The sequence below is a fragment of the Scyliorhinus torazame genome, chromosome 2 (assembly GCF_047496885.1).
Source record: "Scyliorhinus torazame isolate Kashiwa2021f chromosome 2, sScyTor2.1, whole genome shotgun sequence".
Lineage (NCBI taxonomy): Eukaryota > Metazoa > Chordata > Chondrichthyes > Carcharhiniformes > Scyliorhinidae > Scyliorhinus > Scyliorhinus torazame.
The window spans coordinates 368,460,692-368,532,780 of record NC_092708.1 but is presented as its reverse complement, the minus strand read 5'-3'; the positions used below and the strand labels follow the sequence as shown (position 1 = coordinate 368,532,780).

General features: G+C 44.4%; 1 protein-coding gene across 1 annotated transcript; it reads right to left on the bottom strand.

Annotated features, from left to right (window-relative positions):
* Positions 1 to 15,654: 15,654 nt before the first annotated feature.
* On the bottom strand, positions 15,655 to 53,892 carry sel1l (SEL1L adaptor subunit of SYVN1 ubiquitin ligase). Its single transcript, XM_072492873.1, has 22 exons — positions 53,632 to 53,892; positions 47,922 to 47,959; positions 47,038 to 47,197; positions 43,188 to 43,355; positions 41,246 to 41,351; positions 40,246 to 40,408; positions 37,507 to 37,560; positions 37,036 to 37,095; positions 36,691 to 36,772; positions 31,422 to 31,576; positions 31,069 to 31,125; positions 30,356 to 30,424; positions 30,182 to 30,259; positions 29,279 to 29,341; positions 26,712 to 26,799; positions 25,641 to 25,789; positions 24,394 to 24,559; positions 23,607 to 23,681; positions 22,054 to 22,226; positions 18,468 to 18,596; positions 17,369 to 17,537; positions 15,655 to 17,031 (listed from the first exon to the last, which is right to left on the bottom strand). The coding sequence occupies exons 1-22, from the start codon at positions 53,708 to 53,710 to the stop codon at positions 17,015 to 17,017; spliced, it is 2,298 nt and encodes a 765-aa protein (XP_072348974.1). The 5' UTR covers positions 53,711 to 53,892; the 3' UTR covers positions 15,655 to 17,014.
* Positions 53,893 to 72,089: the final 18,197 nt, after the last annotated feature.

Genomic DNA, 72,089 nt, shown 5'->3' with positions numbered 1-72,089 from the left:
GACGGGAGGGTGGCTCAAAGGACAGTGCCCACAATTCTACAATGTCCGGGACGACTTGGTCATTGACGGTGTCCTCCTAAAGCTGGACCGGATTGTGATTCCGCACAGCATGCACAAGCTAGTCCTCGACCAACTACACGAAGGCCATCTCGGGGTTGAGAAGTGCAGACGGAGGGCCCGAGAAGCTGTATACTGGCCGGGCATCAGCGATGACATCGCCAACATGGTGCTGAACTGTCCCACCTGCCAAAGGTTTCAGCCGGCGCAACCCCCCGAGACGCTTCAGCCCCATGAGTTGGTGACGTCCCCCTGGGCGAAGGTGGGTGTGGACCTTTTTCATGCGCTCGGCAGGGACTACGTCATCATCATAGATTACTTTTTGAATTTTCCAGAGGTTATATGCCTACACGATTTGACATCGTCCGCTGTCATAAGGGCCTGCAAAGACACCTTCGCTCGCCACGGCATTCCGCTTACCGTCATGTCGGACAATGGGCCCTGCTTTGCAAGCCAAGAATGGTCTTCTTTTGCTGCTTCGTATGGCTTCACACACGTGACGTCCAGCCCTCTGCCTCCCCAGTCAAATGGCAAGGCGGAAAAGGACGTTCACATCGTCAAGCGGCTCCTCTGCAAGGCTGCTGATGCCGGATCGGACTTCTGCTTAGCCCTGCTGGCCTATCGCTCAGCCCCACTAGCCACTGGCCTCTCACCAGCCCAGCTGTTGATGGGTCGCGTCCTCGGGACCACTGTGCCATCCATTCTGGTCCCTACACCCAACTATGCTCCAGCACTGCAACGGATGCGACAGCAGCGTGCTTAGCAGAAGGTGGCACATGACACTCGGGCAACTGATCTTCCTGCCCTGGCGCCTGGAGACAATGTCCGCATCCACCTACCAGAGGGTGGCTGGTCGGCAACTGCCGAAGTTCTCCAACGCGTGGCTCCCCGCTCGTTTCTGGTTCGCATGCCTGATGGCTCCATTCGCAGGCGCAATTGCCGGGCTCTTCACCTGCTTCCGCGCTCGCTACGTGATCATACACCGGTGCCACGCCCTCCTGTTGTTCCTGATGTCGACTTTGTGGAGCTTCCTGCCACCATGCCCATTCCTCTGTCGCCTGCGGCCAGGCCCATTCCTCAGCCGGTGGATCCTGACCCACCCTTGAGGCGGTCAACCCGAATTCGTCGCCCACCTACTAGGCAGGACTTCTCACCCTGTTTGAACACTGGTCTCACTGACGTATTATGCCACAATGTTAATATGTTTCTCGTTTTGTCGTTACAGGAGTTTGTTTTGATGCTTGATGTTTACACTTGTTTTGTTTATGGTACAACCTCGTTGCTATGTTGCACATGACACCTTCCTATGTATATAGTTTAGCCTCATGTACATGTTGTAGATATTGCACACACACACATTCAGCTGCACTCAGTACACATCTATATTTATTACCACATAGGCACATATTCTTGTAAAAAAGGGGGATGTCATGATATTCAGATAAACATCATGGTGCAAACATACATACACACTGATGAAATGAAATGAAATGAAAATTGCTTATTGTCACGAGTAGGCTTCAATGAAGTTACTGTGAAAAGCCCCTAGTCGCCACATTCCGGCGCCTGTTCGGGGAGGCTGGTACGGGAATTGAACCATGCTGCTGGCCTGCCTTGGTCTGCTTTAAAAGCCAGCGATTTAGCCCAGTGAGCTAAACCAGCCCCTAATGGACAGATCAACGGACCAATCAATACACACGCAACATCACAGCCAATCACAAGCAAGAGCAGACACACTATAAAAGGGGGAACACGACACTTCCGATTGATTCCAGCAGGAGACAGCTCAGGGCACAGAGCTCACAGCAAGCCACTCAGACATTCACCATGTGCTGAGTGCTTCTCCAAGACAGTGTTAGGGCTAGGTCCACAGGTTAGAGGGTAATGAACGAACCACAGTAACCAGTTTATAGATGTTGTTATTGTTAGTAATAAAACTGAGTTGTACCATCCGCAACCGTGTTGGTTCGTCTATGTAGCAGAGCATCCGACACGACAGGAATAAGTGAATATGACAAGTTATGTGTCAAAACAACAATCTTATTGAATATTGAACAATGATTATAATAATGAGATAATTGAATTGATAATAAATAAAAAAGAGAAATAGATTAAAGGCAGAACTTTATTGAATGGAAAAAGCACTTTGTATGTATCAGAAGAAAAGAAGACAGATAGATGTTTGTTTAAACACATACAATAATCCCAATTTGGTCTGTTCCCCACTAACTCCCCGAATTGGTACGTACTTTACCATCTCTCAGCACATACATTGCCAAGTTGCTGAGTAACCCCAACAGCTGGGCACCATGGTCAGCCACTCAGTTCCTGGCCCTTTCTCCCGTTATCTGTGACGACAATTCCACTACGGCTGCAGCAAGGAGTCCCTGAAACAATGTGCCTTTTAAAGAAAATGTGTGGCTGCATTCAGCCTCCCCAGGCCTGGTACAGTCTTTCCCAAGGCAAACCTCAGCTCTTCCCGGCTCTTTTCACAGGCAGACTGTCCGATAGCCGAGTTGTTTATGCAGCTTTTGATGGTGTCTTCTCATCTGCCATCAATCGGGTGTTATGTCCATTGATTAGACTTCATTTTCCGATGCCTCAGGTGACCACACCAAATTAAGATCACTCAGCGACTTGGGTCTGTAGTCCAAGAGTCACAGAATGCAAATGAACAGTAACTCTGATAACCCCAAACAAAAGACAACGAGCGAGATTCTCTGGCCTCCCCGCCGCATGTTTCTTGGTGGTGGGAGGTGGCCTGTCGTTGGCCGATGGTGGGTCCCGCCGCTGTCAATGGGATTTCCCTCATACTGCTGGGAAAGCATTGGCGGGGTTGCGCCATTGGCGGGACCGGAAGATTCCGTGGCGTGAGCAGCTGGAAGATCTCGCCCAACATATTTTAGTATTCGAGCTTGAAAAAGTGGAAAACATCAGCTCTGCTGGCCAGTATGGAAAGAAAACATGTTCTAGAAAAAGAGGTCACTACTGATTAGTATTGGTCAATTAATCAAAGCACAATCATAGCTGGGTTAAGATCAACGTCTACTGAGTAAGAAAATACAAATTTACTTTAATATATTCACTACAGGCCTTAAATCAAAGCAGAGCAAAAATAAAATGCAAAATACAAAACTGTAAAAATTAATGGCTGTAGCCCTCAGGCATGCACAGTGACTATGATGATTGAACTTACTGATCCTTCATCTTCCTCCTGCAGATCCGACATCCACAGGAACCGCCGGTGACCCTGAGGACCCGCACTCCCCATTGAGCAACAAGGAATACATCACACCTGCATCAGCATCACACCATCTCGCTGAAACAGGCATCAGCGCAGGTACTCACACATCGGTGGGTTCTTCAGCTCCTCGGGTAGTGCAGAGCAGTGAGGGCGCATCACACTCACGTGAGGAGCTGGCAGTGGCAGAAAGTGGGAGCTGAAGACTGGGACCGTGCTGAGTCCCAGGCAGATGAGACATCCATCATTCGGCAGATACCGATGTCCAACAGGATTCACATGGAGATCTGGCAAAGGCCCATGAGGATCTGCACGCCATGGTTTTGTCATGTTCTAGGCGAAACATGAGTACTGTGTTGATTCTTAACACTGGACACACAGCCTCCTCCATTGAGCGACAACTCTCATGGAGAGACAGCTTCAGGAACAGAGTCAGGGGTCACTCTCGGACTTGTGATCCAGCACACCCATTATTGCCTCAGGGGGTCACTACCAGTGTGAGAGCTGGATGATGCACTGCATCTACGTCATGGGTACTGTCCATCAATGGTGACCAGGTTGTCATCCTCCATGGCCTGTGGAGATGCCTCACTTTCCTCAGCCTCCAGTGGGTCCCCCTTGATAGAGCCAGGTTGTGCAGAGTGCAGCTTGTGATAATTTTGGCAGAGATACGCTCTGGAGGATGCTGCAGTGCTCTCCTGAACGACCCAGACATCTGCAGTGCACCTTAAGCAGCTCAAATGGTCCTTTCCACCACCGCCCTTGTGTAGTCATGGCTCGTATTACAGCTCTTCGAATCATAGAATTCACAGTAGGAGGCCACCCGGCCCATCGAGTCCGTACCGGTCCCCGGAACAAGCACCCCACCCACGCCCACACCTCCAAATTATCCCACAAACTTAGTAATCCCACCCAACCATCTTGGACATAAAGGGCAATTTAGCATGGCCAATCCACATAACCTGCACATCTTTGGACTGTGGGAGGAAACCGGAGTATCCCAGAAAAAACCCACGCAGACATGGGGAGAAAGTGCAGACTCCGCATATACAGTGACTCAAACCGGGAATCAAATCTGGGACCCTGGAGCTGTGAAGCAACTGTGCTAACCACTGTACTACCGTGCTGCCCTTCTCCACTTCTTGGGTGAGGGGGTGGGGTCCTCAGTCACCTCTTCAAGGGATAGCCCTCGTCGCCTAGGTGCCCTTCGCCCAATCGTGCAGAAACCAGGAACAGCCATTGTACCTGTGAGTGCAGCAAGATATAAGCATCGTGCGAGCCGCCAGGGTAATGGGCACAAACATGATGAATGTGTGTCCAGTGGTCACAGATGATCAGAGCATTAATTGAGTGGAAACCTTTTTGTTTACGAAAGCTCCTGGTTCCACCTAGTGGCACCCTGATGGCCACGTGAGTGCAAACTATTAGGACAAAGGACCAAAAAAACCTGGCCAACGAGGTGGGTTTTAAGGGATGTCTTAAAGAAGGAGAGAGAGAAGAGAGAGGGAGAGAGGTCAAGAGGCAGAGAGTTCGGGGGGCGGAATTTGAGAGCTTCGGCACAAGAGCTTGGCAGCTGGAATGTCGTATTCCAAAATGCGTGTTTATACATCGTTCAACACTAGAGGGGGCTAACGCACAGACATCATTGAAATGTGCGGACGTGTGTGACAAACCATCACCGGTCTTAATTTAGATGAAACTGCACAAATATACAATAGCACTATGTTGAATGTTATAAGTAGAAATGTGTCATTCTCGTAATGAGGTAACTTGAAATGCAGAGAGTGCCACCAAGATACAAGAATGTTGAAAAATTGAGGAAAAAAAAACTGGATTTGTGTAGTACCTCAGGACATTCCAAAGCACAAGTCAGCCAATGAAGCACTTTTGAAATATAGTAATTATTGTACCACGGGGAAACGCAGCAGCCAATTTGCACAAAGCAAACTTTAATGGATGGTGCAGATCATTTGTTCTTGTGATTGAGGGATGACTATCGACTCTTAGAAATAGTCGTGTGGGGTTCTTTTTAAATGCCCACCCAAGAAGACAGAGCCCCAGTTTAACATCTCTGCTGAAAGAAGTGACCCGCATTAGAACAGTACTCCATCAGTACTGCACAATTTCTGTGTTCACATCTCTGGAGTGCAGAGGTTCTGAACCATCTACCTCCTGACTCAAGAGGTGAGAATGAGTCCGATTGAGGCGCAGCTGATACATGCAAAGAAAACGACGAGTTGGTCAAAGTGTAATATAATCGTGGCAATCTAACTGAAGCAATCATATGGCGTGTGCAGGAAGATTGAAACAATTACGAATGTCACCTGCAGCTGCAGAGAGGAATTGGTAACTAAATTCCAAGATGTGGAGATGCCGTAACTAAATTCCAGAATGGGGTTGTAGTGCACTCTGATCCATGTTCAAATTAGGGCAACTCAGGGTCAGGTCAGCTGCCCACTGCTTCGTGACAAACTGCTAATTGAGGGTAATTATTTTCAATTAATGGGCCTATTAAAGGCCCAGTTCCTGACTGGGGTTTCCAGTTGGCAACACGGGCAGGCCACGCCGATCTGGACCATGTCCTGCTGACGCACTGCCACTGTACTTTGTATTACGATCCTAGTTAATGTTATAACTGGATGGGAAGATTCCAGAATGGAAGCCTGGCTTAAAAGACCATGGGCGCAATTCTCTGAAATGGAGACAGAGTGTTCGACGGCGTTCACGACGGCATGAAACGGCCCCTATCCCGACCGATTCAGGGCCCGAATATGGGCTAGGAGCAGTGCCGCGTCATTTACGTGCGCCAGGCATTGGCACCACGCAAAGGCAGCGCCGCATAACTGGTGTCACCTGCGCATGCGCAGGTTGCCGTCCTCCCAGAGTCCGCCCCGCAAGAAGATGTCTGATGGATCTTGCGGGGCTGCGGAAGAAAGGAGGTCCTCCTTCAGAAGCCGGCCCGACAATCGGTGGGCACCGATCGCGGGCCAGACCCCATTTGAGGCCCCCCCCCCCCCCCCCCCCCCCGCAGGCCACCCCCCAGCGTTCCCGCACTGTTCCCGCCGGCAGCGACCAGGTGTGGACGTTGCCGGGGGGAACCCGCCGTTTTGGGCAGGCCGCTCGGCCCATCCGGCACTGAGAATCGCGGGGGTACCGGTGAATCGCCATTTTGGCTGTCTCGGGCGATTCACTGGACCGCGCCGTGCAAAACGCGATTGTGCCGATCTGGCCGCTTCCGTGAATTGCGGGAGGGCATCGGACCGACGTCGCGGGAACATTTGGCGACCCAGGCGATTCTCTGAAACGGCGCGGGAGCAGAGAATCGCGCCCCATGAACCTTTACCTTTTTTTAATAACACATGGAGGAACAGAGTCACAGGGCCGCAAATTAGTTTTAACAACAAGAAAAAATATTTATTAAACATGAAAAGTTCTATTACGATACAATACTCCTTTACTCTCCCTTTACCTTAACAAATACACAGATTTTAAGATTAACATGAATTACAAAGTACATTTTAAGCTACAATCGTCTCAATAACACACAAACTTCCCTTTAAGCACACAAGGTAACTGTGGTAAAACACACTCCTCTCTGAACCCAAGTGAATGTCGGTCGATTTCTCCTCAAAATTCACCAGATGATTCTTATCCGAGTAGCCACCTCGCCTCATTGAATTGCGGCTTCCAGACAAGTGATTTCAAATTCCATTTTCAAAAGTCACACTTCCAAATCTTCTTTTAAACTTTTTCCCTCTGCTGCTTCCATCAAGATTTCACTTCAAGGTTTTGCACCCCTCCCTTCAATTTTCCTTTGTTTTAAAGGCTTTTACACAAACTCCGAGGTCCAGCCAATTTCCACGATTATTTCAAATGACGTTTCCCAAACCGTAGTAATTTCTTACAAACCTTTGCCCTACTGCAGATATATTTCTGGCCTCTCACTAACCAATGCCTTTTCAACTCTGTGACTTTACTGAACAGTAATCTGTCTGTTCCCAGTTTCCTCTATTCCATTAACTCCAGAATTGGACAAAACTTCTGCTCATTTCTCCAGTTTCCTTAACAAGCTGGACTTAGGATTCCGGCATCGGTTTTCTTAATCATAGTGTGGCTTTTCGTCTAGCAAGGCTGGGTGAGATATTCCTTCTTTAGCCTTCTAAAGCCAATTGCTTCTAGCAGAGCTGTGGGAGTTGCCTTCTCTATCATGACCCTAACTCCAACTGCAATCAAATTAGCTAAACTAAAACTTTAAAAGCTTCTCTACCTTAAAGGCCCCAGTTGCCAAGCAACCACTGCTGGTTTATTTACTCTGTAAATTCGTCGCACTGTAGCCCGCTTCAAGAACAATAGAATCACAGTTGGAATTTAAATAAATCCCCACATTTACAACCTTCGTCCATCATGAAACTAACTATGGACAAATTCTCTGGCGTTCCCACGGCGACCGGAGAATCCTGCCCGAGGTCAATAGAGGCTGTTGACAGTCAAAGGGAGACAGACAGGCAGCATCCGTCGTTGTCCCCATTATGGGTATCCACAATATTTAAAGATGGCTTGAAGGCCTCACGAATAGCTCCCTGTGAAACAGGGAGGTGGTGACTGTGGTGTTGGGTGCTCTGGTGCACAGATGAGCCAACACAGTTGTATGTGGTACAACTCTATTTTATTTTAACTCTTATAATACAGTTCGTTCTGGATACTCTGCACGTGCTGTCTCCCTGAGTGTGTTTGGTGGCAGATGTGTCCTGGTCCTCCTCTGCAGCTAATACTGACCACCGGGGGTCGTGTCTGTGCTTTTATATCTTTCTGTCATTGGTTGTGGTGTTGTGTGTTCTGATTTGTCTGTTGGTGTGTCTATCATGATGTGTGTGTTTGAATATCATGACATCCCTCCTTTTTACAAAGATATGTGCCTACGTGGTTATAAATATAATTGTGTCGTGAGTGCATCTAAGAGTGTGTGTGTGTGTTGTGTACAGCGTGTGTATATGACGTAACTATTTACATGGGGCGATGTCGGGTGCGTCACACTAACAAGGTTGTACCATAACAAAACTTGGATACGAGAGAAAAAAAAAACGTGAACATCGGTCTGGTCAGACGATATCTGGAACAATAAACAACAACAGGTTATAATACAGAAGTGTTTGACTTTTTGAACGTATGAACAGCGTTATAAGTCCAGTCTAATGGGTGACCGCCTCAAGAATGGGCTGGTCCTCAAGCCGGTTCAGCTGTGGAGATTTGGGGTCACACTGGTTCACCTTGGACTGTTGGGAGGTGATGCTGTTGCCGAAGTCTCTACTTTACCATTTGTTGTACTTCGTGCAGTGCTTGGTTTTTTCATTCGTGCAAATATAACATTCAACATCTTTGTTAGTGGTGCCTTGGCTGTGGTTTGGTTCTGGTGGCGATGGAAGGGGCATGATCCGTGGCATCTCCACGAAGTCATCCTTGGGAACCAGTGGAGGATCCGGCGTGTGCGTACGGTTCAGTTGCGAGCGTGGAAGGCGGCGCAAAGCTCGCTGATTGCGCCTACGCACCAATCCATCCGCCCTGCATGCCAGGAACAAGGTGGAGTCTTTTTTCTTTTTATGTTTGTGGTGGACGGCATCTTGTAGCCGATGGGTCGTTGCCATCGAAGTAGCACCATCACTAATATCATGCAAGGCGATGACTGTGCCAGATGTGGAAGTTGGCCGAGACCGTGCACGCTGGTTCCGGCCACCTGCTGTGCCGGAAGGGCGACTCCGCAGAGAAACGTCGAAGCATGTCGCCTTGGAGAGAGAATTGTTGCTCGCATCAACGTCTGGCGATGGCGCGAATTGGTGTGTCCATCTTGGACCGCCGGTGCTGGTTGCCACTGCCGACCCAGTGGGACTGCCACGCGATCCATTCCCTGTCGCCGTGGCATCCGCCGTCACCCTGAGCGTGCCATCACCGAGGCCGCGACACCGCCCGTCCGGAGCAAGGTCTGGCGTGCGCAAATCAGAGTCGGCGCTTGGCTGCTCCCCATCTGGAGTCCGGTCTGCCTTCCGTCGATGCCCCCCGTCCGGAGTCCCAACAGGTTCACTGGAGGCAGCCGAGATTCCCTGAAGCTGCACTTCTGGAGTCGGAACATGCAGGAATGCACCAACCAGTGGAGAGGCTCGAGCCATCGAGGGTGGAAGCGGTGCGCCGCCACCGCAGTCGTCAGTGGTCCCACCGTGATCGTCGAGTGCCTCAGTACGCACTAGGCGAGGTCTGTCACCTTGCACCTTTTGCATGGGAAGTGGGATGCTGTCGTCACTCGTCTCACATCCCGTGGATAGATCCTCATTAGCAGCTTGCTGTTCACTAGGGTTGGATAAATTGTCAGAGTTTTCATCTGGTGGTGCACACCATGTCGGTGGACTGTCATTGTCTTGCCGTTGTCCTTCATTTGGGCTTTTCTTCTTTGGAATTTTAAATCTTCCCCCAGACATTGCAGAACCTTGTTTATTACCCCCAAATTCTCCCATATGTATGGTCTCGAATATAGGATCCAATGTTTCTATCGACATTGTACTATTTTCCAAAGAACATTCCGTTTCACTTTTCTTCTCAGGTACCTCATATGTATCTTTGTCTAATGTACATGCCTTCATGGTCTCTGGGTCTGATTTTGCTGGGACTGGCATGGTCACAGTCTCTCTTTTACTGTTCTCAATTGCCCACATTATACTCCCCATACATAACTGCTTAATCACTGGGGTTAGTGTGGTACAATGGATAATCGGGTCGACCTTATCGGCATCTTCACCATTAGTGGAAAGCACACTTGGTTCACTTGAAACTGCTGTGGGTTTTAAATTTGTTATCTGGCTACTCGATGTCGGTGTCCTCAGGATTCTTGCTCCAATGTTCTGCTCATTTATCAGTGGAGTGTGTATAGGTTCAATGCAATTAATGTTCCCCTCAAGGTTTGAAGAGTCATTACTGACTAACTGCTGGTCTCCGAAGTTGGGATTTTGCGGCGTTGTGTTGAAGGGAGACATTTGTCCCTGCTGTAGATATGATTCAGGTTGTGTTATTTCCATTACCTGAGGATCAATGTCTTGTCCATTTTTTCGATCCGTACTAAAACACTGGCAATTCTCAGTCTGCTCCTTGCAAGTTAAACATTCAATAAATTTCTTTAGCAAATCCTCAGCATCCTTCTGTGGCCGTGCAGCATTATTAATCTCTGTTCGGCTATAATGATCCTGAAGGTCAGCGCATAAACCTTTTTTCTTCGGGCTTGGACGAGGCGATTCCTTTGGCTTGTCTTCAGTTGGGCTTGAACAGTCATCAGCGCTGTGCCCTTCATTGTAGCATGAGAGACCTTCATGGTCATGCTGCTGTGTAGTGGAGCATGGTAGGCTGTTATAGCCTTCTTGCTGTTCACGTGAGCATGGCAGACTTGCATCATCTACCGCTGGTTGGTCAGGAGAGGTTGCTAGACCCTCATGGTCTTGTTCCTGCAAGGACTGCACATTGGAGTCTTGCGTTGCTTCTATCGTGGAGGCTGTCCACGAGCTCTCTGTGGAGGCTTGTGACACTGGAGTCACTTCTTGTTCGTGCAAGGACTGCGCTCTGGAGTCTTGCGTTGCTTCTATCGTGGAGGCTGTCCACGAGCTCTCTGTGGAGGCTTGTGACACTGGAGTCACTTCTTGTCCGTGCAAGGACTGCGCTCTGGAGTCTTGCATTTCTGCAATTGTGGAGTCTGTCCACGAGCTTGCTGTGGAGGCTTGTGACACTGGAGTCACTTCTGGTTCATGCGAGGACTGCGCTCTGGAGTCTTGCATGTCTTCTTTCATAGAGTCGGGAACGTTAAGCGGGACGTGGACCACGCTCTGTGTGGCAGCAGGGCGCTCTCCGTGTGCTTGCACCGCTCCCTGTCTGTTAATGTCAGGCTGCAGTATCATCCGGTACTGATAAGTTGGAACGTCATATCTGCTGGATTGAAGATCCTCAAATCCGAAAAATGAATCCGCATCTGCGTCGGATTCAATGTGGGGGCCGCCAATGTGCAACACGAAATGTTCGTCCGAGTCATAGTCGTATAGGACCACGGAGCTATCATTGGGCTCGCGAGGTCCAGAAACACTGTAAAGATCGTCATCAAAGTATTCGAGGTCGGAATCATCGGCTTGTGCGTAGGTAACTGCTTGTCGGAGGGTTCTTCGGAGGTCAAATTCATCTCCTGGGTCAATTTGCGGCACTGTGCTGTCATTCCAGGTGAGGGAAGGTTGTTTTACAGCTTTAACAGATTTTTGTTTTTTTGATTTGGGACGTTTCCCTTTTAAATTGGATTTGGGACGTTTCCCCTTTAAATTGGTGCAGTCTGGGGCCTCTGACATCCTGACGCTCGGTATGTAGCACGTAGGAAGCGACTGCGCATGCTCAAATCGCTGTTCCTTTACCGATGGCCGTTTTCTTGACTGCGCATGCGCAGCATCTCGCGCATGCGCAAACGATACTTCCGGTTCTGCGCACTGCTCGCGCAACTGTGCTAGCGTGATACCTTTAGCAAGATGGCCGCCGACCTCGACCCAGCCCTCTCTCAGGCCCGGGATTTCGGCCTCTGGGAATTCGGGCTCCGGGATCCCAGCCACGAGGTGAGTACTGCAGCTTTTCTTACCTTTATTTGCCGATTGGATTGCGTTTTCTTCACAGTACTTGGAGAATTTGTCCAGGACTGCCTGGTAATCGTACCTTTGCTGCCTCCTGAAGAACCTGAACCTTGTGAATATTTCTCTTGCCCTTGCACCGGCGATGGTGAGGAGAAATTCAATTTTTTCGCTATCATCCAGGTCTTGGAGTTCAGCTGCCACCAGGAACAATTCGAACCATTGCCGGAATCGCCGCCAGTTTTCGCGGAGGTCGCCGTGGCACTGGAGCGGCTGCGGAACCGGGAGCTCTATCATTTTGCCTGGGCACTGCTGGTTGTCTGTGTACACTGAGGTATGCCGGCAGGTATCGATCCACTCCTGTACCATGTGGTGTTGGGTGCTCTGGTGCACAGATGAGCCAACACAGTTGTATGTGGTACAACTCTATTTTATTTTAACTCTTATAATACAGTTCGTTCTGGATACTCTGCACGTGCTGTCTCCCTGAGTGTGTTTGGTGGCAGATGTGTCCTGGTCCTCCTCTACAGCTAATACTGACCACCGGGGGTCGTGTCTGTGCTTTTATATCTTTCTGTCATTGGTTGTGTTGTGTGTTCTGATTTGTCTGTTGGTGTGTCTATCATGATGTGTGTGTTTGAATATCTTGACAGTGACATAGTGGTATTGTCACTGGAATAGTAAATCAGAGACCCAGAGTAATGTTCTCGGACCCAGCTTCATAATCCCACCACTGCAGATGGTGAAAGTTGAATTCAATAAGAGTCTGCAATTAAAAGTCTACTGCTGACCATGAAACCATTGTCGAATGCTGTAAAAACTCATCTGGTTCACTGTCATTTAGGGAAGGAAATCTGCCGTCATTACCTGACCTGGCTTACATGTGACCCCAGACCCACAGCAATGTGGGCGACTCTCAACTGCCCCCTCAAGGGCAATTAGGGATGGGCAATAAATGCTACCACAGCCTGTGATGTCCACGTCCCATGAACAAAAAAAACTCCTGACCTGGAATGCTTCAGTCCCCCAGTCAAGCCCAATCTCCCCACCCACACTCTTAAGAGCACTGGACAGCAGTTCCAGTGAGAGTTGTCTGCCTGAAAAATGGAAGTGGTTCCTCACCTAAAGTGGCCTGAACCATTGTGTCAGCTTCAGTTTTAAAAAGTATTAAACAACACCTGCGTGATTTCTCGCTGGGGAACTAGTTAGTTCCCAGAAGGCCATTACATTAACTCTCATCTACATGAGATTAAAGTCTAATGATATGCTATATGATCAGGGATAGTCAGCATGGCTTTGTGAAGGGTAGGTTATGCCTCACAAACCTTATTGAGTTCTTTGAGAAGGTGACTGAACAGGTAGATGAGGGTAGAGCAGGTGATGTGGTGTATATGGATTTCAGCAAAGCGTTTGATAAGCTTCCCCACGGTAGGCTATTGCAGAAAACACGGAGGCTGGGGATTGAGGGTGATTTAGAGATGTGGATCAGAAATTGGCTAGCTGAAAGAAGACAGAGGGTGATGGTTGATGGGAAATGTTCAGAATGGAGTACAGTCACAAGTGGAGTACCACAAGGATCTGTTCTGGGGCCGTTGCTGTTTGTCATTTTTATCAATGACCTAGAGGAAGGCGCAGAAGGGTGGGTGAGTAAATTTGCAGACGATACTAAAGTCGGTGGTGTTGTCGATAGTGTGGAAGGATGTAGCAGGTTACAGAGGGATATAGATAAGCTGCAGAGCTGGGCTGAGAGGTGGCAAATGGAGTTTAATGTAGAGAAGTGTGAGGTGATTCACTTTGGAAGGAATAACAGGAATGCGGAATATTTGGCTAATGGTAAAGTTCTTGAAAGTGTGGATGAGCAGAGGGATCTAGGTGTCCATGTACATAGATCCCTGAAAGTTGCCACCCAGGTTGATAGGGTTGTGAAGAAGGCCTATGGAGTGTTGGCCTTTATTGGTAGAGGGATTGAGTTCCGGAGTCGGGAGGTCATGTTGCAGCTGTACAGAACTCTGGTACGGCCGCATTTGGAGTATTGCGTACAGTTCTGGTCACCGCATTATAGGAAGGACGTGGAGGCTTTGGAGCGGGTGCAGAGGAGATTTACCAGGATGTTGCCTGGTATGGAGGGAAAATCTTATGAGGAAAGGCTGATGGACTTGAGGTTGCTTTCGTTGGAGAGAAGGTTAAGAGGAGACTTAATAGAGGCATACAAAATGATCAGGGGGTTGGATAGGGTGGACAGTGAGAGCCTTCTCCCGCGGATGGAAATGGCTGGCACGAGGGGACATAACTTTAAACTGAGGGGTAATAGATATAGGACAGAGGTCAGAGGTAGGTTCTTTACGCAAAGAGTAGTGAGGCCGTTGAATGCCCTACCTGCTACAGTAGTGAACTCGCCAACATTGAGGGCATTTAAAAGTTTATTGGATAAACATATGGATAATGGCATAGTGTAGGTTAGATGGCTTTTGTTTCGGTGCAACATCGTGGGCCGAAGGGCCTGTACTGCGCTGTATTGTTCTATGCTCTATATGCATATTTGGACCCGATCCTGAACTCATTTGGAGTGGGCCAGTTAAATAGCAAACTGATTCGTACCTGGCACAAATCTAGATTTTGGCCTTTCCCACTATTTAACCGGTGCACCCAGATCCATGCTGGACACAACGTGGTGGTTAAATCGCACCCATGGTCTCTCCCATGGCAGACACGTGTGATGATACAATATGGATACAAAAACACAATATGGATACAAAAACAAAATATCTTAATTTAAGATTTGATACTCATTGAATCTGCATGTACAATCCACAGTGCAACATTAGAAATACTCCTAATAAAAGCACACTAATCCTTGCACATTTTTCTTCACAGGACCATTCAAACATGGCATAGATTTACACAAAAGGGGCCAGAAATGCTAAACTGGTATGTTTATTACAGCATAGTCAGGGCAATGTCCACAACTTAGTTAACCATTCCTGTAGTCTCAGGTCAAGTGTCAAACTGCAAAAATCCTTCCAACGCAACCAATGATCAGCCACACTTGATATGGAGTGGAACCCCTCACGTTATAAGCCTTTGGTGACAGACGAGCTAACTGCCCCAGGAAGAATCAGCTCTTGAAAACAGGACAAAAGTCTGCCTTATTACATGACCAGGTGCGGGAAGATAATTAGAATACACATTATTTATTCCAATTGAAAATCCGGTTACTTAAATAAATTCTATTTGTCCCAGCTCCCAAAATAAAGTAAAAGTTAAAACAGCAATGACAGGTATGGAAACAGAAGTCATTACTGTGACTTCCGTTCTAAGGTCCAAGCTTGATAAATTGCAGAGTGAAGATTTGTGGATCCAAGAATAGCAAAGTTCAAAAAATTCTCTGTGCTGCCAATGTTGTAGACATCTCTCATTCCCTCAAGTTTATTTTGAAACATCAGCTTTGGAGCTCCTTGACCAAGGATTAAAATGAGTTTGATACAGTTTACCAACATTCTGACAGATTGTACACACGCAATGTGGAAAGAGTAGGATTCCGTAGCCTGTAGGCCTTTTCTCATTCGATATTTTAATCTTTTTGTTCTTGAAGGATAAAATGGCGGAATCTTCTGTAGAATACTACCTTTGATTGTAGTCTGCATACTCAGTATTGTAATTATTTTACGGCATCAGCATTCAAGTCTGGAGTACATCCAGTGCATTATTAAAATGAAAGTAGAGTTTACAGCAGGCGGTCACTTTATTAAAATGTAAGCACAAATATACATTTTGCTGGCAAATGGGCTGGAATTTCAATTCACAAAAAGATTACCATACATTAAAAAAGTCTGTACACCTTATAAACATTTTTACACAGCTTTCCTTATTGCATTTACAGTATAGTACATTTACAATACAACTAAGAATCCCACTGCCAGTTTTAAAGGGGGACTTGCAATTTCAAGATTTAGCTCAAGTCTCAAAAACAAAGTGCAGCCATATTGCTCTCCCAAAGAAAAGACAGGGTGGGGGAAATAAGAGAGGATTGATCTTTACTAGGGCTCTCATTAGTCTGGTTTTCCGACAAGATGATCATGTTCAATAAGACTCCCCAAGCTATAAAGAGCCCCTACACACCCCACACGTGTCTGACAGCATCACACCATCATAATAGGCATCATGAGTCAAGCTGCAATTCGACCTTTTGCTCAGTCATGATCAATTACTCAAATCCATCATTAAACATCAGTGGTAGCCCACTAAGTTAAACGGGCTTCAAGAAAGCCCACTGTTTCGTCTGTTTGCATTTCTACTTCCAGCTATTAATATAATTGAAACAACAAAAAATGCTGGAAATACACGTCAGGCAGCAGCCGTGGAGAGAGAAAGAGTTAATGTTTCGGTTCGAGATGCTGCTGAGCATTTTTGTAATTACACATTTCCAGCATCCGCAGTATTTTACTTTTTTGTATTAAGGTGATTTACTTCCCCAAGGCTGAAGGCCAAACTGACTGCAGGCTTTTTCAGATTTGGTTCCACATATTCAAACTTTCCAAAAAAAAAAAAATGTTCCTTCAAATGAAACAGATTGCAAATTAAAACATTTCACTCAAAAAGGTTTCTTGCTACTTTCAGGATCCTTTGATCCTTGCTTTGCAAAATAAAAATAAAATCAATGGAGCTACAATTGGCAAGAACTAAAATTAATGTCAAGAATTTATTTTCTAACAAGGGACTGAAACATCTTTGGAATTAGTCAAATTTTAAAATATTCCTCAACCACTCCCAGATTTGCAAAATTAATCCAAAAACAGACAAATGCATGATTGCATTTATCAACTCACTTCAAAGTCTTTCTGCAGCCAAAAAAAACCCTTCCGTACAAATGCATCCAGTAAAGCTCCACAAGGACTTGCGGCTGTTGAAAGTAATGGTCTTCAAAGCTGGGTCAGTCGGTTGTCAAATTCAGCTAAAAGGTACAAGTTCTTCATAGAAGAGCTGAAGTACTGGCAAAGCTCTATGGCAATTAACTGCAATGCTCCATCATGTGACTACGTAGTGGCACTTCTAGTCTAGAAGACTAACCCTCATGTAGGATTTGTTAGTGGTGTACATCTTCTAAATGAAAAACAAATCAGTTTTATGCTCAAAACAGACAAATTTAATACATAACTGCTGGAAAATGCCAGGTAAATCAACAGTGTTTTTTTTTTAAGTTCAAAAGACCAGAAGTTTTTTAGACTTCATATAAAACTATTTTTCTGATGCTGATCAAAATAGCTTAAAAACTCAGTAAGCCTGAAAATAGGCCTGGTTTTATTAAGAAAATGTGCACTTCTTTACAAGAGTCCAACTTTTCCTTCCTGCATTAACAAAACAGTTTGATGGGGCAGGGTGTGGCAGATGCGAGAGGAAAGACACCTGTACTGACTGTATCTTTGCTACTGTTGCTCACGTTGAGGTTCTGGCTGCTGGGGGCCTGGTGCCCGGAGCTCAGGCTGTTGCTGTCTTTGCCTGTAAGCGATCACAGTACCCAATAGCAGAGCCAGTATAGTCATGAGGTAAAGATCCCACTCGGGGCCCAGCAGCATGTCCAAGTCCACCTGCATCCACATCTCCTGGAACTGCAACAAGAAAAATCAGGAGTACACAAGTGATATTCACATAATGAGAAACTGCAATGGCACCAAACTCCCTCAAATTCATTTATACCTGCACAAATATCAAGTTGCACAAAAGGTGTGCACTTTCCCTCACCTCCTCCTCTTTCTTCTCCCACATCCCCGCACCCCCCCAACACACACTTTCTCCAATGCACAATAAAGATACAAACTTGTTACCCAAACTACAGAAATTCTGCAGCAGGATTTCCCCTCCTACATTAGACCCGTGGTGGCAATGGTGAAGCGTACAACTTCAACAGCAGCCAGAAATCTATTGGAACCCACCCAATTGCAATGTCAGGTCCTGGCAGGGAAACCTTGGGCTCAGTGTACAAAAATAAGAGGGGAAGGCCAGTCTGCCACAATGACCAGAGATCCAAGAATCTCAGTCTTGAATGAGTCTTACACTCCATGACTTAACACCCATAGACCTCTGGACTAAAGAATCCGAAAGCTTCACAATCCTCAGAGCAAAGTTCTGTGGCAGCATTCAGAGGGGTTAGCCCCTCCCATTTTTATTTTAAGTGCACCATTCCAAGGGCACCTTCATGTTGAGGCACCCCTCTAACTCCTACCTAGCTCGCTCAGCAGTGCCCAACTAATTGCTGCCAACAGTAGCAGCCTGCTTGCGGTCCTCACTTGGACAGCAAGCTTGGGAGGCCGTCTCCTGGAATATCCTTTTACCGGTCTTGCTGCCACTACGAGCGCACTCAGGACCCCCATTTGGTGCTGAGGCCAGGATCTGGAGGCCTGTGGGTAAATTCAGCTCTAAATGTTGCATCAGGAATCGCAGTGTACGATTCCCTACTATTACTGATATTTGGAGAGGGCAAGACACCGAAACAAAAGATGTATAAAACTTCTACTGCCCTTCTATTTTTGTTTACTTACTTTGGTTTCACTCAGGTAGTCTAGTGAATACATCATGCCTAGTTTACAAAGTGCAAGGAAGACAGGGACTTGAGCATCAGGACTAGTTTCTGCAGCCATGTCATAAAACCGCTTTGCAAGATAGATATCCTTCGGACAGAAGAAAAAAAAAAGAATTTTGCCTTTCATAACAAAATGTGGTCAACTAACTGCATTAATCTAATCAGGAGCACATTGATGTTTTACAGAAATCAAACCATCAGAACAAAAACTGGTGCCAGCCAGGCAATATCACTGTTTCACCAATCCAACGTCAATGCGAAGTTCTGATGAAGGGCCATTGGCCTGAAACATCAACTGTTTCTCTCCATAGATGCTGCCTGATCTGCTGAGTAGTTCCAGTATTTTGTTTTAATTTTCTTATACTACTTGATGAAAAACACATTTCCTCTGTCAAAAAGAAATACATTATATATGCACGGTTACTCATATGCAAAACACCTCTCCTGGGGTTACAATGTGACGATGGAGAGAATTGCTGTCTGAAGCTCGAGACTTGCTGTCGGAAGCGGACTCACTAGTTTAGTTTTACTTCACACAAAATGCAACTACAGTGCAGTGTTAAAACCTGACCAATAAATCTTCCTATATTTCATTTGAACGCCAAGGGTGTATGTATACACTTCCCAACTTGGCAACATTTTAACCACACCCACAAGCATCAATGTATATTCAAGACAAAATAACGGAGAGACAGGAGGAGAAATCCCAGGAGATGAACATAAATTCAAAGACTGAAAACACAATAGTAAATTGTCTTACATCTTCATTACCCCCGAGCTTGCTGCCTTACACTGGCTGGCTCACTCTTGTTTAACACCTTTACTTTAAAATTCTCATCCTCTATTTCAATTCCTGCACGGTCTCACTTCTCCCAGTCTTTAATCTCCTCCAGTCCAACATCCCCGATATCAGTGTTCCCCTCATTCTAACCCTTTGAGCATCTCTCATTTTAACTGTGGCAATATTGGCCTTTAGTTGCGTAATCCCAATGCTCTGGATTCCCCCCCCGAAACATCTGCAGCTCCATCTGGCTTTAGTCCTTTAACACACTTTGGGCTTCTGCCCCAATATCTCCTTCTGTGGCTGTCATATCTTGTTTTATACCACCACTATAGAGTACACCGCAATGTTTTATTACATTAAAGGCTTATGTAAATAAAAAATTGTTGATCACATGACAGCCAACTAACTCTTAATAGTTATACAGAGTACACTTCAAAACCAATAGCAGTGATTAAAATGGCACTCAATACAAGAACAAAACTCAAAGAAAGGTACAGCATAGGAACAGGCCCTTCGGCCCTCCAAGCCTGCGCCAACCATGCTGCCCGTCTAAACTAAAATCTTCTACACTTCCTGGGTCCGTATCCCTCTATTCTCATCCTATTCATGTATTTGTCAAGATGCCCCTTCAAATGTCACTATCGTCCCAGCTTCCACCACTTCCTCCGGCAGCGAGTTCCAGGCACCCTTAAAAAAAAAAAAAAAAAAAAAAAAAAAAAAAACTTGCCTCGTACATCTCCTCTAAATCTTGCCCCTCGCACTTAAACCTATGCCCCCTAGTAACTGACCCCTCTACCCTGGGGAAAAGCCTCTGACTATCCACTCTGTCTATGCCCCTCATAATTTTGTAGACCTCTATCGGGTCACCCCTCAACCTCCTTCGTTCCAATGAGAACAAACAAAGTTTATTCAACCTCTCCTTATAGCGAATGCCCTCCATACCAGGCAACATCCTGGTAAATCTCTTCTGCACCCTCTCTAAAGCCTCCACATCCTTCTGATCGTGTGGCGACCAGAATTGATTATTATACTCCAAGTGTGACCTAACTAAGGTTCCATACAGCTGCAACATCACTTGCCAATATTTAAACTCAATGCCCCGGCCAACGAAGGCAAGCGTGCCGTATGCCTTCTTAACTACCTTCTCCAACTGTGTTTCCCCTTTCAGTGACCTGTACACCTAGATCTCTCAGACTGTCAATACTCGAGGGTTCTACCATTCACTGTATATTCCCTACCTGTATTGGACATTCCAAAATGCATTACCTCACATTTGTCCGGATTAAACACCATCTGCCATCTCTCCGCCCAAGTCTCCAAACAATCTAAATCCTGCTGTATCCTCATCGCTATTCGCAATTCCACCACCCTTTGTCGTCCACAAACTTATTAATCAGACCAGTTACATTTTCCTCCAAATCCTTTATCTATACTACGAACAGCCAAGGTCCCAGCACTGATCCCTGCAGAACACCACTGGTCACAGCCCTCCAATGAGAAAAGCACCCTTCCATTGCTACTCTCTGCCTTCTATGGCCTAGCCAGTTCTGTATTCATCGTGATTCCTCTGATCCCGTGTGACTTCACCTTTTGTACTAGTCTGCCAGGGGGGACCTGGTCAAAGGCCTTACTGAAGTCCATATAGATAACATCCACTGCCCTACCTGCATCGATCATCTTAGTGACCTCCTCGAAAAACTCTATCAAGTTAGTGAGACACGACCTCCCCTTCACAAAACCGTGCTGCCTCTCGCTAATACATCCATTTGCTTCCAAATGAGAGTAGATCCAGTCTTGAAGAATTCTCTCCAGTAATTTCCCTGACTTAAGGCTCACCGGCCTGTAGTTCCCTGTATTATCCTTGCTACCCTTCTTAAACAAAGGAACAACATTGGCTATTCTCCAGTCCTCCGGGACATCACCTGAAGACAGTGAGGACCCAAAGATTTCTGTCAAGGCCTCAGCAATTTCCTATCTTGTCTCTTCCAGTATTCTGGGGTAGATCCCATCAGGCTCTGGGGACTTATCCACCTTAATATTTTTCAAGACGCCCACTACCTCGTCTTTTTGGATCTTAATGTGACCCAGGCTATCTACACACCCTTCTCCAGACTCAACATCCACCAATTCCTTCTCTTTGGTTAATACTGATGCAAAATATTCATTTAGTACCTTGCCCATTTCCTCTGGCTCCACACATAGGTTCTCTCCCCGGTCCTTCACTGGGCCAACCCTTTCCCTGGCTACCCTCTTGCTTTTTATGTACGTGTAAAAAGCCTTGGGATTTTCCTTAACCCTATTTGCCAATGACTGTGACTCCTTCCTACTTTCCTTATATTCCACACAAGCTTGGCCCGTTCCCAGTCTTCTAGCCCTGACAAATGCCTCCTTTTTCTTTTTGACGAGGCCTACAATATCTCTCGTTATCCTAGATTCCCGAAATTTGCCATATTTATCCTTCTTCCTCACAGGAACATGCCGGTCCTGAATTCCTTTCAACTGACATTTGAAAGCCTCCCACATGCCAGATGTTGACTTACCCTCAAACATCTGCCCCCAATCTAGGTTCTTCAGTTCCCGCCTACTACTATTATAATTAGCCTTCCCCCAATTTAGCACATTTACCCGAGGACCACGAGAAAATACAATCAACACAAAAGTTAGCACATTCGTGGCAGCCGAGGCACAAAAGGAAGTCAGTTTTTTTCTTCAATTTAAAAAGACAAACACTGGAAAATACATGTCATTTTCAAACTCGTACCTGTTTAATGCCCAAGCCCTTTTCGTGCATGTAGCCCAAGTTAAACATGGCCTGGGCACTGTGCTGTTGCTCAGAAGCAAGTCTATAATGAATTACTGCGGTTTCATAGTCAATGTCTGTGCCGTAACCATAGAAATGATAATCTCCAAGTTTTATTCTTGCAACTGTATAACCTAAAACACAAATATTTAAACATATACATAACTTAACATTCACGATGGTTCGCAATTCTATTTCCCCTCATGTGTGTCTTATTATGCGAGTCTCTTCAGGAAAGAAATCAACAATGCCACAATAGACATTTGAACTCGAGGCTTCTGGTGTGCCGAATTTGAACTGCAGGCTTTCGATTGCAATTTCATATTCAGTCACCTAGATGGCAGCATCTCTTCAGTTCACATTTCTGAATCATGTGCTGTCCCGATTTTGATTACTTAAGACTTAAAACCTAGGCGTTGAGAAAAAAGGGCTTCGTAGTTGTTTTCTTTTTACAGAAGTGTTGTTCAAATGAGAATCAGCTCAGATCTATAATCCCAAGACTTACAATTTTTTAAAAATATGACTTGCTTAATTTTAAGTTGTTTATAAACATGCCATAACACTTACATGCAATAAGTATTATTTAAAGAATGAGAACATTTTGAATTGGTGCAACACGAGGAGAAGGTAGCACGAAAAGGGCCATCTGCAAGAAGCCACTTTTAAGCAATGCAACACCCTCATTATTGCACTGACGGAGACTAAAACCAACTGTGCTTGCCCTAAATGGGCTTTGAAATTGAATTAATGATCATAGGTCAGTCACCGAGTACTGGCCTTTGTTCACTATTAACACATTCTATCCTACCTGTACGTCACTATTAGCACTTGTCTTAATGCCACCATTCACACTTTTGTTTCTTGCCCATGATATCTTTGCCAATCTCCCCTCAGCTCCAACCTAGCACATGCCTTCTATTCTGACCAATCTCCTCCTTCCCCCCTTCCCCACCCAATTAGTTATATTTCTATCCCTCTTCAGTTATTTTGTCTATATGGACTCAAAAACATTACCTCCTGTTCCTCTCCACAGATACCGCCAGACCTGCTGAGTTTATCCAGTATTTATTCCATAACGATTAGTCTGGAAGCTTGTTTTGAGCATTAGTATCATTTTATACAAACCTACTTTTATCAAGCCAGCAAACTTCACAACTTGGAACTCCATATTTAGATTTCACAAAAGGGAGTGTTACAGGATTTTTGCAATGCTACTTTACAACCATTTGGCAAAAAGTAGTGCACAGGCACATTGTTAATTTAATTATCTGTGGGAGAACAGTCACCTTCTGGTGGCTTGACTATGTTAACAATGCAAGCAAGCAGAAGTTGCTGGGGTGTAACCATTTGCTTTGAATGAACAGTAACTGCTTCAAAACTAAAATCAAGGATACACACCAATGTCCATTTTCTCTCTCCTACCAGCATTTCAAAATCAAATCAAACTGCAATACACTGATTCCATGAACTTCAGCACAAGATTTCTCCTTTCTTTATTAGCCTTGAAATCTCACCTTGAGCTGCTGCTCTATTCCAGTGCAATAGTGCTCGTGGATAAGTTTCATTCTCACCAAAAATTTTAGCTTCCTCTGAAAATAGCATAGAAAAAACATATATTGAGGATTTATTGGTTGTTACTGACCTTCGAAAAACTTTGTCCAACAAATACATTGGCAAGACGTGACCAATGAATCATTTAAATTCTGTAAGATGGGCTCATTTGATCTTAAAAAATTCCCAAATCCTCCACTTGCCAGTGCAGTAATTTTCATCAATATTGACGCACACTCAAATACATTTTTATTAAATGTAATTCTACATTGGATATTATGACTATGTGAACTTTGCCCCCTCAATATCTAGGATTATAAAATATTTCTTTATAAAAATTGTTACAGTTTGGCACACAACATTTCACAACTCCTAACTGTTCCTTTCTTTCCGAAGTGAGATTTGAACTGATTCAACATCTATGGTTATTACATTTTACCAAATGTTTGCTGGTGCTAATTATCAGCTCGTAAAAATGTTAGTTATCAGCAGCTCCACCACCAGGCACTCCATGGTATGGCAATTCAAGTCCCTTCAAAATAAATTCAAGTTAGTTTCCACTGGGATACGCAAAGTAGAATATAAAAAATAACTCTTTCCTGATCCAAATCCATGTGGGTCACCGGTTTTGTTAGTGTAATTTAAGTCATGTGACATATCACAGAACACGGTTAATCAAAATATTGTACATTCTTGAACCAAGGTTGAATAAGGCAGATAAAATAATGCTAGACTAGTCTTTGTTCTCACTTTGATCCAGAATGAATGCAGCATTGCTCTGGGCCACCTCGTAGCCTTGTTCAGCCAACAGTAAGTACTGTACTAATGCCGAGTCAGTGTCTCCCTCTTTATAGTTGTTGTATGCAGACATTAGTCGCTCTGACCAGCGACCGCGCTCACAGACATTTTTAAACAACTGCAAAAAGAAAAAAAAAAAAGGGTAGTGCTTCAGAAAGTTACCAAGGCAAACTCAAACACAAAATGCTATCGTAAATTAATACAATTTGAAAAGGAATCTCTACTCTTATTGCTTTGAAGATCTGGTGAGAGGCAACCAAAAAAGATCTAACAATCACTCTCCAATCAATCTTGTGAACTGCTAAAGCTGCCAAGCGCCTTCTTTCAAGTCAAGTAGTGACTGGGAATCAGTAGAAAGGGAATTCTAAATAAATTTTAATTCCCTGTTTGCCTTTCACCAACAGTTTGAAAGAATCAAAGAACTAAAAAAGGTACATGAGCACAGTGTTTGACATTTAGGATTATGTACAAATTCAGTAAAATAATTTACCATTTGAGAGCTCAAAGTGCAATGCTAACTTTACAGATACATAGCATGATGGCAATTTTTCCTGTCTTTTTACACCAAGAAAATGTTTCTTTAGCATTATATAACAAGACAAGAATCAACGATTTTGGGTGTAATTCTCAGCTGTTCCAAGTTAGATGTTTTCAGTTGTACCCCAGTGGTTGAGGTGGTACAATTGACAGCAGTGGCCAAGGTGGGAGAGAAGGCAGAGAAGATCCAGTGTTCAGTCACAATCCAACAACCAGAAGTAGAAAATACACAGATGGAGGCACCAAAGAATTTGATTGGACTTTGTTGTGCCAAAAAAGTCTGGCAACACTTAAACGTCATGGCTTATGAACAAAAATTCTCGAAGACTTCTGACACTTGTGGAAATGGGAGGAGAGGGGAGAAAAAGTTGCAATAGTAGGAATCACGGATTTAAAAAAAAAAAAAAAAAATCAACATATATGGAATTAGATTTCTTACAGGGAGAGAATTTTTAGGTGCAGTAATTTAGCAGCATAATGCCAATTACGGCAGAGTCCAATGAAACAGGTTTGTGCTGTCACATAGCCACCGTATGCTTGCACACCAAAGATGTGTGATCATGTGGACTGGACCTTAAATTTTCATAAGAGTAACTATCTTTCTACACTTTAAATGCTTACATGCAAAGGCATTGAGAATATTTCCAGTTGTAGATTCTTACCTCAACAGCAGTATGGCAAGATCGAATCACACCACTGCCTACTGCATGCATTTGGGCCAAGTTATAAAAAGCCAGTATGTGTCCACCTTGTGAGGCGAGGTTAAAATACTTCAAGGCTTGTTTGTAATCTCTCTTCACACCTACGCCATCTACAAAACAAATAGTCACTGTCTTGAAACAAACTTCAAATATCAAATTTAGGCCTCAAATGAGCCATAAATTGCTGTGGTGGAAATTCATCTTGGGTGTAAATAAAGCAAAAATCAGCAACCTGGTTTTCTTTTTCAGCAACCTGGTTTCCTCCCTTCCCCACCCCCATTTTATCCCGACGTATGGCCAGTTGGGTGTAGCCAATATCTCTAGGGAGGCGAGGAAAACAGCAACTTCAAAATTATAGATTGCTCGCAGTGTATTTTTAAAGAAAGAGGCTGTTCGAAGTTGCACCAAGAACCTTATGGTGCAGATCAAAAAGGTTTGTACAAAAAAGATACTTTAGTAAATATATACCACAACTCTGATGCCTGACCTTATGTTCAAAAAGAATTTCAATAGATAAAAACAGCCACTTGCTCATCTTAAAAAAAAAAAAAGAGTTCCAGCAGTTAATCTGAAAGGTACACTGAAGCAGAAATAATCTGACAGTGCAACTGCTCGAGGAGATAGTGCAGCTTTTGAGATTATAAATGACAAAAGCAGAAAGTACAATATCATGATTTTATCTATTGATCCCAGTGCACAAATTGAAGCAGATGGGACAGGACAAAATCAATTCTAACATCCTGCATCCCTGCATATTCATAACACTGTTCATAGAAAAGAAAACCCAATATATTTCTCATCATCTGACGAATCAAAAACATTCAACGCATTAACTTCCACTGGGCCACATTTAAATAATTTATAAAACAAGATACTGAGCTGGCAGATGACAAGGAGAAGAGAGAAAGTGAGTGCACGATGTATTCGTACACTTCAGAAAAATAAACAGCCAGGAGCTATATATCTGGTATAGAACAGATAAGGAAATTTGTAAGTAAATGTATATAGTCAAGATATGCAACAATGGCTTACTGTAATACATGGAACCCAGCTGAAGCTGTCCATCCACCCAGCCCTGTTCAGCAGCTTTCTGAAAGTACTTCAGTGCCAATTCATGATTCTGTTAAAAAGGAGGAAAAATGATTACCCATACTTGCATTCAATCACACATGCACTATATCAGATTTTCACCAAGAACACAAAGCCACTCAGTTCAGCAATCACCCAACATAGTGCTTAACCTGTATTTGAAGGACCCATGTCTTTTGTCCCTATTACATGGGTTGAATGCATTCCAGAGAGTTACTGTGCAAATGCAAACAAAAACATTTTAAAAAGGGTGGAATACCAAATCTCCCATTCTGGAAAAAAAACTGGATTAATGTATTATTTTTGGGCTAGTTATTTACTTTTCACGGCTGGGTATCCCAGTTTAAAATAATCATGAGGTCTGTAATATTACTAAAAGGAAACTTTTTGTTGCTTAGTTTATGAATTAATGATGTAAATTTCAGTTACATTTTCTGTTTCCAGTTTGAAGATTCGGGATGTATTTGATTTGGCAGTGTGGTGGCCACGACCACCATAACTTGCATTTATATAGTGAATGAGGGAATTCTGGAGATTATTTGGGGCAGCATGGTAGCCTTGTGGATAGCACAATTGCTTCACAGCTCCAGGGTCCCAGGTTCGATTCCAGCTTGGGTCACTGTCTGTGCGGAGTCTGCACATCCTCCCAGTGTGTGCGTGGGTTTCCTCCGGGTGCTCCGGTTTCCTCCCACAGTCCAAAGATGTGCAGGTTAGGTAGATTGGCCATGATAAATTGCCCTTAGTGTTGGGTGGGGTTGCTGGGTTATGGGGATAGGGTGGCGGTGTTGACCTTGGGTGGGGTGCTCTTTCCAAGAGCCGGTGCAGACTCGATGGGCCGAATGGCCTCCTTCTGCACTGTAAATTCTATGCTCTAGAAACGGCTGAAGGTATGATGGCCAACAGTGGGGGATGGAGAGCTATGTTCAGTGGAATGCAGAGTTCCTGGAGAGATGTTGGGATCTGAACATAAGCATGACAATAAAACAATTGCATTGCTGCCCTGGGAGCCAATACAGATCAGTCAACACCAGGGCAATGGGTGAGCCTGACATGGTGCAGGTTAGGTTATAGGCAGCAGAGTTTCAGATAAGCTCACACAATGATGCAAGTTGGAATGTTTGGCCTGGAAAACTTTATTCTTTGATGGGGTGTGTCACAGGCATGCCCAGCATGCTTTTCTCATTCCCAATTGCCTTAAAAGGTGCCTTTTGAGAGGCAACATATTCATGGAGTGTTCCAACAGGAGATAGGGCGACACAGGCAATGTCAGAAAGAGGACGGCTGCTGTTTTAAGATGCAGAGACAAAGAAACTACTGCTGTGGGAAGCAGGTGAATCTTTGTGATATCAAGCAGGATGCTCAAGTTCAGCTTCTGTTAAAATTTAAGAGAATAGAAGATATAAGGAATGGGTAGTTGCTGAGGTGTACCTTGCTGGTGATACAGAATCCTGAAAGATCAAATGGAATTGAATGAATGTTGAAGGACACTGAGATTTGACCAGGCATGGCAGGGAAGTGAATATGCTAGAGATCAGAGAGTTCTTGTAATGTTACATATCTGCCAGACTTACGATGCACAGTGAAAGGGTTTCATAACACATTTTGGTTATGTTAGCCAATACCAACATACCTTTTCTTTACTTCAATGTGTTAGAGGGCTGTTCAATGTATTAGGTAATGTTTGATCTCTCCTCACAGCTGCTGTCAGACCTGCTGAGATTGTCCAGTATTTCCTGTTTTTGCTTCTCCAAGGTTCCTTAGACAACACCTTCCAACCCCACAGCCACTACCATTTAGAAGAACAAGATCAGCAGATACCTGGGAACCCCACCACCTGGAGGTTCCCCTCCAAGTCACTCACCACCCTGATTTGGGAAATATATCGCCGTTCCTTCCATGCTGCTGGGGCAACATCCTGGAACTCCCTCCCTAATAGCAGAGTGGATGTACCTACACCTCATGGACTGCAGCGGTTCAAGCGGCAACTCACCACCATCTTCAGAAAAGCAGGGGATGGGCAATAAATGCTGGCCTAACTAGCCCACATCCCGTAAATGAATTTTTAAAATGTTGCTTTTGTTAGCCTTCTTCAGCTTGGATCATAGAATCTTCACAGTACAGGAGGCCATTTGGCCCATCAAATCTGCACCAATCCTTCGAAAGCACCCAACCAAGGCTCACTCCCCTACCCTATCCACATATCCCACCTAACTTGCACATCTTTGGAATGTGGGAGGAAACCTGGGCATCTGGAGGAAACGCACGCACATACAGGGAGAATATGCAACTTCCACACAGTCACCCTCGGCCGGAATTGAACCCAGGTCCCTGGTGCTTTGAGGCAACAGGGCTAATCACTGCCACCCTTGCGGTCTTGCAACAAGGTCTCTTAAGATGTTGCAACAGACTTAACCAAATGCAAAAGTTGGGCCCTCCTTCCCAATTCCGCCCGAGATTATTTGCTCCAAAAGTAGCCATAGCAATCAGGTATGAACAACAGTGATACGCACCACTGGGACGCCCTTTCCATACAAGTAAGCCATTCCAAGTCCACTCTGTCCAACTGGATTACCCTGCAAATCAACAAAGAGTTATTGCCCGTTACAATATTTTTCGAATCGGCACAAGATCAAAAGCAGCATGAAACAAACTGAGCCCCAATCAAATTGCATGCACACAGGATTTGGATCAATGAAAAGAATATTGCTGATATTCAGTATGACCCCCAATTCATGGAAGGGAGCAACCAATTTAAACATGCCAAATTGAAGTCTGGCAATCATGAACCACCATTCGGAATCTCCAAAACCAAGCTACTGGTTTGGAGTGTGATGACTGGATAGAGGGGGTGGATCATAGAATCCACCACATCCTCTCGAACCCTCTAACCATTCCTATTTTGGGTAAATCAAATAACCAATTAAGCCAAATCAAATAAACTGAGGGACAATAATTTTGAAAGTTTACAGCATTATCTCTGAAGTACTTACTTTAGGATCCCAGAATGCAGGTGGGCTATTGCTAGACAATAAATACACTTTAAAGGCACTGACTTGCTGATTAATTAGCCACCCCCAGCACAATGTGATGAGTTGAACAGAGTAAGTGAACTGATCAGAGTAACAGAATCCAATTAGTGACCCTGCCATGTGTGGCTCAGGCATCAAAGTGTGCCACTGATAGTGGATTGGTTTCCATCTATGATAGGATATAACTGAACTGCTAAGTGGGCCTATTTATCCTCTATAGGCAAAAGGGAGGGAAAGGTAATAATTGAGAATTTCACTCAATCAACAATCAAACTGGGACAGTAGAGAGAACCATATCCTCCATCTATAATTAAAGTCGTTATCTCACTTCAGTGAAAGTCCGAAACAAAATTAACTAGACAATTATTTTTTTTAAAACGTTACCATGTCTGCAGATTTCTTGAAGTAATGAAAAGCAGTGTCATTGTTCTGGGGCACAATATTACTACCCTCGGAGTACATCTGTTGATGTAAAAAAAATAAAATAATTAGTTTTAATGTTTTCAATTACAACCAACCAGTCTATATTTTATAAAGCATGTTAGCGTAAGCATTTACCTTTCCAAGGAATGCCATTGCTTGGGAGTTCCCAGTTGCTGCTGCTTGGTTGAAGTAATCAAATGCTCTCTGTAAAAAGGTGAATAAAGAAATCCAACATGTTACAAACTAATCCCAAGTTAAGAATTTTAAAGTTTAGAGCATTGGGGCGAAGAGTGTCTGCTACTGAAAATAGAGGCAGACAGGTGAAATGTGGAGAACACATGAGCACTTGGCCAGCGACTTATGGAATTTTATTTAAGAAACACATTCTCAGCAGAATTACAGTGCTACAGTGTAGCATTCATTGAAAAATCATGGGCAAATCAGGTTAAAACACGCAAGCATAAAAACATTACATGTCATGGGATACCAGACGGAAATTGGCACCATTACACTGCTTCTAGGAAGTCTTGGTGGAAGATGTGGTTTTATTCCATGCACCCTTTGGAATAAACTGTTGAGATCCATTCTCAGTTGATCACAGCACAATCGTTAGTTATTGACTATTGACCACAAGACAAGGTAGCTTTATTCCTTTCCAAATAAATTCTCTCAAACTCACTGAAGCAATCTTTCTAGAAACAGAACGAGCCATCAACCATATAGGAAAAACATTCTCTTTTTTAAAAAAAAGTGTGCAGAGCCTGCACTGCTTAAAGCAGTAGAAACTTACACTTCTTGCAACACCAAGGATATGCATTCCAATTTCTCAAGTACCCCAGCAAAGTTACCTGAAAATTTTGTTCCACACCTCGTCCTCCATGCAAATGCAATTGACCAAGTCCAACCTAAAAAATAAAGACAACCATTTTGCAACTTTACAGCCGTTTGTGCTCGCTTCAAAGATTCCATTTAAACGTTTTGTCCCATTTGCAAGTTTAAACTTAGCCGGAATTAAAACACAATTGTAGGAGCATCATTATATAAATACACAATTCACATTTGTATGCAATGCTGTGAAAGGGCAACACGTACAAGACTTTTACATTTTAGCTATAATGAGGAATTCAGATTTGGAATTAAACAATTCTTTTTAGTTTTATTTTATTCAGGCTATTTCACGGAGACAATTTCAACACAATACCTGTGCTTGGACATCTCCCTTTTCAGCCAGGAACTGGTAATATTGTATTAAATCATCTTCCAGCATTCCACTGCCCACACCAGAGTTTTCAGCTTCATCAAGAAGACGGATTCTCTGAACAACATTACCACCAGTCAAAGATATATCATTGGCAACTAGGGAAGAAATTCAATCGTTTAAAAATTAGTGAATTAGCCTCTACATGTGAAAGATAAACAAAAATGCTATTTCTGGAGGTTAACTGTCAACTTAGAATTCTATATAACCTTCCAATTCATTCCAAAACACTCAATTTCTAGCATCTGCAAGATTATTGGGCAAGGTAAAAACAATTTAGTGTGTTATCCCTCAGTGTAGAAAACTTTTATTTAAACACCAGATACCTAGAGCTTCGTTCACACTTCAATAGGGTTATTGCGTAGGCAACAAAGAACTGCAGGCACAGATCTATATGTAACCATACCTATAATAATAATCGGTTATTGTCACAAGTAGGCTTCAATGAAGTTACTGTGAAAAGCCCCTAGTCACCACATTCCGGCGCCTTTTCGGGGAGGCTGGTACGCGAATTGAACCCACGCTGCTGGCCTTGTTCTGCATTACAAGCCAGATGTTTAGCCCACTGTGTTAAACCAGCCCCCTGTAACCAAAATGTAATCTAAAGTTTACATGTGGAAAATGATTGGAATAGAGGGAAGAACCACAAGAGTGGTGTGGAAATTACTTCCTGGTTAGTGGTTGAGGCAGAAACTAGGCCAATTAGAGTAGATAGGTGGATATAGAGAAAGGGTTAAAAAGATACATTTTGAAATGTCGAGGGGGCTGGATAGGTCGGATGTTGAAAGGATGTCACCTCGAGCAAGGGAGAGAGAGACTAGAACAGTTCAAAAATAATTAGGAGAATTTTTTTATTCTGGAGGGTCAAGTGTCTTCGTAATTCTCTTCCTCGGAGTGGTGGAGGGCAGGGCCATTAAATATGTTCAAGGTGGAGGCAAATACATCTTAGTTTACAGGGATGTGGTCCACCATGATCTTATGGAATGGTGGAACAGGCTTGAGGGGTTGAATGTTTGTATGCGTGTCCAATACAAGAACAGGATGTGAAGAGAATAATTTACTCCCATGAGGAGTAAGTGGACTGGTTAGGCCAAACAGCTGGTATCTGTGTTGCAACTTCAATATACATGCATTATTATGTTTTTAAACAGAAAATAAAGCAGATATATATTTAGAGAAATTTAATGATTTCAGCATTTAAAAAAAAGAACACTACAGTTGCTTGACCAAGACTTTATAACGGCTGTCTTGGGAATACAGGTCAAGTATACTTTATCCATAACCCTTGGGGCTGTGTTTGGCATTCAGATGGCGTTTTTGGATCTATGCATGTACAGTCGGCCTTGGCCTACTTGTATTACAATAGCCTAAGCCTAGGTTAGCTATAGTCTACAAATATTACGTTGTTTCTCCATTTGACAACTCAAAAACCCTACCTCTTACTTGTTGTTAGTGTTTTTATAAGCATCTTCCTATTTGATGTATGGATGTCTTTAACAAAAGTGCACATGCATGTGTGGCGTCATTAGGAGTGCAGGTTTCCAGTGTAGGAGCTTGTGTATATTGTGGTTAGCTGCTGCTGGTGTCCGAAGCCAAACTGTATTGTTACCTCAATATTTTCTGAAGTAAAGAGGATTTATCTTTTACAATGCGTTCAACTACCTTTCTTCTGGTAAAGTTACCACATGTCTGGCGACCAGGATTAAATAAGACAAGAAAAAAATTCTACAAGCAGTGTGGTGACACAGTCGAGTAGCTAGTTTGCAATGTGGTCGGCGGCAATGGCTATGTTCGGGATTATCAGTGAGTTTCTGGAAGGCTACGAGGTCTGGATCACTTTTTCATGGCAAATGGAATTGGGAGAGACTAAAAAGTGCTCAATTCTCCTGTGTATGCGAGTCAAAGACTTACAAGCTAATGAGGAATTTAGCAACACCAGAGTTTTCACTAGCAGGTAAAACCAGAACCAGAGGGCACAGCGTCAGATTGTAGGGACGATCCTTTAAAACTGAGAGGAGGAGGAATTTCTTCAGCCAAACTCTGCCGCAGGAGGCTGTGGAGGCTAAATCATTGGGTGTCTTTAAGACGAAGATAGATAAGGGGATCAGGGGTTTTAGGGAGAAGGCAGGAGAATGGGGATGAGAACACATCAGCCGTGATTGGATGGTGGAGTAGACTCGATGGGCCGAATGACCTAATTCTGCTCCTATGTCTTATGGACACCGGGGGGGGTATCATCTGTGCAGTTAGTTGCACTCATTCAGAATAATCACCAGTTTATGCCCTTAGTGCTTGTCTAACGTGTTAAGATCCATAGTAATTTCTCAAAGGCAAGACAGCCTGTGGCTGCTTTTCTTGCAATGGACAATCTATTGCAAAAGGGCAATGGACAATCTATTGCAGGGGATGCCCAGTGCGGCAGTTTATTTGGACAACATCCTGATCACAAGGAAACCGGAGGAGGAGCACATCAACAAACTGGGATTTTGAGCGGCAGATCGGTGTCTGAAGAGTAGTAAATGCATCTTTCAGGCAGAGTGTGGAACATCTAGGTCATAGAATCGCAGGGTCTGTCCCCATGGAGGAAAAAGTTGAGCTATCAAGGAATCTCCAAATCCCAATAAATGTGTTGGAGCTTAAATAATTTCTGGGTTTAGTGAACTACTACAGGCAGTTTCTGCCAGACCTTTCAACAGTGTAGGCACCACTGTATCTGTTGCTCCACAAAGAGACCAAATGGAAGTGGGGACCAGCACAAGAGCAAGCGAGGTTATAGTGCTGGGCTCACATCATCATCCTGCCAGTACAACATAGTGTACAGGGAAGGACAATGCAAATGCAGTCATGCCGAGTTGACTTCCCTTACTGGACATACCAAACACGACAATATTTCCTTGCTTGAATGATTTTCAAATTCTCCTGTGAATGCCAAACAGATTAAACAGTGGACAGACAGGGATCCTGTTTTGCCCCAGGTGAGAAGGTTCCTTATGCAGGGTTGGCCTCCTGTTATTGATGATGGGGAACGGATACCGTATGCGAAATGCAAGAATGAGCAAAGTGTGCAAGATGGTGGCATTCTTTGGGGGTCTAGAGAGGTCATTTCGTCCCCTGGTTCTTTGCAAGTCGTAAAGGAGGCTCATCCAGGTGCCTCCAGGAGCATGGGCTTTCAGTTTAACCAGGAGGAGTTGGTGTATAGTTGTGTTTAGCTGCTGCTGGTATCTCAAGCTAAACTGTATTATTACCTCAAAAGGTTTTCTGATGCAAAGAAAGATTAACTTTGATCAACATGTTTGACTACCTTTCTTATGGTCAAGTTAATGCTTATTACACCTGTAATGTAATATTTCATTGCTTTAACAGAAATTAACTGCATATCCATTCAAATAGAGATTGGTTTTTGGATGTATGGATAAAAGATACTCGACCTGTGCTATTTTATTGGCCATTGTAAACTTTTAAAATGGAGAATGTGTATAAGAAAAAGGGGTGATAGAGAATAGTAATTCAATCTCGCTCATGCAAGCACATGCATCCAAGATAACTGGCAACCAAAATACATGCCAGCTTCTACTCTGCTTTGTACTATTGAAGTGGGCCAATTAGGTTGGCAAATCAGCAAGCAAGTTAACTGCAGGTGGCGGAGAAAGTGAGGCTCCAGTTGCTAAATTCCTTGTTGCAGTTGTAGAAATATTGCTTTTAACAATCCCTCACACAATTTAAAACCAGTTAATGAAGAGTGCAGGAGGGCATGCCAGAAGCAGCACCAGACATACTTAAAATGAGGTGTCAACGTGGTGAAGCTACAACACAGGACCTACTTGCATGCCAAACAGGGAAAGCAGCAGACGATGTAGACAAAACTAAGCACTCACAACCAACAGATCCAAGTTCCAGTCTTGCTACATCCAGTGGTGAATGGGGGTGAACAATTAAACAGGAGCCGGCGACCCCATTATTATACCCACTCTCCACAGCGCATCAGTGGAAAAGACAAGGCTGACGCATGTGCTATAATTGTAACCAGAAGTGCCAAGCAGATGATCCAACTATGCCTCATGAGGTTCTCCCCCCATCAAAATGCCACTCTTCAGCCAATTCAATTCACTTCACATAATACCAAGAAACAGCTGAAGGCACTGGATACAGCAAAGGCTATGGGCCCTGACAATATTCCAGCAATAGTACTGATGTGCTCCAGAATGAGCCATGCCCCAAGCCAAGCTGTCCAGAACAGCTACAACACCAGCATCTACCCAGCAATGTGGAAAATTGGCTAGGTATGTCCTGTCCACAAAAAGCAGGCCAAATCCAACACTGTCAATAACTATCCCATCAGCCTATTCTCAATCATCAGCAAAGTGATAGAAAGGGTCATCAACAGTTATTAAGCAACAATATCCCGTTCTCCGATGGTCAGTTTGGGTTCCACCGGGGCCACTCAGCTCCTGACCTCACTACAGCTATTGCCCAAACATTAACTCAAGAAGAGGAGGCGAGTGACTGCCCTTGACATCAAGGCAGCAGTTGAGTAAGTGTGGCATCAAGGAGTCCAAGCAAAACAGGAGTTAATGGGAACTGGAGAAAGATCTCTACTGGTTGGAGTCATATCAAGCACAAAGGAATATGGCAGCGCTTGTTGGAGGTCAATCATGTCAGACCGAGGACATCAGTGCCACAGTTGCTCAGGGCAATGTTTTTGGCCCAACCATCTTCAGCTGCTTCATTAATAACCTTCCTTCCATCACAACTTCAGAAATCGGGACATTTACCGATTACTGTACAATGTGCAGTGATTTGCAAGTAACTTTGGTGTGCCCACAAGTGCCAGGTAATGACCATCTCTAACAAGAGAGAATTCAACCATCTCCCCATCATGGAATCCCTCACAATCAACATCCTGGAGGTTACCATTGACCAGAAACTCAACTGGACCAGCAATAGAAATACTGTGGGGCTACAAGTGTAGGTTTCGAGGCTGGGAATTCTGCAATGATTAATTCACCTCCTAACTCCCCAATGCCTGACCACCATCTACAAGGCACAGTCAGGAATGTGATGGAATAATGTCCACTTAATTTCCCTCACAGCTGCTTAAAACCTATTTCAAACTATTCAGTGAAGAGCGGTCAATCTGTAATGTTCTCCCTCCAGATGCTGCCTGATCTGCTGAGCACAGACAAATAATTTCAATGTTAGTTTGATTGCTTACCATAATTTGCCACTAGTTTGTAATGAGTTAGTGCAGATTCACAGCTCTGTGGGACTCCAATGCCAGCCCAATATCTATAACCCTGAAGGATTAAAAATAGATGTTTAATTAAAATACACTGATTGTACTTATGCCCATTGAAAGTGGATACGTTCACATTCCATAGCATGATTCATAAAATGAAGCATAAAACTGAACAGAAGGCAATTCTGCTGTCTTTTGATCCAGCTGTTCATTTTAATATTTCAGTGTTTCTCCCTTTATTGTACCGGTAAATCAAAAGCATTTGCAGTGTGAATATTATAGCGTGTGCACAGCTTATAATTTACAGGCAAAGTTACATACCAAAATCATGTGCGACAATAAGTTTCCTCCAAGTGCTCCAAAGGTGTAAAATACCAATGCCTTCAAAAACGAAAATAGAAAGTCTGTTAGGAGGTTTGCTGCATACAAGCTTACAAGACCACAGCGAGCAAGGAGCGGTGACTGGGTGGCCTGACTGGAACTAAATAATACAGTAAAGTTGCGTTACCGACACTGCTAACCAGAATTTCTGATGTGCCCCTAATATGAACCATCGCTTCGGCAACCAGAAGCAATTGCGGTCATCAGGAACCCGTTTATATGTTTTAATGTACTGTTGAAAGTTAGAAGTAAAAAGAACATCCTTCTTCACTTCCCCAGTACTTGCATATTAGCCACAAGTATTATTGTGTTGCACTCCATTGGTAAATGGAACTGGCCACCAACCAGCATTTTCAATTAACCAGCACCACCCATTCCCGTGCAGGCCAGATGATAAAGATTTTATAATACCTTAGCTTGACTTGAGTGGACTCCCACTCCAGATGCATAAAGGAATCCAAGGGCCTAGAAAATAGAACACAAGCGGTATGTTGAAAAGTTCTCAAAATTATAATATACTCATTTTTTAATTTCCTTTTCTTTATGGCTCTGTAGCCATAAAGAAAAATAAATGATTTAGGGCTTCAGAATGCTCAAGTCATTTAAAGCAGTTAATGCATGAAAAAACAACCGGTCTCTACAAATGTTTTGAAATCAAGTGACTTAGCTATTTAGCTATTTGTTTTACACTTTAGACACATGTTGTTAAAAAGTGAGAACCCTGGGAGGCACGTCTTACACTTCTATTCATGTATCGTGCATTTCTATTGTACGTTAAACAGAGCTATAGGATAAAAAAGGAGGAATGTTCAAAGACAAGGGATTTAATGGAGGGGACCAACAGATTAAAATGGAGGTAGGGGAGTTTGAAGGCCAGAATTCCAGAGCAAAGGTAAAATGAAAGCATGAACAATAGTGGAGTTTGTGGGGGGGGGGGGGGGGAAAAGGTGCGGAAGAACCTGGAGTCAGCGGTACAAAGCAACCATTGGGTGGATATGTTTAGAGATAGAAAAGGAACCAGAAAATAAGGGGATACAAGCACAAAAATTAGAACTTTAAAGTTGGAGGTGTGCGAGAAACCAGGAACTAAATACAAGCCAGTGAGGACTGTGATGAAATAGTACATAGGTTCCTGAGTTTTGAAGGAGTTGGAAGTTATGGATGATTGGAAGAAAGGCAGAAGCAGTTGGGTGTTATTGAAGCACAAGTAGGTACTTTTGCAAAACTCAGCTCAGTTTCGAACAGAATACAGAAGTTCAGCCTGAAACAGTTATCAAAGAAAGACAGTTTGTGCAGGGGCCAAAGACAACGGCTGATAGGAGGAGACAATGGGGGGGGGTTGGCAAAGATTGAGAAGGGCATCAAATGCCATGAACAATAATGTAGAAACCGAACCCATCTACTGATGTTGGCAGGATCAGCCTCAATACAAGCCCGTAATAACTGAAAATAAAGCTTTTTATTCTGTTTCCAATCAGAAAGGCAGTTCCAGTAATTGGGGAAGATGAAAGAAATGCTTGGATGACTCAACCCACATGCTCATACCCCTTTCCTTAATTAAAGACAACACAAGTCAGTTATTGGGGAACGATGTTGAAGAATGGATCTGGATCAATAACAAGCGTGTAAAATAAAGATGGAATACAAAAACATATCAAGTTGTCAAGGACAGGAGAAGTTGAATGATATAAACATTTGACAACTTTGCCATGGAACAATTCAGATGCAGAGTTACACAAAACATCTGTGGCAGGATTCTCCGTTTCAGGAAGTGAGTGTTGACGCCAGGATAGAATTGGTGGACATTCATGACAGCAAAATCAGTGCCACTTCCAGATCAACTCAACAAACGTTAAAGGGATAGCACCAGCGTGAGCGATTGCAGTGAAAAACTGTCAGATTCGCTGGGGTTGGGATTGGCACTCCTGAGAGGCTGACAAGCTACCACCGCAAATTAGTACCCCATTCCCCCCACACACTCATCCCAGCCAACAAGATAGCAATGGTTGCACTGGAGCCCTTCCATCCCGTGGATCATAGAATTTCAGTGCAGGTGGCCATTCGGCCCATCGAGTCTGCACCGGCCCTTGGAAAGAGCACCCACTTAAACCCACACTTCCAATCTATCCCCGTAACCCAGTAACCCCACCTAACCTTTTTTGGACATCAAGGGCAATTTAGCATGGCTAATCCACCTAACCTGCACATCTTTGGACTGAGGGGGGAAACCGGAGCACCTGGAGGAAACCCACGCAGACACGGAAAGAGTGCGCAGATTCCGCACAGACAGTGACCCAAGCCGGGAATCGAACCTGGAGCTATGAAGCAACTGTGGCAACCACAGTGCTACCGTGCTGCCCTTGGATGGGCTGGCTGAGGCAGAGGGTGCCCAGGAGGTGGCCTAGGGGTCACCCATATAACCCATGGCACTAGGTTCACAGTGGGCAATCACCGGCAAGCACAGCTACCTTGCAGGTTGCAGCAATGGTGTTCCATACCAGTCTACCCCGATCCCACAGCCCACCACCTGGCTGTTCCCCACTACTCTTTCCCCCCCCTCCCCGGCCCTGGCAGAAGCCCCAGTCAGCGGCATGCTTGTCATCACTTAATGGCAATTTTGGACATTTTTACTCCCCCACAGCCACGCTGCCCATTTCCCGATTATTGAAACCACAGGTGAACCTCGCCATCGGTAATTCCTCCCGGCGGAGGCAGAGTATCGCAGAGGACCCGGAGAATAGAAGGTCAGGCCTGCTAATGATATGCGGACTATTTACTATACATGCGGAGTGGAACACATTGACGCTGCTGTCGAGGAACCAGAGCATGGCATTCTGGTGGGCACCAGGTGCTGGCCACGATTTTGGCTTTGTGACTGATTCTCCGCACAACCAGCTTTCCTGATTACAGCGTCAGAGAATCACGCCCCTGATTTTTAAATCTCAACATTGCACAATGAAACCAGAATTTTAAAAATAAATTGTGGGACCAGGGGTGCATACTGTAAATTCACATTACAGTTTGCATTACCATTCAGAGATTTTGAAGCTCAGATCATGTTCGTCAAATCACTCAGTCAGTGCCAATATTACTTGAGGCATGATGATTAATAAAGATTGTGTAATTATGACGTAGTTAAAGCACACCTACTGTTTGACCTTTCGGGGAACCCTGCTCTGCAAGTGTCTCAAAGAAATTCTTAGCTGTTCCAATGTTCAACTTCAGGTAGTCACCCAGTAGCATGGCATAGCCCACTTTCTCCATGGCCTTGATATTTCCCATATCAGCTGCTTTCACAAGAATTTTATAGCCTCTAAATAAATAAAAAAATGAAAAAATATTAAATGGAACCAGCAACTAATTAAAGGGTAAAAAGTAAGGTAATCGGGAGACATATACCAGCTGAAAGTTTACGTTAATTTAGTAATTGTTGGACTAGAGTTTGCATAATACCACATCATGGGACAACACATTCATTCTGACGAATGTGGCATTGTGAACTCATAATTTCACCTTTGTACAGGCTTCCTTCCAAGCAAGATGCTACATAATGAAATATTTAACAGTCCCTGGAAGTTGCTAATGACCTTTGGTCCTATTGCCAACATTTAAAAAAGTTTTTAAAATTTAATTATTAGACCAGGTTTTGTATGTCTTAAGGGTCACAAATGACAAGACAACACTGATAGCTCTAGCAGAAGGTCTAAATCAGGACATTTAAAAGATTATGGTTGAAGTTGTATCTATAAATTGGTAAAGTAAATAATCATTCTCAACTGGAACACTAATCCAAAAAGAGCATGTAGCACAATGCTCCATTTCAGTGGGGTAGAGGGGGAAAAAAAAAAGTCCACTATCCAAGGATTTTTTCCTATTTCTGAATCACTACCAGGGGATCAGAGGTGGTGTCAGGTGGATTGGCCATGCTAAAATTGCCCCTTTATGTCCAAAGGTGTGCAGGTTCGGCGCTCTTTCAGAGAGTCGGGAGAGACTCGATGGGCCAAATGGCTCCTACACTGTAGGGATTCTATGGAATCCTTAGGCTGCTAATGACCTCTGGACCATCAACATGCAAAGACAGGTGAATGGCACCAAGCAAATCAAAGGCGCAGGGAGGGGAGAGGATTTGTAATTGAATGAGGATGCTTACTCTTTCTTCGGACTCTTTTTACTTGTACTATTTATCATTTTCATTCCAGTATGATAAAATGTCTCTGCTTCCTGTGCAAGTTTTCGTTGACTGGCTTCTTCATCGGCTGGAAGACACAGAAAACAAAATCATTTAGTTTTCCAGAAAAACAGGAAAGTTAAAAATTAACCAGAGATTACAGTGTATGAATCGAAGCAAACTGTACAGAAATATATGCTCTACTCTAGATATGCAGCAATGAAATATTTGAACACGTTAATTAATTCAATAGAATGGTACATTAGAAGTTTCTAAAACAACATTGTAATAAGGTAACGCAGGAACCAAAGCTTTCCTCCAAGTCAATTCACTTCAATATCTGCAGGAGGATATTTTGTTGGAAGTGGAATCTTGAAGAATTGATCATTTAGAAATAGTTGTGCACTGAGCCTATAACTAGATCAATCGTAGCAAAAACATAGAAATCTAATTTATAGAATTTATAATGCAGGCAACGAAGGGGGGGGGGGGGGGGGGGAAGAAATCGGGATCAAGGAACTGCAATACAGTTAATGTAAAAGCTAACCAGTTCATGGTTTGCACTTTTTCAGTGAATAAACGTTTGCCAATACCAGAATGAACTGTATGCCAAAGAACAAATCACTGGTATTAGAAGGCAATGAAGCAGTGCTGCTTAGAAAAGCAGGGCACCTTTCACATGGAAGAACTATTATCAATGGGCTATTATTTCAAATGGGTACAGCATTCAAACAGAATTTTGTAAACCACATGCCCAGAAGAGCACAGCCACATACTTTACATGCGGCAAATTAGTAAAAGAAAGTTGTTTAACTACAGGAGAGGGACAAAAATGCGGACCAAAATTATTCCAAAAGATAATGAGGGGGAAATAAAAAAAAAATCACTATATGCAAGTCTGTATAGTTATGAACACAAATTTGTATTTTCTCCTCAAATGTCTGCATGTTTCAGCCCGTTAACGCAGGCAAACAGAAGGAGCAACTCTAACCTCATATTTATGGGGTTCGGTCATTACCTGTAATGTAATTTCCGCTCCAACATCCCACCCCAAAACAAACAAATCACACCATTTTGTCTTCACAATTTAATTACAGCCCAAGGACGGCATGGTGGCTGGGTGGTTAGCACTGCTGCCTCAGCACCAGGGAATCAGGTTCTATAATAATTATCGTTATTGTCACAAGTAGCCTTACATTTACACTGCAATGAAGTTACCGTGTGCAATGCAGTTACCGTGAAAAGCCCCATTCCGGCACCTGTTCGGGTACACTGGAGGGAGAATTCAGAATATCCAATTCACCCGAGAGCATGTCTTTCGGGACTTGTGGGAGGAAACCAGAGCACCTGGAGGAAACCCACGCAGACACGGGGAGAATGTGCAGACTCCACACAGACAGTGACCCAAGCCATGAATCGAACCTTGGACCCTGGAGTTGTGAAGCATCAGTGCTACCCAGTGTGTTACAGTGCTCGATTCCACCCTTGGTTGACTGTGTGGAGTTTGCACATTCTCCCCCATGTTCTGCGTGGGATTCCTCCGGATGCTCCAATTTCCTCCCACAGTCCAAAGATGTGCAGGTTAGATGGGGTTACAGGAATAGGGTGAGGGAAGGGCCAAGGTAGGATGCTCTTTCAGAGGGTCGGTGCAGACAAGATAGACTGAATGGCCTCCTTCTGCACTGTAGGAATTCTATGATGCGAAGATCAAAAGTCTATTAAAATTAGTTGAGTGAGTTTTGTGCTATAAAAACAATGCACTGATCTGCAACAAAGCAGAGCAAGTTCCCAATTTCTCCAGATTCCAGAATTGCACTTCAGAATTTAAAACCTCTTAAAGTCAAGCATTTAATAGATTCAGATTTTCCAACCATAGTTCATAATTCTTGTATACAAATGCCCTGCACTTGAGCAAAATCCTCACTTTCACAAAATCCCCACTTGTGGTCCTGATAGTAGTTGTAGGTTGTTGCACACCAGAATCGGTCATCATCACGTCCATCAGTAGTGCAGCTAAAATATTCCTGGTCCATAAATAGGAAAGGAAATATGCAGGGCTCACCATCAGCAGTGCCACCAATTGCTGTTTGATCTGAAATAATCATAAAATATATATTTTCATTTAAACCAGAAGATAAAATCTCATAGAAGTCAAGGAACGCAACAGAATCCTTTCATTACACATGCCATCTTGGAACTAACAAGCCCGATCCTTAGATGCTGTATAAAAAGCTGAGCTGCTGATTAGAATACAAGCTTAAATTTCTGGTGTGTGTAGATTTAAAAACAAAGGGGGTAGGTAAGAAATCAAAATAAAATCGAGCTATACAATTAAAAAGTTAATTCCAGAAGTGAAAACAGATGATTTTTTATGAAACACATGTAGGACAAGATGAATGAAATAAAGCTACTGGCTTTTAAAAAAATCGACACCTTATAATAAAACCCAAAATCATGTGCAATAAAAAGCGATCTTTTCAGATCACGGTCTGCTTCAAAATGGATAAAGGTCATAACAGGGAGCAAATCTATTTTGCAAAATACAGATGGCCCAGAAAATTATTCAAATCATTGTTCGCTGAATTAGATGAATGCCAAAAAACCCTGGGCGCAAGCCAATGGCCACGTCGCGCCAGAAAAGCAGCTCACCACAGCGCAGCGTGGCCAATAAAAGCCCGAAGACACCGCTACCGGGATCTACCCAGCTAGCAACGCCTCATGAGATCTTAACACGATCATGCAAGACGTTGCGATATAAATCCCACCCTCAATGAGTGGGATCATATTTTGGCAAATCTGCATATTACAGAGCGAGGCAGTTAGTCTCACTATAATGTGCAGTCTCACTAATGTGCAGATTCCCGAAGTACCTGAGGCTTTGGGATTCTTCCCATTGGCCTCCGAGAACTCGGGTGAGCCCACACAAACAAGGACCAGATGGAATAGCACTTGTGGGGACCTCCCAAGGAATTGGAGGCCCCCAGCTGCATGCCCTTGAGTGGTGCCCTGGCCCTGCTGGTGTCACCTGGGCACCACCGAGATGCCCAGGTAGCATGGGCACTGCCAGGTTGGCACTGCCAAGCTAGCTGGCATTTTTTTGTATACATGCAACTGGGCCGGAGGTACTCTACGTGGGGGGAGGGAGGGGGGGCATGGATCGTTTTGGGTGCCTCAGAGATCAGGAGGCCAATTAAAAATGGCGTCCTGATCTCACTACACTGGGGAGTTCTGGCGAACGGGGCTATGTGCAGTCTCAGCTGCGCGTTCTCCATTCAGGCTCCTTATACATCACAAGTTGCATTGAATAGCCATGGGTTTCCCGGCACAGCAAGTGCCAGGAAACACGCGGCTAGCGCACACGCTATGGCACTTCGTTCCTACTTGGATGAATCGCCTCCCCTACATGGAGAAAATAAATCAAATACAGTTACACCTTGCTAGTTCAAATAGTACAGTGTGCTCATAGGCATGAATCGTTTCCAGGTTAGATTCCTGGCTGAGTCACTGTCTGTGCAGAGTCTGCACATTCTCCCAGTGCCTGCGTGGGTTTTCTCCCACTAGTCCCGAAAGACGTGCGGTTAGGTAATTTGGGCATTCTGAATTCTCCCCGTGTACCCAACAGTCGCCAGAGTGTGGCGTCGAGGGGCTTTTCACAGTAACGTCACTGCAATGTAAACCTACTTGTGACAATAAAGATTATGTACAACAACATTCTTTGGTCAAAACGGTCATGTGACACCATGGGCAGATTTCAACGAAAATATTTCTAGTGTTATTTTGGGCGAGTTTGGCAGGGTGTTTCTCACTGGCTTTTTGGGTGAAATCCACACCTATATTCAACAATACTAATTGTTTTGGGCTCTATGAAGTTTCTCCCTGGGCAAGCCCACACCTAAGCAATGGGGAGCTGAACTCGGGCACCAGACCACATGCCCAGATCAAGCTACCATTTTAAAAGGATGCCCCGATCTCCAAGTGAGCTCGAGGGTCCCCCACCCACGGACAATGTCACCCCCTACACACATGGCAATTACCCCACACCCCCAGGTGAGGTCACCACGCTTTGGGCTGCAGTGTACTCATCCCTTTTCAGGCCTACCCAACCCCCTTTTCAGAATTGCCACCCTTTAAGAGGGCCCTTCATAACTACCTTCACGCCCCACCCTCAATACCCCCTTAGTGCCAAGCCCCAACCCTTGGCACTGTCACCCATGGTGCCCCAGCCAGCATGGCAGTGCCATGGTGTCAGGCTGGCAGGGGGAGAGCTATGCTGCAACCCTGCCTTGTCTCAGACCACCCTGGGATCAGTGACCTGGGAGACCCCCCCCCCCCCAGGTGCCATTATACCTGGTCCACGTTTGTGCAGACCAGTATTAAACAGCACCAGGTCATGGCCTCGCTGGGGAGGCCGTTAGTTCTCTGGCACTGGGAGAATATGGCAGGCAAGATTTAAATATGCTGACCTGGATCTCGCCCAGCATGAGCGAGATCCAGATCACGATGCCTCACAAGGTTCGGTCGAATCTTGCGAGATGTCACGAGCGTTGCGAATCTTGTGACCGTTCGCACGTTTCAACGGCCTTGTCGTGACACCAAGTTGATATATATGTATATATATACACACACACACACACACACACACACACACACAAGGCCAGTATATCGCTCCAGATAACTTTGAGCCTATATCTGCCGTCGCATAAATAAATCAAGAAATACGCATAAATAAACCAAGAAATACGTAGTCTAAGTCAAAAGCATAGGTGAAGTCCCACTCACTTCTCAGCTGATTACACCCTATTTCAGCTTTTCCACGACTTTAAGCTAAGACTTCAGAGACTTTGCAGCTACACAAGAACATGAAACAAAATGCTCCTTTCACAAATAAAATATTGGCACTTGGCCAGCTGCTGACACTTCCGTTCATTGGATAAGCACCTAACAAACTATCCCTTGGAAATATTAAGTTTAACTCATTGGATTTAGTTTAACTTACTGGATTTAATGTTTGGGAAACATATACCCTGACAAGAGTAAGCTAAATGTATTTTCTGCCTTTCCTCTCAGACCTTTGCAATGCACAACAAAAAAATGTTTGCTTTGTACACGTGGCACAATATAATCATGGGTTGGGGAGGGGAGGGAAAGAGTAAAGGAAAGGGAAAAAAAAGCACCTGCATAAACCAGCACTGACATAGTCCCACAACAGTTATGATTGATATGATCAACTATGCTATTTTTAGATGCAAAAGTTTCAGATATTGCCCAATATAAGCTGCGACCAGCAACAGAATTTTTTTTACTTGGCAAGCAAACAAGACAAGTACAATATAGGAGGGAAACAAAAAAAATGTTTACAAAGCCACTAGAAGTAAATCAGTTATTGGCATAATTATAGATTTGCTAAAGCTTAGCCTGTAAATCACAATCTCATTTGTAATCAAAGTTATTTTCAGCATTTCATACTTCACTGTATTTCACTGGACTTGAAAACTGAATTCTCAGAAAGTTAATATGTAAACAGCTAATAATCAATTTAACCATTTCCAGTTAAAACAAGATTTGTAGATATCCACATATCAACAGGGATTCCTTTGATGTTGGAGTTAATCCTCCCCTCAACTTGTGCTTTCATCCTATGGCGTAGTTTGACACCACGTCATCCTTTTTGTCACTCTTAATCACTGGGAGCCACTTGGAGTTGAGACGCTATTAAAAGTTGCTTTCAGTGGATCACTTTGCAGGCTGGCTAAATAGATGATTTTCACTCTTACCTTTAACATCGTCCACATCGTCAGTGGCTGGACTTTCTTCATCAGCAGTAGTATGCTGATGTTCTTCACCTTTATCTTCCCAGAGATCTTCTTTGGACTCTATGATCTGCCCAGCAACTACACGAGCTTCAGATGCATGTTCTTCCTTCTGTTCATCTGCCTAAAAGATCACATACAAACAAAAGGTAAAATTCAAATTAATTTGGCAAACATACACCTCCATCTCGCATGCAATTTTTTGTTTTGTCAGGAACAGAAGCGCTCTCTCCGGAGGGGAAAAAAACTACATGAATATCTAAAGATACATATCTAAAGATTCTAACAGCTGCATGTCTCAACTGGAAATGGCACAAAACACTGTCAAATGCATTAGAAATTAAACTAAAGTGAGAAAATAGAGTGTTGAATATTAGATTTGCCAGCAGAGGAAGTGACCACACACAAACCTGAAACATCAAAGCTTCAAGGCATCACTGACAAAAGTCTGATAGATGACCAGGATCAGTACAATAAATTTATGGTGTAGAAACAAACCATTCAACTCAACCTATGCTGGCATTTGTGCTCCAAATGTGCCTCGTCTAACCACTATTGACATATTTGTCTACTCCTTTCTCCACTGTGTTCTTATGTAGGTTGTTTAAATGCATCTATATTTTTTGTCTCAACTACTCCTTAAGGTAGCACCTTCCACAATCTAGTCACTCTTTGCGTTTCATCCAAATACCTCACTATATTTATCAATGGCTATAAAACAGCAAACAAGTTTGGAAACAGCACTTGCAAAGCTCCCAGTTCTGACACTCCCGCAAGGCCACAAGGTTCTACACAAATAGTGCCCCTCTGCAATTTTTTTGGTGATTGGTTGCAACATGAAAGATTACCTTAGAGTCCAGTGATTCACTGTCAATTTCTTGCATCTCTGTGGAAGTAGCAGAAGTGAAAATGTCATTGGCCAGGGTAACCTTTACAATTACACAAACTAAATAGTCATAATTTTAAACAAAGCAATCACGCTGTAATGCCACACTTAAACAATGCACCAGAAAACTATTACCATCTCAGAATGACAAAAAAAAATTTCTGCCAGAAGTATTCGCCATTCATTTAAAAATGTAAAACATTTCTAAAAATATGACTAGCATTTGAGAGATAGTTCAATTATTTGTGTTGAAATGTTTAACTGCAGCACAGAACTTTTTCTGTCTACCCAGGATGTCATCCATCTTCTAGAAAGGCTCGTCACGTTATGGAAAACAAACTTTACATAGAAACATGCAAATGAAAGTTGCATGGCTAATTATATCCCTGTTCTCAACCTGCAATTAGTCTGGTTAGGAAAGTAGAATATATGGCTGAATAAGTCATATATAATGGGCAGGATTCCCCCCACTGTGGCGTATTCTGCGGCTTTGGAGGTGGCCCACCATTGCATTCAAATATTTTTCGATCAGTTAGAAATATAGATTTGTCTGGGAGCATTTAAAAATTGACAGATGCTACAAGTCAGAATTTAGATCCAGTAGAGGTGTTTCATTCTGGGAGGCTTTGATAGTGACTTAAAATGATGTTTCCAATCGTTGCTGAGACCAAGTTAAGGATAATAAATATAAAGGCTACAAATATAAAAGACTCAATCATTAATAAATCCAATAGGAAATTCAGCAGAAACTTTACCCAGAGTGGAATTTCCTCCAACAAGTAATTGATGCTAATTTAACAGATACTTTTAAGGGGAAGTTGGGCAAACGAGGAAGGAATAGAAGATTATACAAATATAAAAGTTGCAGAGAAAGCTTGGTGATGTACAGGAATTGGCATGAACCAATTAGGAAATTATTTTGTGCTGTACATTATATGTAAAGAGCCCACATGGAACTGGATAAGGAGATCTTCAGCTAGAAGAAGCAATCTTTAATGGGTGGGAGTGGGGTCTTCTCATTCACCAAAGGAAGGAATTATCCTGTCAGAATCTTTACATATTGTATTGAAATGACAAGGGAAACAGTACATTTAAACTCCACACAACTCTTGTCTAGGCCCTTACGTTCCACAAAAAGTAGTCACCTGGGCCTCTGGTTTATAAAAACCAGCCACACAAAAACATGAAAATTCCCCTTCAAGGTGAGCTGTCAAATTAAAATATTTACCTCCTACTCAATGATTACCAAATACATAACCTCAAGCCACATTGTAAATATTGTACAGCAATAACAGTGCTCCCTCTGCAGCAAGATAATAGATCACACAATTACTAAAAACAAGTAAAACGGAAAGATTCCCACTAACTACAGCTAACACCAAGTTAACATTTTCACACTTATTTATTGCCGATTAACCGCCTGTGCAAACTTGAACTACATGCTCTCCCAACTTCAGCTTCTCACACTTCCTTGCAGTAATTTTACAATTACTTTGCAGAATCTGTCCCATTTCCAATCCTGCCAGACCCGATAATTATACACCATTGGAAAGGGTGCAGAGGAGATTTACCAGAATGATGCCTGGTATGGAGGGAAGATCTTATGAGGAAAGACTGAAGGACTTGAGGCTGTTTTCGTTAGAGAGAACAAGGTTAAGAGGTGACTTAATTGAGGCATACAAGATGATCAGAGGATTAGATAGGGTGGACAGTGAGAGCCTTTTTCCTCGGGTGGACAGTGAGAGCCTTTTTCCTCGGATGGTGATGTCTAGCACGAGGGGACATAGCTTTAAATTGAGGGGAGATAGATATAGGACAGATGTCAGAGGTAGGTTCTTTAGTCAGAGAGTAGTAAGGGCGTGGAATGCCCTGCCTGCAACAGTAGTGGACTCGCCAACATTAAGGGTCATTGGATAGACATATGGACGATAAGGGAATAGTGTAGATGGGCTTGAGAGTGGTTTCACAGGTCGGCGCAACATCAAGGGCCGAAGGGCCTGTACTGCACTGTAATGTTCTATAGGTATAGTATAAAGTGTACGGGAGCATGGCAGAAAGAAAGTGGCAAAAATAATCCGTCAGTCAGAAATGGAGGGAAGGGGAATGAAAAGGTAAAGCAACAGAGACAGAGATAAAGAATTCAGCGGACAAGATGAGGAAAGAGGCTTCTGTGTAATGGACATCTGATATGTAACAACATTCATCATATTTGGGTAAATCCATTTCAAGGGGGGAGAAATCCACATCCACCCACAGAGTTGCTACTCACTCAATATGAAGTACACATTATGGCCCTTTAGAGATTCATTCTGCACGCCCATCCAGCTAGGACCAGCCCAATTCGAAAGGCTTTGACCTGCAGGATTACCCAGAGCAGACTCAAAAGCATCCTTTTCCCATGTTACCTCAATAACAGGCTTCCTTCTCCAGCATCACGAGTTCAATTCCCGCAACAGCCTCCCCGAACAGGCGCCGGAATGTGGCGACTCGGGGCTTTTCACAGTAACTTCATTGAAGCCTACTTTTGACAATAAGCGATCATCATCATCAGTGAGCCATCTTTGATTAGTGCAATCAGCAACCTGACTTGTTTGTTAGTCAATCACCAAATATTGAATTGTCTCCCGTCTATTGCTAGGCAGGTCATCATGGATTCACTTCAACCCAAGGATAAATCCATAGAAAATATCTTCCACAGAATCCTTACAATGCAGAAGGGGACCATTCAGCCCATCTAGTCTGCACCAACCCTCTGAAAGAGCACCCTACCTAGGTCCACTTCCCTACTCTATCCACATAACCCTGTACCCCCATCCAACCATTGGACACCAAGGGGCAATTTAGAATGGCCAATCTACTTAACCTGCACATCTTTGCACTGTGTGAGGAAACTGGAAAAGTTGGAGGAAATCCACGCAGACACGGGGAGAATGTGCAAACTCCACACAGTCAACCAAGGTCAGAATCAAACAATGATCCCTGGCATGGTGAGGCAGCAGTGCTAACCATCATGCCGCCTCAAGTATGTCCTGCAGTAAAGGACAGTTACCAACTGAAATGAAATGAAAAAATGAAATGAACTTGACATTAGACAGCATGGATTTGGATCCATGCATAACTAGCTGCTCACAACATATTATGATGAACAGTGTTGGTCACCACCCTTCACAGCATACCCTCCCATCAGAAAAAGTCTGGAACCGCAGCAGTAATTTTTGAATCTCTACACCCTAGCATGGTAGGTACCAAACTCTAGACAAGAGTACATCACACCATCCTTCTCTGCCAGCAGTGATCAGCACAACATTTCCTAATTAGCGAGGTAAACAGTTCCCTTTACAGTGCAACTTGCATTATGCCAGTCACCTCAAGATCTCCAAGGGCAATGTCACAAGGGCTTACTGATCAACAACAACTTATTTCAAATCATGGCCATTGGAGGAGGATTTGCCAACTGTTAGGCTGACTGCTTCCTCTGGGGAACTCTTGACAACTAGATGTTTACAGGACTCTTCTCGCAAGTAGTCCTCAAATGGAGAAAAAGTAGTGGAAGCCTGTACAACACATTCCCAGCAGCTCTGAAGGAAGAATTATTCAGCCACACAAGAAATAGAAGTAGCTCCTCGAGCCTGCGCAGCCATTTAGTAAAACCATAGCGGAACTTTCACTGTAACTCCTTTCCCACCATTGAGAAAATAAGTCAACCATCTAAGCCATGAATATACTCAATGATGGACTATCTACAGCCTCCTGGAGGTACAAAATTTCCAAGCTTCACAAAACTAAGAAATTTCTCATTCACCCCTTATCTTGAGACGATGACCCTAGTTCTTGGCTCAGTAGCCTGGCAAGACAGCCTCTTAGCACATATCCTGTACATCATCAACAACACGTACTGAGCTTACATTTATGGCTACTAATGCCTCTTATCAATAAAGTTTTGTATCTAGGCCGGTACCAATATCCACCACGACTCAATTCTTGATGCACATCAACAATTCCCCAAGTGCATCTCCCAGAAGTCAAACAAAAAGCATTCACACCGAATCCTGCCCTCCATATGGCAATATTTCATAGTACTGTGAATTCCCATTGAAATAAAAGTTAGAAAAGCAAAGAATTTGAGCAATGATAGGTTGGTATCAAGACAGAACTGTTTGCGATGTAAAACTTACAGATAATGGCGTGTGATATTTTGTTTGGAGACAAAGCTGCTTTTGTCATATAATAAAGAACCGTAAAGCATGACACTATAATTTTCTAAACAAAGCCAAGATAACACCCCCCTTAAAACCTCAAAATAAATGGAATGATTGGTGCACGGGAGGCAACTTTAAATTAAAACACAGAATTCACTTTTGCACTCAGTATTCTTTAGATGGAAGGAGAGGGTGAGCATATCACAAATATATTGTTTTAACTCATTTCCTTCATCAGCAAGTTTGATACACAAAATGCAACATGTGGCTTCTGCTGCATCTACACAATTGCAATTCATGATCACGGAGCGCTGCGTTCTTAAGGACCAGCATTGGCATCCTGGGCCCTTTCTGATTTGCAAAATTGCAAGCAGACCCAATTGAAATGACGATGCCATTTTAAACTTCATTTTCAGGGTGTGGGCATCACTAACAAGACCAGCATTAAATTACCATCGCCTGCTGCCCTTGGCAGATTAATTCACCAGAGTGCTAGCTGGTCAGCTTCAAGAGGTGAGTTGGGGGGCACAGATGTCACAGAATACCTACAGTGCAGAAGTAAACCATCCAGCCCATCAGGTCTGCACCAACCCTCCCAAAATAGCACCCACCCATGCTCACCACCCCCACCACACAGCACCCACCTAACCTGCACATCTTTCTTTGGACTGGTGGGAAGAAGCCAGGGCACCCGGAGAAATCCCATGCAGACACAGGGGAGAAAGTACTAACTCCATACAGTCACCCAAGTCGAAATCAAACCCGGGTCCCTGGCACCGTGCAGCAGCAGTACTAACCACTGTGCCACACATCAGTGAACCGACTGCAGCTCTTATGACCATCGGGCACCTTTACCAATTAATAGACCATCAAGTGCCATGTGCAAGATCCAAGGTCTGTCTCTACCAGCAGCCCAAGATTACTAACAACATATTTGCACTATATCACCAGTGGTGACATAGACAGAATTTATAGTGCAGGAGGCCATTCAGCCCATCGAGTCCACACCGGCTCTTGGAAAGAGCACCCTACCCAAGGTCCTAACCTCCATCCTATCCCCATAACCCAGTAACCCCACCTAATCCCCATAACCCAGTAACCCCACCCTACACTAAGGGCAATTTTGGACACTATGGGCAATTTAACATGGCCAATCCACCCAACCCGCACATCTTTGTGGTGGTGGGATAATATTGATAGATAATAGATAGTAAGCACAGATGCAGTAGAAAAAAGCCACTGCAACACAATTAGCCATGGTAATGATTGAGTTCCTGAGGGGGGGGTACAGGCTCTATCTGTCAGAGCCTAACTGGCAGCACCCACTGCCCAGACAGTCTCTAGTGACAGGTCAATTAATTCAGAGGATAGGGGGAGGACACTGATCACTGAAGCTCAGCCGCAGGTAATGGAGGGGCCAGGTGCGGGGCCTGGCCTCGGATTCCCCAGAGGAAGGGGACCCGGGTTACTCACCCCCTGAAATGGCCTTCAGCCCCAACGCCAGCAGCAGCAGAGGCCAAATGCGGACCTTCCTGATCTGATTTCCACTCATAACGATGTTGACCGCCCCCCCTCACTCCAGCACCGGAGCCGCGGCCTGTGTTCCTCCTCTTCCTCCTCGCACTTTGACACAACTTCCTCGCCTCAAATCTCCGCGGCCATGGCGGCAACCGGGCTTTTATGGCTTCCAGCCGGCCGTCGCCCTCCGCGCTGACCAATCAACCGCTCCCACACATCCCTCCGGCGGCCGCAACGGCGCGACGCCACATCTCGCGCTACATGGCTCTCCACGATTGGATGCGGCCCGCGGCCCGTCGGCGACGGCCGACCTATGAGATCACGCGGCCCCGCGCAGGCGCGAGCAGCCCCCCCACGGCTCACTCGCCAAACCGATGGGCGGGGCTAGAGAGCTCGGGGCGGGGTGTTTCTTAACAGCGCCCCTCGCCCCCTCAGCGGACCGGGGTACTGGTGCGCACGCGCACAGAGTGACATGTGCTTGAGTTTGAGGAGGATATCAGTCCCTGTTGCTACAGCCATGCGTGGGTGGGTTCAAAAGTATCACTCCTAAAGTTAGCTCAGGGAAAGACTATGCAAAAAGGACGGCAAGGTGGCACAGTGGTTAGCACTGCTGCCTCACAGCTCCAGGGACCCGGGTTCAATTCTGGCATTGGGTCACTGTGCAGAGTTTGCACATTCTCCCCGTGTCTGTACATTCTCCGCGTGTCTGTGTGGGTTTCCTCCGGGTGCTCCTAATTCCTCCCGCAGTCTATAGATGTGCAGGTTAGGTCGGGTTATTTGGGTTACCGGGATAAGGTGGAGGCGTGGGCTTAAGTAAGGGTGCTCTTTCCAAGGGCTGGTGCATGCGCGATGGCCGAATGACCTCCTTCTACACCAAAATTTTATGAAACCAGGTTTCACCCCCTTCCACTCTTTGGAATCATGGAATGGTTACAACACTGAAGGAGGCCATTTGGCCCTTTGCATCTGTGTGGCGTTTGCATATTCTCCATGTGTTTGCATGGGTTTCCTCCCACAGTCCAGAGATGTGCAGGTTAGGTGGATTAGCCATGCTAATTGCCCCTTAGTGTCCAAAGGTCATGGGCTTGGAGGGGGGGGGGGCAGAGAACTTAAACTGGGGGCTCTTTTGGAGGGTTGGTGCACATTCGATGGGCCGAATAACCTCCTTCTGCACTGTAGAGATTCTAGGATTCAATTCACCTAGTGTCAATCCCACATCTTTTCCCCTGCATTTTTTTTTCATTTCCAATTATGATCCATTTCACGTTTGAAAACTTCATTTAATCCTGCCTCCAAAACAGTCTCAGGCAGTACATTCAAGATCCCAACCATTCACAGCAAGAAAATGTTCATCCCTGTTTTACCTCTGATTCGTTTGCCAATTACCTGAAATCCGTGCTTGCTTCTTCTCCATCCTTTCACTAATGGGAGCCGTTTTTCCTCCAGATCCTCTTGATTTTGAATACCTCTTTCAAATCTCTCAACCTTCTCATCTCGGAAAGCAGTCACAACTTCTCCAGTCTTTCACAGAACTGAAGTTCTTCATTCATAGAATCCCTATAGTGCAGAAGGAGGCCATTCAGCCCATAGAGTCTGCACTGACTCTCCAAAAGAGGACGTTACCTAGGCCCATTCACCTGCCCTATCGGGGTAATCCTGCACATTGATCATGGCCAATCCACCTAACCATATCTTTGGACAGTGAGGGGGAAATTTAGCATGGCCAATACACCTAACCTGCATGTCGTTGGAATGTAGGAGGAAACAGGAGCACCCGGAGGAAACCCAAGCAGACATAGGGAGAACATGCAAACTCCACACAAACAGTCACCCAAGGCTGGGATTGAACTTGGGCCCCTGGTGCTGTGAGGCAGCAGTGCTAACCACTGCCACCCTGGAACCATTCCCGGGAATCTTTTCTGCACTGTATCTAATGCCTTCACATCCTTCCTAAACTGTAGTTCCCAGAACTAGGTTGAGGTTGAAACAGTAGGCGAGATTTTCTGGCTGTTCGCTAGCAAGATCCGATCCCGCCTATGGAAAAGGGTGCAAAGAGCGGGAAAACCCACCCACTGTCAGCAGCAAGACTGGAATGTCCCACCTCCAGCCAATGGCAAACCGCCTCTGTAATACATGCAATGGGAGGGAGGGAGTGGGGGGGGGGGGGGGGGGGGGGCGGCGGCGGGTGGTGGGGCACATGGGGAGCTGAAAATCACTTTCACTGTTTATATAGGGTTAACATAACTTCCTTGTTTATTTACTCTTTTTCTTAGGCGGTCCCTCAGGGTTGAGGATGACTTTTTCCACTCCGGAGAGATGGGTTCTGCAGTGGCTGAATAGTCCAATCCCCGATCTGCAAACTCTGTCACAGATTTGGCAGATGGTGTTTGATGAGGAGTGGGATGCTCTGGATTCTGCGCTCCCTTTCTGCTGTTTATACTTAGCCTCCACATTCTCTACCCTGTGATGCTTGAGGTGATTGGCACCGTCATGGATGCTTCTTCCCCAGCTTGTGTGTTCTAAGGCAAGCGATTCCCACGTGTCAATGGGGGGTGCATTTAGTTAGGGAGGCTTTCAGAGTGTCCTTGTAGCGTTTCCCCTGCCCTCCTGATCGCTTGCCATTGCGGAGCTCGGAGTAGACGCATTGTTTCAAGAGTCTTATGTTGGGCACGCGGGCAATGTGGCCGGCCCATTGCTCACGGTCTACAGAGCAGCCGTGGCCCCCATCCTCCTGAAGTTGATTTGCAGGGTTTTGCAGAGGCAACATTGCCGATATCTCTCCTGGGATTTGAGGTATCTGCTGTACATTATCCATGTTTCTGATGCATACAGGAGGACGGGGACCACGGCTGCTCTGTAGACCATGACCTTGGTGCTGGGTTTGACTCTCGGTCTTTGAACACTCTGTTCCTCAGGCATCCGAAGACTACACTGGCACAGTGGAGTCGATGCTGAATATCACGTCGATATCTGCCTGTGCCGAAAGGAGGCTCCTGAGGTGTGGGAAATGACCCACATTGTCCAGTGACTCACTGTGGATCTTGATGGTCGGAGGGCAGTTTTGTGTGACAGGAGTGAGCTGGTAGGGAACCTTTGTTTTCTGGATGTTTAGTCTGAGGCCCATTTTCTCATATGCCTCGGTGAATGCATCAATGATGGTTTGTAGCTCGACCTCTGAGTGTGCACACACACAGGCCTTGTTTGCATACTGCAGCTCAATGACGGAAGATCGGATGGTCTTGTTTCTGGACTGCAGATATCGGAGATTTAAGTTTCCTGCTTATCTGGTAGGTTACCTCCACTCCAGCGGGGTGCTTCAGGGTGATGGGGTGGAGTGTTGCTGCGAGGAAGGTGGAGAAGAGCATTGGTGCAATGATGCAGCCCCGTTTGACCCTAGTTTCCACACATATTGGGCCTATGGTGGTTCGGTTGGTGAGGATCACGACTTCCAGGTCAGGCGGAGAACGGTGAAAAATGTATGCGGTCAGCCAAATTTGAGGAGGATGTTCCACAATCCCTCACGGTTGACACAGTTGAAGGCCATGAGCAGAGGTTGATGCTGCTCCCTGCACTTTTCCTGGATTTGTCGCACGTCAAAGATCATGCCCATTGAGCTCCTGGATGGGCTGAAGCCGCACTGAGGCTCAGGGAGGAACTCTTCAGCTACTGGGAGGAGGTGGTTGTGGAGTATTCTTCTGATGACCTTTCCCATGGCAGAGAGTAGAGAAATTCCTTTGTAATTTCTGCAATCGGACCTGTCCCCTTCTTGAAGATGGTCACAATTAAGGCGTCTCTGGGGCTGCTCTCTTCCTTTCTGACATGAATGATGAGATTGTGGATACTTGCTAAAAGTGCATCTCATCCGCATTTTAATACTTCTATGGGGATTCCATCTGCGCCAGAGACCTTGTTCTTTTTCAGCTGTGGGATGGCTTTTTCGACCTCACAGTGAGCTGGGGTTGCACTGACATGGTGGAGGGTAGTGTGTTGTGGGATGGTGTCAAGGACGCTTGTGTCGAAGGTTGTGTCTTGGTTGAGGAGGTCCTCTAAATGCTCTCTCCACTGGGCGTTCACTGTCTCTGTCTTTGATGAACGCCCCTCCATTTCTGACTCTCAGCGGGGTGGGTCCCTGTGTAGCTGGCCCGTAGATGGTTTTAATTGTGGTTGTCAGCAAGTTTCTGCATCTGCTGCGCTCCGTCCACCCACCATCTGTTCTTTAGATTGCAAGTTCTTTGTTGCACCTTGGCCTTCAGTTGTCTGTGGGCTTGTTTCATCCCACTCCGGTTTTGGTGGAGCTGCCAATTCAGGAACGCCTTGCGTTTGCGGTCAAGTTGATCCTGGATCTCCTGATCGTTCTTGTTGAACCAGTCTTGGTGTTTTCTGGTCAAGAGCCCAAGCGTCAGGAGTGGCACGCTGGCATAGTGGTTAGCACTGCTGCCTCACGGCACCGAGGACACGGTTCGATCCCTATTGGTTTACACCATACGTGGTGCAATACAAGGCATTGGTGAGACCGCACCTGGAGTATTGTGCACAGTTTTAGTCTCCTTATTTGAGGAAAGATGGAGTGGCAGTGGAGGCTATTCAGAGGAGGTTCACTAGATTGATTTCAGAAATAAGGGGTTAGTATTATGAGGAGAGATAGAACAGTTTAGGCCTATACTCTCTGGAGGTTAGAAGAATGAGGGGAGATCAAGTTGCAGTTTACAAGATGCTAAAAGATATGGATAAAGTCGATGTGGAACAGATGCTTCCTCTTGTGGGGCATTCTAATACGAGAGGTCATAATCTTAGAATAAGAGGTAGCAAATTTTAAACAGATTTGAGGAGAAACTACTTCTCCCAAAGGGTTATGAATCTGTGGAATTCACTACCCCAGAGTGCGGTGTATGGTGGGACGGTGAGTAAATTTAAGGAGGAGTTAGACAGATTTTTAATTGGTAATGGGTTGAAGGATTATGGAGGACGGGCAGGACAGTGGAGTTGAGGCCAGGATGGGATCAGCCATGATCTCCTTGAAGGTGTTTAGGCTCAGGAGGCTAATTTGCCTACTCCTGCTCCTAGGTCATGTGTTCGAGGGAGGAGATTCTCTGGTGATTTTGCAGTCCAGCTCTTGGTCTGTATCATTGTGATGATACAGACCAAGTATGTATCAGCCATGATTGAATGGCAGAGCAGACTTGATGGGCCAAATGGCCTAATTCTGCTCCTATGTCTTATGAACTAATGAACTTATGAACTCCAGCGTGTATACCTCAAGCCACTACATTGGTGACAAGGTTAAAAATTCAGTCCACCGCAAAGTGCGAAGTGGTGCAAAATTAAGAGGGGAAGAAAAAAGGTCCCCAAGAAGAGGGTAGTCCCGGAAAACTTCACTGAAGAGTTGGGAGCTGGTAATTCATCAGAGAAAAAGTGAGTCAACATGCCTTTCATAGGTAAATTGGAACCAATGAACCAGGGAGCTGAGGATTGGAGTCAGTACATAAAACAACTCCGTTACTTTTTCACTGCAACTGAGGTCACCAGTGAAGATAAATGGAAGCTTATCCTCTGTCACTCTGTGGGCCTCAAACCTACAATATTATTAGGAACCTGACAACTCCCTGGGCACCCGACTCAAAGTCCTTTGACCAGTTGGTCAAACTGGTTAAGGAGCATTTTAACCCAAGGCGGTCAATCATTCTTCAGTGTTACACATTTAACTCAGCAGTCCGAGACCCTGAGGAGTTCATCTTGGTCTTGATCGTCAGACTTTGTCAACTTGCAGAGCACTGAGAGTTCGGAACCATGCTCAGCGACATGCTTCGTGACCAGTTGGGTTGTGGGATCCAGGATCTCAGTATACAATAGAAGTTTTTGGCCGACCCCTATCACACTCCAGAAGGCTATAGAGATCGCTCAGGCGATGGAGGGCGCAGGAAAAAGCACCAGTGAACTCCGGAATGTGGCTGATGGGGAAGTAAATTTAGTTTGGGGCAGTATAGCCCCGAGACAAATGGCAGGATCACCAGGCACGACAGACACGTTTTGGGTAGGGGACCAAAATCAGAGAACAGGGAACAGACTAGGTCATCAACCGAAGTTGAAGAGGACTGCGATCGTTGTGGTGGAGACCATCCCCAGGAGAATTGCGCTTGTCAGGAGTTTGCGTGTTTTAAATGCAGTCGGCAAGGCCACATCCAAGCTCAGCATCGGGCAAAAAAAGAGCACAACGATGCAAAAAGGAACAGCCGCAGCAGCAACTATACGAAGTGGAGACAAACTCTAAGTTGATGTTCCTTGTGTGGTCCTCCATGATGACTAAAAGTCGTAGTGCTGACAAAGAGCATCAAGCTATGTATTTGAAAAAAAGCTAATTTATTGTACACTACTTTAAATGATTCACACACTTTACTAAGTAATAGCTAATAAAAGAACAATCTATCTACAGAAATCTATATCTCTAATACAACTAACACTTTATCTCAACCTTTAACTAACGTTCTCTAACACCTTCTCCAACCTTCTCTCTGAACTCTAGGAGGCAGAGTCTATTATATGACTACTATGTGGTGCCATCTAGTGTTGAGATACATGAACATGATCTTGTTAACCCTTTACGTGCCTTACATTATACATATCATGACATTCCCTTTTTTGTTTAGACCTTTGTACAGTAATAAATAGAATATAAGCAACGATATTACATGGTACATTGATATTTATACCAAAAAGTTAACAAGTGAGCCAAAATTTGTTAAAGTTTTACAAATTATGTCTTTCGGGTTTCTTTCTGATTCTTGATGATCTTCTCAATCCAGTCGACTGTGTTTCAGATGTTTCCAGTGTCTTCTACAAGTCACCTTGTTTGTCATCAGATCTTGAGGTAGTAGGATTCAGTAAGTTACTATCAAACTCAATACATGGAAATAAAGTTTGAGAAGACTTTTAATAGAGCACGTCGGTTTCTTCTTAGAACATAACCATCTGTTGTTTTAACAACATGCAAGTGAGGTGCTGCTTGGCATATCACCGTAGCTAAGTCAGACCATCCTCCAGTGGGAATCTGAATTCTCACTAGATAGGGCGTCACGGTAGCACAGTGGTTAGCACAGTTGCTCCACAGCTCCAGGGTCCCAGGTTTGGGTCACTGTCTGTGCGGAGTCTGCACGTTCTCCCCGTGTCTGCGTGTTTTTTTTTCCGGGTGCTCCGGTTTCCTCCCACAGTCCAAAGATGTGCAGGTTAGCTGGATTGGTTATACTAAATTGCCCTTAGTGTCCAAAAAAGGGTAGATGGGGTTGTGGGGATAGGGTGGAGGTGTGCACTTGTGTGGGGGGCTCTCTCCGGGGGCCCGTGCAGAGTCGCTGGGGCGAAAGGCCTCCTTCTGCACTGTCAATTCTATGATTCCAAGATTACCTGGATCAAGTGTTTCCAGCAATTTCGCATGTTTGTTGTAATAATTCTCCTGAAGATGCTTTTGATGCTGCACTGCTATGACTGGCTGAAGATCAGGATCAGCTAGTTGTAAATATGGAAGAGTAGTTTTACAAATTACAAATAACGCAACAATCTATTCACTAACAACTGTGCAGAAGATAAACCAGTTGTGAGAGGAGTAGCTCTATAATTCAATAAAGCTAAGAATGTATCTGAACCAGAGTCAAGTGCTTTCTTGAACGTTGTTTCACAATTCAAACTCCTTTTTCTACCATGCCATTGGATAAAGAGGGCTAGACGTGATATGAGTAAAATAATACTTTAGAACAAATTCTGTCCAATCATTACTATCAAAGCAAGATCCATTGTCTGTCATTCCTTTGCAAGGTATTCCATGAGGAGCAAATTTTCTTTAGCCACTTTGATCACGGATTTGGAAGTAGAATCAGACAATTTTATAACTTCAGGCTAGTTGTAAATATAGTCAATGATCAATACTCGACTATGAAAATGAAAAAGATCAATATCAACTTTTGACCACGGAATCTTCTCTTGATGGTGAGTTGTGAGTTTCTCTTTTCTCTGCATTGACTTATTACGTTGACATGTGTCACACTCGAACACAAAATTGGTTATGTCAGCATTTATTCCAGGCCAATACACTGCTTGTCTCGCTCGGTGTTTACATTTTTCTACACCTAAATGCCCTTTTGCAGGATCACGCGTTGAAGCTTTGTAGGAATTACTATACAATCAAGACGAAGTAGAAATCCATCTATTATACTGAGATCAGATCTAATACTTCTGAAATTTGAACAACTTCCTTTCGGCCAACCATTCTTCATATGGCTGATTACTTGTTGTAACAGTGCATATTTTTTCAGTTTCTGCTCAGATGAGCTGGAGTTTTTCATTGGAGACAGGAAGAGTTTCAGCTAAGTCTCCCACTTGAACTTCTACAAGTTGAACTATCTCAGGCTGCTGTTCATCTGTTTCAGTAGCACAAGATAATGCTTTGGCAATCACAAAGTCTTTCCCTGGAGTGAAGACCAGTTGAAAGTCATACCTTCTTAGTTTCATAACGATTCTCTGCAGTCTTGGAGTCATGCCATTTAAGTCTTTCTTGATTATATGCACAAGCGGTCGGTGATCTGTTTCAACTGTGAACATCGGGAGTCCATACATGTAGTCATGGAACTTCTGTATACCCATAAGAAAGCCGAAACACTCTTCCTCAATTTGAGCGTAACGTTGCTCCATAGGTGTCATGGATCTGGATGCATATGCAATGGGTCTCCAGAAAGCATCATCTTTCTTTTGAAGAAGAACTGCCCCCATCCAATTTTGACTCGCTTTTGTGAAAATTTTCATTTCTCGCCCAGGTTTAAAGAAGGAAAGGGCGGGTGCTGTGGTCAGTGCTGACTTTAGATCAGACCATTCTTTTGTATGCTCTGCATTCCATGAGAAGATAGTGTTCTTCCTTATGAGTTGTCGCAAAGCAGTTGTTCGTGCAGCAAGGTTGGGGATGAATTTTCCTAAGACGTACATTACACCAAGGAATCTCAGTACTGCTTTTTTATCTTCTGGGATGGACTTTTTCTTCATTGCGGCAATCTTGTCATCATCCGGTTGCACATCATATTCAGAGATTTGGTCACCCAGAAATGTTTAATTTACACTTGATCCGATTAAGCTTTAATCCGTACTTGTATATTCTTTGCAACACCTGCAAGAGTCTTACGTTGTGTTCTTGATGATTAGATGACCATATTATGATGTCATCAACATATACACAAACTCCATCTATGCCTTCTGTCATCCGTTCCATGGCACGATGGAAGATCTCAGATGCTGAGATGATACCAAATGGCATCCTGTTAAATCAATAACGACCATACAGCGTGTTGAATGTGCATAACCTTTTGCTTATGTCATCCAGTTGCATTTGCCAGAATCCTCTTGAAGCATCAAGTTTGGAGAATATCTTGGCATTAGCCATTTCACTAGTTATTTCCTTGCATTTCGGTATAGGATAGTGTTTGCGTCTGATGTTCATATTCAGATCTTATGGATCAATACGAATTCTGAGTGTCACCATTGGTTTTCTTTTTACACCCAACATCGAGTTTACCCAACCTGTAGGTTCTGTGATCTTGGAAATAATCCCAATGTGTTGCATTCGTTCAAGTTCTTACTTGAGATGGTCGTGTAACGGAGCAGGAATTCTTCTTGGAGGGTATACCACCGGTTTAGCATTTGCTTTGAGTTGAATTTTGCATTAAAAGGAAGAGTGTCCATTCCTTCAAATACATCCTGAAACTTTGCTAGTATACTCTCAATGTCTTCTTGCACAGGTGCAGAAAGTTTGTCGGTGCTGTGAATTTGTTTGACAAGTTTTAATATGCTTGTACACTTAATAGTGGTGAACGTCCAGCATCAACAATTTCAAATCGCATCGGCATTTCTGTGACTTTGTTACCAAGCGATAGCATGAACCCAAAGAAGTAATCGTGTTACCGTTGTAGTCAAGTAACTGGCAGTCAGTGTTTTGAATCTTTTAAAAAATAATTTTTTAGAGCAGCCAATTATTTTACTTTATTTTCCAATTAAGGGACACTTTAGCGTGGCCAATCCACCTAACCTGCACATCTTTGCGTTGTGGGGGTGAAACCCATGCAGACATGGGGAGAATGTGCAAACTCCACACGGACAGTGACCCAGGGCCGGGATTCGAACCCGGGTCCTCAGCGCCGCAGTCCCAGTGCTAACCACTGTGCCACATGCCACCCCCAGTGTTTTAAATCTTAGGAAGCTTACGTAACTTGGATGAATCAAAGCTATTAATTAAATTAGCATTTGCCCCAGTGTCAAGTTTAAACATAATCTCGGATCCATCAATGTGTAATGAAATGTTCCATTCATCTTCCGAGCTGATTGATTTTATTGGATGCAATATCTGTGGAGAAGAATTGCACTTTAAAGTTGTCTGGTAGTTTTCAACAATGCCAACAAAGAAATAATCTTCAAGACAATAGGCATCTGTAAAAATATCAGGTTTATCCATTTTTGATGCATCTGCATTTGTATGAACACTCTGAACATTCATTTTTTTTTCATTGAAATTGATTTTTCAAAGTGTGGTCCTTTTGTTGCAAAACGACACTGCAAAGCGAAATGATTCAGTTTGCCACATGTAGAACAGATTTTTCCGAGAGCCGGGCATTTTTACGGTGGGTGGGCACGTCCACAACATCGATACGTCTTGTCATTGCATACATCATACGCAAAATGTCCATGCGCATGCGCACAACGGTCATCTTCCGGTAGCCGTCCGGAGCCCGCCGATTTTTCAACTGCGCCACAGGTTGAATGCAGTCAGCCCCGCTGTGCTGTTTCGCGCCACTTTCCCTAATCAGTATATCGGAATGTGGAGATGCCGGCGTTGGACTGGGGTGAGCACAGTACGAAGTCTTACAACACCAGGTTAAAGTCCAACAGGTTTGTTTCGATGTCACTAGCTTTCGGAGCGCTGCTCCTTCCTCAGGTGAATGAAGAGGTCTGTTCCAGAAACACATATATAGACAAATTCAAAGATGCCAGACAATGCTTGGAATGCGACCATTAGCAGGTGATTAAATCTTTACAGATCCAGAGATGGGGTGACCCCAGGTTAAAGAGGTGTGAATTGCATCAAGCCAGGACAGTTGGTAGGATTTCGCAGGCCAGATGGTGGGGGATGAATGTAATGTGACATGAATCCCAGGTCCCGGTTGAGGCCGCACTCATGTGTGCGGAACTTGGCTATAAGTTTCTGCTCGGCGATTCTGCGTTGTCGCGCGTCCTGAAGGCCACCTTGGAGAACACTTACCCGGAGATCAGAGGCTGAATGCCCTTGACTGCTGAAGTGTTCTCTGACTGGAAGGGAACATTCCTGCCTGGTGATTGTTGCGCGATGTCCGTTCATTCGTTTAAGCAGCGTCTGCATGGTCTCGCCAATGTACCACGCTTCGGGACATCCTTTCCTGCAGCGTATGAGGTAGACAACGTTGGCTGAGTCGCACGAGTACATACCGCGTACCTGGTGGGTGGTGTTCTCACGTGTAATAGTGGTATCCATGTCAATGATCTGGCACGTCTTGCAGAGATTGCCATGGCAGGGTTGTGTGGTGTCGTGGTCACTGTTCTGAAGACTGGGTAGTTTGCTGCAAACAATGGTTCGTTTGAGGTTGCGCGGTTGTTTGAAGGCAAGTAGTGGGGGTGTGGGGATGACCTTGGCAAGATGTTCATCGTCATCAATGACGTGTTGAAGGCTGTGAAGAAGATGACGTAGTTTCTCCGCTCTGGGGAAGTACTGGACGACGAAGGGTATTCTGTCGGTTGTGTCCCATGTTTGTCTTCTGAGGAGGTCGGTGCGGTATTTCGCTGTGGCGCGTTGGAACTGTCGATCGATGAGTCGAGTGCCATATCCCGTTCGTACGAGGGCATCTTTCAACGTCTGTACATGTCTGTTACGATCCTCCTCGTCTGAGCAGATCCTGTGTAGACGGAGCGCTTGTCCATAGGGAATGGCTTCTTTAATGTGTTTAGGGTGGAAGCTGGAGAAGTGGAGCATCATGAGGTTATCCGTAGGTTTGCGGTAAAGCGAAGTGCTGAGGTGACCATCCTTGATGGAGACAACATTTTTTTCCTTTGGACCCACGGCGAAGAATCACTGAAACGACTACACGATGACATTAAGAAGTTCCATCCAACCATCAGACTCACCGTGGACTACTCGCCAAAATCAGTTGCATTCTTGGACACACTCGTCTCCATCAAGGATGGTCACCTCAGCACTTCGCTTTACCGCAAACCCACGGATAACCTCATGATTCTCCACTTCTCCAGCTTCCACCCTAAACACATTAAAGAAGCCATCCCCTATGGACAAACGCTCCGTATACACAGGATCTGCTCAGACGAGGAGGAGCGTAACAGACATCTACAGACGTTGAAAGATGCCCTCGTACGAACGGGATATGGCACTCGACTCATCGATCGACAGTTCCAACGCGCCACAGCGAAAAACCGCACCGACCTCCTCAGAAGACAAACATGGGACACAACCGACAGAATACCCTTCGTCGTCCAGTACTTCCCCGGAGCGGAGAAACTACGTCATCTTCTTCACAGCCTTCAACACGTCATTGATGACGATGAACATCTTGCCAAGGTCATCCCCACACCCCCACTACTTGCCTTCAAACAACCGCGCAACCTCAAACGAACCATTATTTGCAGCAAACTACCCAGTCTTCAGAACAGTGACCACGACACCACACAACCCTGCCATGGCAATCTCTGCAAGACGTGCCAGATCATTGACATGGATACCGCTATTACACGCGAGAACACCACCCACCAGGTACGCGGTACGTACTCGTGCGACTCGGCCAACGTTGTCTACCTCATACGCTGCAGGAAAGAATGTCCCGAAGCGTGGTACATTGGCGAGACCATGCAGACGCTGCGACAACGAATGAACGGACATCGCGCAACAATCACCAGGCAGGAATGTTCCCTTCCAGTCGGAGAACACTTCAGCAGTCAAGGGCATTCAGCCTCTGATCTCCGGGTAAGCGTTCTCCAAGGCGGCCTTCAGGACGCGCAACAATGCAGAATCGCCGAGCAGAAACTTATAGCCAAGTTCCGCACACATGAGTGCGGCCTCAACCGGGACCTGGGATTCATGTCACATTACATTCATCCCCCACCATCTGGCCTGCAAAATCCTACCAACTGTCCTGGCTTGATGCAATTCACACCTCTTTAACCTGGGGTTACCCCATCTCTGGATCTGTAAAGATTTAATCACCTGCTAATGGTCGCATTCCAAGAATTGTTTGGCATCTTTGAATTTGTCTATATATGTGTTTCTGGAACATACCTCTTCATTCACCTGAGGAAGGAGCAGCGCTCCGAAAGCTAGTGACATCGAAACAAACCTGTTGGACTTTAACCTGGTGTTGTAAGACTTCGTACAGTATATCGGAAGACTGATTTCTTGAGAGTTCACTTGCATGACACATTTCAATCGCGTCTTCCAGTGGTAAATAATTTTGCCTCATTAAACGTTCTCTTAATTTTTCATTATTGATTCCAAAAACAATTTGGTCCCTTAACCTAGAGTCTGCAAGGATTGAAAAGTTGCAGGCCTGTATCTTTAGTCTCAGGTCAGTAATAAATGATCTATGGATTCTTTATCTTTTTGAACCCTCTTTTTAAAGACGTACCTCTCATAGGTCTCATAAATGTGAGCTTTGCAGTGAAGGTCAAATTTCTCAATCAGCGGACTAAATTTTTAAAAATCATCATCAGTGGAAAATTGGAAGGTAGATAGCTCAATTTCCTGAGGTCCAGCGATTGTGAAAAATAAAGCAATTTTATGCTGATAACTAGCTGAGACTAGTTTTGAGGCAGATAGGTAACGCTGAAAGTGCTGCTTGAAGGTTTTCCAGTTAACACCTATATTACCAGAAGTCCGGAACTGTTTCAGAATCTGCAGTTTCTCCATGAGGTCTCGACTTGTCTGGTTGAGCAGATGCAACAGGCTTGAAAACAGTCTTGCAAATGAAGTCTGAGCACTTAAAAAAAAATTCTAACTAATTCTAGTAGTTACTCCTGGTACCATGTGGTGTTCCTTGTGTAGTCCTCCAAGATGGCTAAAAGTCGTAGTGCTGACAATGAACATCAAACTATGTATTTGAAACAAAGCTAGTTCATTGTACACTATTTTAAATGATTCGCACACTTTACTAAGTAATAGCTAATAAAAGAACAATCTACAGAAATCTTTAATATCTCTAATACAACTAACACTCTATCTCAACCTTTAACTAACCTTCTCTAACACCTTCTCCAATCTTCTCCAACCTTCTCTCCGAACTCTAGGAGGTGGAGTCTATTTATATGACTACTCTGTGGTGCCATCTTATGTTCTGATACATGATCATCATCTTGTTAACCCTTTACACTCCTTACATTATACATATCATGACACTAAGGAGGAGCTCGGCATGCATGAATTAAATGTCATCCAAGTGAAAATGACAGATTCTACTGAGATTGTCTTGAACTTGAATGACAAACTCTTAAATATGGAAGTCTTGTTTAGGGGGTGGTTTGGCAGAGGGCTAAATTGCTGGCTTTGAAAGCAGACCAAGGCAGTCCAGCAGCACGGTTCAATTCCCGTACCAGTCTCCCCGAACAGGTGCCGGAATGTGGCGACTTGGAGCTTTTCACAGTAACTTCATTTGAAACCAACTTGTGACAATAAACGATTTTCAGTGGGCTAGACAGCTGGTTTGTGATGCAGAACAAGGCCAGCAGCGCGGGTTCAATTCCCGTACCAGTTTACCCGAACAGGCGCCGGAATGTGGCGACAAGGGGCTTTTCACAGTAACTTCATACTTGTGATAATAAAAGGTTATTATTATTATTATAGAAGCCAGGGGTTCAGGAGGCTGCTTCGAGTAGTTAACTTGCTGGTCCAATTGTTGGTGCTGAGACTGGGACTCTGCTACCTGTCTCGGAAATCTCAACTGTTCCAGGAGCTGAAAGACCAGCTGTCGTGTTGAGGACATCCAGTAGGATCAGAAGGTCACCAGACCGATCAACTCTTTAATAGACTAACTCTCTTTCCCGTATGTTACCCCTAATGTGTATCATGTTTTAGATAGTTACTTGTTGTTAAGTAAGGAGGGAGGGATGCGGTAGCGTAGATCGTTTAAGGAGGTGGGCTCAAGGGTCCATGTGACAGGGTCTGAGCCAATCATACGGGAGTGTGCGAACCCCCGCCAATAGCGTGTCAGCGTGGGGCTGGAATGCGGAGGAGCCGGGCAGAGAAAATACCGGAGATGTGGAGTGAACACCTGTACAGAATTATTCCGGGACAATATTGTGCTTGCCTTTGTCTTCTTTAATAAACTCCCTTTGATTTACACCATATACCTCCAGCATGCATATCTCGAGCCACCACACTAACACCATCATGTCTGCGTGTATACCACAATGATTGCAATAGTTCATGAGGCTCACGACCACCCATCGAGAAACTAATGGTCGGCAGTAAATGTGGCTTCACTAGCTACAGCCATATCTCAACAAAAACTTTAAAAATTAACTGACATGGGATTCATTCAGTTCTTGGCCCACTGGTATTTTATACTGCACATCTTGTTCCTTGAAATCTAACTCTTAGATCAACCTTTTGTTTTATCCATTCTTGGGATATGGGTGTCACTGGCTAGGCTAGAATTTACTGCCCATCCCTAATTGCCCATGGGAAGGTGGTGGTGAGCTGCCTTCTTGAACCGCTGCAGTCCATGTGGTGTAGATACACCCATAGTGTTGTAGGGGTGGGAGTTCCAGAATTCCAGAAGGTGAGTACTCACTACAGGATTTCTGGATTCTGACCCGTTCTTGTAGCCACAGCATTTATATGGCTAGTCCAGTTCAGTTTCTGGTTAATGATAACCCCAAGAACATTGGGTATTTAAAGCCAGGACATGAATTACTCCCAGAATTAGCTTCCAGATAACCTGTTCTAATGGACACATTCTAATGGGTGCGATTCCAAGGCGTTGCGATCTATCCCCTTTGCTTTGGAGACCTCAGGTGAGTGCTGCTCAGTACTGGTCTCCACAAATGGGGACCAGAGGGAGCGGCACTCGTGTGGGTTTCCCACCGGATTGGAGGCCCACAGATTCATATTCTCTGGGCAGGGTGGTACTCTGGCACTGCTGATGCCACCTGGGCATACTGGCACTGCCAGCCTGGCAGGGTTCCAGCCTGGCACTGCCAAGGTGCCCAGGTGTCATTGCCAGGGTGATGGTGCCACGCTGGCATTTTTTGAGTGGTGGTGATCTTGCAAGGGGGCACCCAGGGACATCCTTCCACTGAGTTGAGCCTTGGGGGGAGTTTGGGGTTCGCATTGGGGGCTTGAGACATCAGGACGCCATTAAAAATGACGTCCTGATCTCTCCCTGCACTGAAGAGTTTCAGTGAGCGGGGCTCCACCGTGCAGGAAATGGGACTAAGTGCAGTCGCAGCTGCGCGTTCCCCACTGAGGCCCTGTATTTAACCAGAGTCATGTTTGATAGTGTTGCATTTCTCGGCGCTATGAGCGCCGGGAAACACACAGCTAAATGCGCTCGCTGCATTTGCTTAAATCGCTCCCAATATCTCCCTACGTGGCTCAGTGTCAAAGTTTGCCTGATGATGTTCCTGTACAGTGACGTAAAACATTTACTGCATTAAACAGCACTATATTAGTGCAAATTTCTGTTGTCACAGTTTGAATAAAATCATCCTCATATAGTGAACCTATTTGTTCGATACTTTAACATTAAAGAATAAAATTGGCAGAAAGGAAAGTGAACAAATTATGCAAAAGAAGGTAAAAGAGAATAAACTATGCATATATTTAATTGCAGATGAAGGTGATTATGGAGGAAAGTCCTTTCAAAGTACAACTCCTCCTCCATATTTAAAAGGGTGTCCCTAGAGCACGGGATTTGTCACGATGGAATGCCTTGTGACTGACGTGACGGTTTTTATTCAGCACAGTCCCAGTTTTCTCCTTCACTGGTCATTTATTATTGCATCAGCAGTTTGTTTGTTGGGCCTTTATCAACCTTGCCAAGCGTGAAGGTGGCTTCAAACTGGTTACTGTACCAGTTGGTTGTACAGTTGCCAAGAGCCCAGCTCACACTGTTCAAAGTTTGCCTGAATTAAGGTCTTAATAGTGTAGATAAAATCCAAGAGAGGTGTTTTTCGTCAAGAAACTAATTGTAGGTGCACTGAGGACTGAACTTAAAATGGAAATAAAAATCACCAACTAAATATATTCAAACAATATACCACTGAACGTTTATGTAAAATAATCTGAAAGCTAGCTCGGGGAATAATTTGTGTCCTGGCTTGAAAAGTAAAGTTGGTCTTAAATACACAACCTATTCTGCTTGCTCGCCAACACTACCTAAAATTCTAATTTAACCCATGCCAGTGTGCCAATTGCTCATCCACCGCATAAACATTTGCCTCAATCAGGTTGGTTGAGACAAAACTAAAGAAAATACAGAACAGTAAATGGCCTATTTTACTTGTTAAACCTGCTTCATCCACATACTTGAGAAATTGGTAGTATTTCATAGAAAGCTATGAAGAGAGTTTAAAAAAAAAATTTAGAGTACCCAATTCATTTTTTTCCCAATTAAGGGGCAATTTAGCGTGGCCAATCCACCTAGCCTGCACATCTTTGGGTTGTGGGGGCGAAACCCACGCAAACACGAGGAGAATGTGTAAACTCCACAGGGACAATGACCCAGAGCCGGGATCGAACCTGGGACCGCGGCGTCGTAGGCAGCAGTGCTAACCACTGCACCACCATGCTGCCCCCAGCTATGAAGAGAGTTAATAGCAGTGTTACATTATGAAGTAATTCTTAGTCAATAGACAATAACTATTGTTATGGACCAGGGTTTAGAGAACCCCAAAGTGTATCATGGAGTTCACCTGACCCACAACATTTAATAGATTGTGGTTATGGGGAGCACATGGCTCACTCTACAGGTGTGGTGCAGCAGAAAATCTAAAAGTATTTTTTAAACAAAACAATGTTTATTCTATGAACTCAGTTAACCTTTTTAAAACATACAGTGAACATCTTAGCAACCATCAATTCAAATACAATCCCCAAGAATACAACACTCCAAGTAATCCTTAAACTTTCCTTTTAACATCCATAAGACAAAAAACCATTTTTAACACAGAGATCAAGTTTAAATTCTCCACTGAGAGCAGTTATCAAATTAGCAAGTGATCTGAAGACAGTCCTTTCATAGAGAAAGAAATCAGAATCACACCTTGTCTTGCTGGAGGCAGCTCCAAGTCTAAACCGAAACCAAACACACCCTGCAGCAAACAGCCGAAAGCAAAAGTAAAGCAGACAGACAGCC

Coding starts and splice junctions, on each gene's coding strand:
- sel1l (XM_072492873.1), bottom strand. CDS start 53,710: ATGAGTGGAAATCAGATCAGGAAGGTCCGCATTTGGCCTCTGCTGCTG. Junction 26,800..29,278: donor ATGGAAAGGGCGTCCCAGTG/GTGCGTATCACT, acceptor CCTTTTTAACAG/AATCATGAATTGGCACTGAA. Junction 23,682..24,393: donor TGCATTCATTCTGGATCAAA/GTGAGAACAAAG, acceptor TGCTATTTTCAG/AGGAAGCTAAAATTTTTGGT.